Source organism: Echiichthys vipera (genome assembly GCF_963691815.1).
Source record: "Echiichthys vipera genome assembly, chromosome: 17".
In the NCBI taxonomy this organism is placed as follows: Eukaryota; Metazoa; Chordata; class Actinopteri; order Perciformes; family Trachinidae; genus Echiichthys; species Echiichthys vipera.
The window spans coordinates 25714427-25776732 of NC_139842.1; the positions used below are offsets into that span (position 1 = coordinate 25714427).

The 62306-nt window shown below is 41.9% G+C and overlaps 4 protein-coding genes across 4 annotated transcripts in view; 2 read left to right on the forward strand and 2 right to left on the reverse strand.

The window, feature by feature from the left end:
- naa60 (N-alpha-acetyltransferase 60, NatF catalytic subunit) overlaps positions 1-1084 on the reverse strand; it is a 16446-nt gene extending 15362 nt beyond the window's left edge. The window contains exon 1 of the mRNA XM_083931901.1: positions 908-1084. The gene's annotated coding sequence lies outside the window, so the exon portion shown is untranslated. The remainder of the gene's footprint in view (positions 1-907) is intronic.
- Positions 1085-8646: 7562 nt separating this feature from the next.
- On the forward strand, positions 8647-20608 carry dnase1 (deoxyribonuclease I; the record flags this gene model as incomplete). The annotated part of the gene is made up of 9 exons (XM_083931796.1): positions 8647-8715; positions 9362-9500; positions 11382-11470; positions 11663-11749; positions 12475-12590; positions 13134-13246; positions 13384-13538; positions 13733-13826; positions 20540-20608. The coding sequence occupies exons 2-9, from the start codon at positions 9363-9365 to the stop codon at positions 20606-20608; spliced, it is 861 nt and encodes a 286-aa protein (XP_083787922.1). The 5' UTR covers positions 8647-8715; position 9362.
- A 411-nt stretch (positions 20609-21019) lies between these two features.
- eci1 (enoyl-CoA delta isomerase 1) lies at positions 21020-28512 on the reverse strand. The gene is made up of 7 exons (XM_083931082.1): positions 28395-28512; positions 27113-27238; positions 26543-26670; positions 24166-24312; positions 23939-24060; positions 22900-23078; positions 21020-22599 (listed from the first exon to the last, which is right to left on the reverse strand). Exons 1-7 carry the CDS (start codon positions 28435-28437, stop codon positions 22433-22435), a joined length of 912 nt encoding a protein of 303 aa, XP_083787208.1. The 5' UTR covers positions 28438-28512; the 3' UTR covers positions 21020-22432.
- Positions 28513-31785: 3273 nt separating this feature from the next.
- On the forward strand, positions 31786-50046 carry LOC310960174 (growth hormone secretagogue receptor type 1; the record flags this gene model as incomplete). The annotated part of the gene is made up of 7 exons (XM_083931797.1): positions 31786-31921; positions 37402-37577; positions 42370-42646; positions 43043-43231; positions 43879-43959; positions 44581-44800; positions 49884-50046. 7 exons carry the CDS (start codon positions 31786-31788, stop codon positions 50044-50046), a joined length of 1242 nt encoding a protein of 413 aa, XP_083787923.1.
- Positions 50047-62306: the final 12260 nt, after the last annotated feature.

Genomic DNA, 62306 nt, shown 5'->3' on the forward strand with positions numbered 1-62306 from the left:
AGAATGGGTATATGTTTGCGTATTGTACTGTTGATCAGGCAAAAGATCTAGTTAAGATAAAACTTTATTCATCATGAAGAAACTTGCGGAAAAATGAAACACCTCAGGAAAACAATGCTGGACAATTTTATATTTGTTTAAATCACAGGTTGCAGGCCAAAACTGTACCAATAACTCTTTTTTTAACTACTGCAAATGAATGTAATAATTGTTTTGGTCAATTAATACAACAACACGTCACTAAAAATGTACAATGATCAGAATAAGCAGCTAGTTCTCACATGCTGCTCTATGTAATAGTGGGCATCTGGAAATATGGTCTATAAAGACATTTACGCTCTATCCGGACATTTCAGTGATGGGGTTGAGCAACTTCACAGACTGATACAAGTTTACTGTATTGGCAGGTGCTTGCTGTGCCATCTCCTCTTTAGGTTGTTAATTGCAAAAATAATGAATTCAAAGCTACTGGAAGCATATTGAAAAATATAAACGTCTGTAGAGAGTGCAGTGTCCATCTCTTGTGATCGACCCGACTCCATACACAATGAGTCTGTGTTAATGGGGCACTGTATGTTTTTCTTGCTGACAATCCGCATCATCAAGCTTCAGCCGATCATTGCAGATACATTCCCCATCTACACAGATGAATGAGTCATTAAATGACCAATCTAATGTTAACTCACCTTTTAGACGGATAACACAAGTGTCTGCTTGTCGATATATTTATACCAACACGCACTATCTACGCCCTAATATTAAAATACTCACAGATTCACAATACAATAGAGGGAAACGCAGTGACGTGTAAAGTAGACTCTAATAAAACAACTGCCTGCTGACGTTAGTTAGCAACCAAGCTAACCTTGGTTACCGCTAGCTGACGTGTGTTGCTAAGCTAACATACCTTGTTTCAACACTCAGAGCGGAGGAAAGTCGAGGAAGATTATATCCTTGGGTGTCAACGATACAGTCACTACTCCGGACACAGCATGATAAAACACCAGTTTGTTCCCTACTCTCAAGGCCGTCGTTTCATTACTGTGCCGATGCTACACGGGCTGCTAAGCTAGCCAGAGCTGTCCCTGCTTAGATAACAGCTGGATGTTTTCTTCCTGTTAGTGGCGGCTACACAGATGACGTCACTGCAGGGCGCTATCTTCTGGGAAGTGTCGGTCGGTTGGTCGGTGTGTTGTTAAACATGTTTGTGCTTTATCGCCACCTACTGGGTTGAAGTGTATTCTATCAACTAAAGACTACTCACTTTCTCCGTTAGTGCTGCTAGTGCCACCATGGATGGAATAAGTACTCAGGTATTTAACATACCACACTGTAGAAACACTCTGTCACAAGTAAAAGTTCTGCATTGAAATTTTTTTTCTCCAGATTTCTTATTTCTTATTAATTTTTTGCAGAAAGGAAAAACAGGGGAAAAAACAGTTGGCTATTGCGTCAGATCGTCTGCTTTAAAGTGAACAAGAAAAAGAAAAAACCGTAACATGAATCCCACTATCACTCCCAACAACACATGCCAGACATAGACACAGTGAATAACTAGGTCATTAAATAACATATAACATAAGTAGATAAGTAAGGTACAGTGAGACAAAACAGAGTAAAAACTGTAAATAATAGTAAAAATCAAAAAAAGAAATTAAGGAAAAAAAAAGGGTAGGGGAGCGGGGTCTCTCCTTCCAGGCACTAGGAAATGTTCTCAGCATCATCAGGAGTAACAGTAAGACTATTACTAATAAGAGCCAGCAGTGGGTCACAGGTTTTGTGAAATGCTGTCTGAGATCACCTCTGTGAAATCCTTAACTTCTCTAACCTTAGACATTGTAAAATATCACATATCCAACTATTATGAGTCGGTGGAAAAACATGTTTCCATTTAAGGAGAAGGTTACGTCTGGTGAGCAGGGTGGTAAAGGCCACGACACCTTGTGTAGTAATGGGCAGATTTTTAGACGTAGGGAGCCCAGCGAGCTTTGTGTGTGTGGTCGGCTGGGGACTGCCTACAGCGGTTACAAGCATCACTTTGACTAGGGTATATCTTAGCCAACTTAGCATTGGTGAAATGGGCTCTATGAAGCACCGTTCACTGAAATAAGCCGTGCCTGGCACAAATCAAGGATGAGTGGACCAGTTTCAGAATGTCCCTCCACTAGTCATCAGTAATGTTCCCATGCTTTTTTAGGTGAGGCAGTGGGGACTGGGCTCAGAAGAGCAATCTTAATATAAATGACAGATATCAGTCGTTTGTGTTGTACGTTGAGAGACAGGAATTGGTCCATCTCAGCTTCAGGGGGGCGGTTCGGAAAATGTGGGAATAGCTTTTGGATAAAATGTCCCGTTTGATGGTACCGAAAAAAGTGGCTGTTATGCAGGCTGTATTTGTCTGACAAAGATGCAAAGGACGCAAAAACACCTTCTTCATACAGCTCATTAAGCGTTTTGAGGCCCTTATCTGACCATATGCGGAATGCAGGGTCTGTGCAGGATGGCAGAAACGCATGATTATTCAAAACTGGGGCAAGGACCGAAGCCCTTTGCAAGCCATACGGCTTCCTGAACTGGATCCAAATTTTAATGGTATCGGTAACAACCGGATTAGGTGAGATCTTGTGGGCAGTTATAGGGAGCTGTGAGCAAGAGTACAAAGAGCAGGAGGAAGATGTTATCTCAGTATGAGCCCAGGGCGGGCAGACGTCTGCAACTCCACCTCAGAGCCAATATAAAAAGTTTGTTAATAAGTGCGACTTGCATTTATCTAATAGCGGCTGGAAGTTCTTTTGAAAAAGGTCCCGAAAGGAGCCAGTGATAAACACCCCCACATACTTGAACCCCTTGTCTGTTTTAAAGGGTAATATGGATTGTGGGAGTGATCTCGCCAAGTGGTTGACAAAAAAAAACCTCACTCTTCTGAATATTCAACTTATACCCGGATAGGTGCCCAAACTGATCCAGAATTGATAAAACTTGGGGGAGGGAGGATGTGGGGTTTGAAATAAATAAGAGAAGGTCATCAGCATATAAGGAATGTTTGTGGATTAGACCAAAACGAGCAGGCGAGCGGGCAGGCAGGCAGGCAGGCGGGCGGGCGGGCGGGCAGGCAGAAACAGAGAAAACTGAGCACAACGATGAAGCCTTGGTTCACAGCTCACTTCTGCTCTTGCTGATGAAACAATCTGATGATAAATGAGTCTCAGGCCGGTCTTCTTATACAGGAGAGGAGACGATTAGTGAAGATGGGATCCACCTGGTGCAGCCTGCAGGAATAGCCACGTCTACAGCTCACAGACACACTCTCACAGAGAGAGAGAGACACATGCAGGACAGACAAAAACAGAGAAACAAGAGGAAAGAGGAGGGCTGCCATAATGCCATCATGACAGCTTACTTACTTACTTCTGTCCAAATCAGCTCGGTCTGTCCTTGATAGTTTATCAAATATTAAAAGAATAATAATTTAATAAATTATTAAAATAGAAAAATAAGATTTTCCAACTTTCTAAATCCATTCTCATTATTAGTTTGAAACTAATCCATCTTTAAAACACTTTGAGTGAAAGAAATAACTGTACTCATCTCCGTCCACCTTTTAATATATGAATGAATTTGGAAACACTGATCTTAACCGATTAATAAAAACATTAAGCATCAGTATATTTTTACTGCCATGGGATTATCTTTAATTTATGTAACTCAGCAATGTCACATCTTTTTTGATATTTGAAAAAATAAGAACAATCTGCAACTATGACTGTAACATGATTTTCATAGGCTATAGGAATATTTTAATGTATTTACCTATGAAATAAATATTAATAACATCATTGTAAAACAATTATTATTAGTGATAGCACACATGTTTTCTTTGGGGTATACTTATAGAGCCTCATCCTTTAGAAAATACAAATGGATGTGTTCAGTTTAGTTTTGTTCCCCTCATGGCAGCAAATTATGTTTTTACATTTCGTCACGAAAACCATGTAAACGTGGCTCCATACAGGAGAAAGTTTCCATCACACTTTACCTTAAATCCACTCTCATTATCACGTATTCATACCATCTGTGGCCTTCTCACTGCTGCTGTGAACACTCCAGTAAAAATAGCCTCCTTTGATCATCTGCCGCCCTGGTTCAACAGGTGAGTGTGCTTTGACCAGTTGAAATAACATTAAGAATAAACATTTTTCAAATACAACTTCTGTTGTCAAAACTTATAACTGTAATTTCATTGTTGCTTTGAACACTTTAATAAATATTTAGTCATGCAAGCATGTAAGTTGCACATTTTCATGCAGGTTTTTTAAGGTTTAAGTGCTAAGTCCATTTTATTTTATTTAAATAAAGGGAATTTATATTATATTTTTTGGAAATATAATGCATTTTTTAAATATATGAATGTATTGTATATTATGTTACTTTATATATATTATATGTTACTTATAGAATTTTAAAATATTGATTATTGTATAGTTAGATTTACAAATTGTACATATAGTGGATAAAAGATACAGATTACAGCACTCACTGAATTGTGAATAAGGGGTCAGATTAAATAAGTGAAAACTTCTTCCTGCTCCTTTTCAGACTGAATTAATTGTATTTATGTCTTATATAGGTTTTTTTTTTGTTGTTGTTTTTTCTCTCTTATTTGTTAAACTTATTTAATTTTGTATACTTTTGTATTCTTTTTTTTGACATGTCTAAAATAAAAAAATCAACATTCAAAAAGATTGATATATCGTGCCTATTGCAAAAGTTTACACATCTCTTTTAAAATTCCTGTCATAAAATATATTGCAAATATTTTCATTGTCAGTGGTTTTAATCATAGTATCTTTCAAAAAGTTCTAATACATAGCTTAATCTTATGTCATGTTAAATGCTTTACATTAGAAAGGAAATGGAATATATTTTTTAGAAGACTTTGCTCTTCTCAACACATCCATCATACTGTAGCAGTACACTATACACACTATACGTAGGTTTGCATTCTAAAGTTGCACTTGTAGTTGTTTTCGGATCTATCACCCTAGCAACTATATCTGCACATTTGGCATCTTTTCAGATCTGCAGATGGTTGTTTTCATCTGTTGAGCGCCACATTCTCACCATGAGAAAAAAAGTGAACCCACCGACTCCAAGTTATCTCTATCTGATGCTGTTGTAAACAGATTTAGAGGACTTAAGATCTCAGCCTGCAAATAACAGTGTAAATGTATTATATACAGGGTATTGACACCTTCTGGCAGGTACAAGGGAAGAAGTACAAGGACTAAGGAGGTAACAAATGTACCTAGAAATGAATTACACATTAAATACTAATTGAATAATTACACATGACAGACAGGACAACCGAGCTCAGACTATATATCCATTTACAATGGATGTGTCATGATAAGAAGCCAAACCATGCTTCTCAATTAGGTGTACGTTTTTGAATTGTGGATAAGAGGATGTTGTTCCTAGTGAGTACCAGGCTCTTTTTTTTCTCTCTGTCTTTTTAAAAATGACCTGAGAAGTCAACAACAAAGCCTAACATTACTTTAATGTCAAAGAGAGAAGTTCCCTACTCGTCCTAAAATGCTCATAAATCGATAATGTACTGAGTACTTCCTTGATTATGAATGAAGTTGTACACAGTTGAAGCAGCAGCGCTGTGTGGGTTTGACCAATAAGGGACGTGTCATCCCTGCAAAACCCCAACCAAAAACTTCCTGTACGTCGAGGAAGTACTAGTACCCTTCAGTCGGGACTCTTTGAGGGGTAAGATGTCCCATGAACTTTAAGTTGAATTCCGGCTGGTTTTTTTTGTTGCTTTTTTGGCAAACACACTCATCAAATAAGCCATCGAGACGATTTTTTTCATGTAACAACTATTAACGGAGAAATCCTGGAGAGTCGCTAACAGTTGCTAACAGTCTGACGTGGCTAACACTGATTAGCTCGGGGCAGTACGGTGAAGGCATTTTAACCACTAATACTGCTCAAAATAACACCAATCCTCTGCAGCAGCATGTGAAGAGTCCCTACACAGAAATCAAAGCACCAATGAGCTCCTTCCTTTGGGATTGACTTTGGTAATCCACTTGAATGGACTTTACTATGAGAGGAGCTGGTACAGGGGACAGTAGGTAAGTCTTTAAAACACTCTTATTAATAGTTGTTACACGAAAAAAAAATGTTTCGATGGCTTATTTGATGAGTGTATTTGCTGAAAAAGACCCTGGGTTGATTTTCCAAGTGAACTCTGGAGCAATTAATTTGTGGTGAGAACGGGATCGGACCTGGGTCAACTATAACTGCAGAAAGCACTGCACATTTTTTGACCAACTCAGCTCCTGTAGGCAGCTACGTGATTTAGGCAATGATTAAGTATCTCCCCCCTCACCATGATTACAACCAAACGAGAACAACAACAACACATTTACATGTTTACATCAGCATTTGACAGGATTGTGCCCGCCCCAGACACATCTGACCAATGAGTGAAGTGCTTTTTTATCCTTTTTTGTCCCAAACCTTTATTGATTCAAAGTGCAGCTACATTCAGCACGACATCAACTGATTCGGACCAGATCTAACGGATAGGTGTGAAAATGAACCAGACCAGCTGGAAAAAAAATGGTCAGGTGTGAAAGTGCCCTGAATTTAGAACCTGATCCCTGTGGTTAAAATGCAATGAATTCCAGGTCACTGGAGACTCTAGTAAGTCCAGACTAGTCTGCCATAATGTATCTATCCAAATCTCCAAGTGAACAAGCAAATGTTGTACATGAAAAAAAGGCTTACAGGTCTTGCATCCAAGTGGCAGACAGGAGACATAGCACAGCTAACGGGCAAACTGGTTTCTAAAGTCCAAACACCATGACGACAAGCTGACAAAGAACAAAGGAACCTGCAGCTGTAAATAGTAAGCAGGAGGTCAGGTGACTGCAGGGCTACTTAAGGACAGGTGAAACTGGTCAGGGCAGGCAGACAATAACAAAGGAGGGATTCCAGACAAGACTCTGCGGGGTGTGTATGTTAAAATAAAACAGGAAACACAAAACAATGAATAAATCAAGAGAAAAGAACTAAAAACTCATAAATCCTCCAGATAACTGAAAGTTAAGAATTGCGCAGTCCAGAACCATACAAAAGGCAAGAAAAAACAGTGAAGTGCTTTCTACATCCTACTTACACACTGACATTATTGTGGTGACATACTGCACTGTGGAATTATGTCACAACCAACAATGCTTAAAGGTTGAATATGTAGAATCTTTATTAAAAGCTATATTTAAAAAAAATACATATATATAAAACACCCACGGGGCATTTTGAGGGGTACAGAATGAAAGTATTGCTTTCCATTAAAAAATATATTAAGTCTGAATTAATATTTAAACATTTTTTTGACAGGTTTGACAATGACTTTCTGTCCCGTTCTGTTCCCATTGTATCAGCCAATAGTGTTGGGCGTTGCTGGTTGCCAGGGTTGTCTGTTGTTGGGTGCAGCTACTGTAGGCTGGCACTGGGTGAAATGGAGTTTGCCAATCCTGCAGCTGCTTCGGAGCCTCAGTGAAGGGGGCGTTATTTGTCCCAGCAGCTGAGTGAGCGGAGACGGGCAAAAACCAGAGTCACTATAGGCCGAGCATTCACTCCATGGACTGAGAGAAAGGAGAGGAACGCCATTCAAACGCACGCCCACATGGCTACGCTGCTCCTTGATGCTAACATCACTTTCATCTTTACTTAGCTGGAACGGCTAACACTTAAGGTTTTATGGTGTGATTTGCTGGAGGGGATGGGTTCAAACAGACTCAAACAGACTCCGGTCTCCTGTAGGCTACTGACCAACCTGGCAACCCGACTTCTGGAATTATTATTTGTTGTTGCAACTATGATCTTGAGACACTAAATGGCGGTGTTCTGATCATTCTCCTCAACCTTTAATAAAACAGCCAGGATTCACTTTGTAATAACCTTGATAAAGGGATAAGAAGTGCTTTATTTGACAGCCTGTACACACTGGAAAAACACTCTCCTGATGGTAATGTACTGTCACTAAAAACTAAAACAGCTATAACCTCAACTATAATTGCTGATGCACGCTTTTCAAAACAGTTAAAATGAATATGTTGGGAGCTGAATTTGGGACTATCTCATAGGAGTTTGCTAAAAGCTAGTCACCTTTCTTTTGCAAGAAATTAATTAACAGTTGTTTCCCCTTGATTTGTTTTCCCTCTCTTTCTGTTTTCTCTTCTAGGGCACAGACACTGGTCAGCAGATTAGCTGACAGATTCTAATGCTGAGCCATTCGTTCCTTATGTAAGGCCTGCCAGGGCCCTCAGAGAACCTCCACTATTTTTTGAAATACATAGATAAGTCTTTCAACCGATTTATTCTGCCAATCTATAATTTATGATATGACACAAGTTACTTAGAAAAACACTCATTACAAACAAAAACCCTCTTAATTCCAGGCTTTCCTGGTTTTAATGTAACCGTTAAGGCCTGCACAGGTTGTTTCACATTTACATATCAAATAAAGAGTGGAGAGCTAAGCACCTCCATGACCGCTCTTCACCCCTCCCCAGCCTGACCCAGTCACATGCACCTGCAGGTAAATAAAAACCTGAAGTTGTAGTGGAGCCTCACACAAGAAGGACTCTGTGCTCAGCTCACGACAGGACTTCTTCCCTACACCACTCACAGAAGCAGGTAGAAACACTATGAACCTCTTTTAATGCAAAAACAGATGCAAGCTGAGCAATGATGAGAAGGTTTGCATACTTATTGTTACAGTTAGAGTAACATGGACATAACTATACAGTACAATACATCTGTTTGCTGTCTTACACTCTTGCAGGCTGCCTAACACTATACACAGTTGTGGTCCAGCAGGACTGGGTTTGCTTTATCTTTCATTCCATGTTTCTTTAAAGGCAAATATGTTACTTTCTGTGACAGTAACAGGATATGTTTTACTCTGGCGGACCATAACACAAAATCACCTCACTCAAACCGTATTTTACAACCTTTGTCCTGAGAATCACCTCCACACCAGTTTAACCAAGGTAACAGGATCATTTATACTGGAGTAATATTTTACCAGAAACATGCGTCTGCACATGAAACACTAAGTTGCAGACGTACAGTTAGATAAAGGGCAGGAACAGGGCTTGTTGTGTGTCCAGGGGTGCAGGTGCTGCGTCCGTCTCTGACTCCCACAGTACAGGGGAACAAGAGGCTTTTGACGTCCCGTGACACACGCTGTCATGTGTCATATGAGATTTATAATTGTAATTATACATTATACTATTATTATTCTTTAATCATTTTTTTTTATCTGACCTTTTTGGCACAGGATGCGTTTGGTGTGTTCTTTGGGTCTCTTTGTGGCCCTGCTGCATCTGTCTAACTCTCTGCTGCTGGGAGCCTTCAACATTAAGTCGTTTGGAGACAAGAAAGCCTCCAACACGACTCTGATGAACATCATCAGCACGGTTCGAAACTGTACTATGCATCCAAATCATTTAGAGAGTTGTGGCTCTTTCTCTTCCTTAACACGTCTTCTTTCAGACTGGAGGAAAGAAAACATCGTTTTGACTTCACTTTGTCTGTTTGTGTCTGTAGATTTCTCCCAAACTCACACAAAATAGCATTAGATCTGCATTTGCATATTGAAACATAACATTTCAGAAAAAATCATAGTCTTAATGTCAGTAATCAGATGGAGAAGTTTCATGGGGATATCTATTAGTTAACATTTTATTCACCTGTAGTGTCTCTTTTAAATCTGCACTTCAGCAACACTTACAGACACCAAGCTTTCCAGCTCCATCCCTGACTGTATTCTGGAGGTTTCTACAGAGGGCTTTGTTATTCATCATTCACAGCCGCATTTAGAAACAGTTGATCCATAAAAACAGGGTCAAATATCTTTTTTTAAGGCTGTTGTCAGTACTTTCTGATTTATGGAGAGATACAAAGAGATATCTGTAAAACCCTTTGTCTCTAATATGTCAACTAAATGAAACAAGACTTTTGAACCTGACTTTGTTCATGTTCACATTTCTCTCAAATTAGAGCATATTTTATAAGATAGTGCCTCATTTGCATATTTAAACATACAATTTCAGTAAACATATTTTACAAAAAAATCATTTTCTTAATGTCAGTAATCAACTGACTACTGCTCTGTAGCACTTTGAGATTGTTGAATGTAAAGTGCAATACACATACAATGTATTATTATTATTAATATTATTATTTTTATTAACTGGTAAAGTTAAATGGTGATATCCACAGTATCTTTTATTCTTTTTTCCTATTAACCTGTAGTGTCTTCCATTAAAGTGTAACTCCGACAAAAAATGGACCCATAGTCTTTTTCAGCCTTAAAAGACATCAAATAAGCCATAGAGACAATTTTTTTATTGATCAACCATGTAGAGAATGAGAGACGCTAACAGACCCAAAGGGCTAACACGGATGAGCTCGGGGCGGAATGTTGAACGCATCCAAAACGTCTTTTTTAACCACTAATACTGCTCAGATTAACAGCAAACCTCTGCAGCAGCATGAGAAGAATCCCTACACAGAAAACAAAGCACCAACAACGTAGTTGGTGAACCCAGAGTTTATTAAACAAAAGACTGTTTTACAATTCTGTACCTTACCAGGTGGTCCAAAAATGCTGTTTGGTATACGTTCAGCGCACGGCCCCGAGCTAATCAGTGTTAGCCCTTTGGGTCTGTTAGCGTCTCTCCAGGCATTCTCTATTCATGGTTGATCAATCAAAAAATGTCTTGATAGCTTATTTGATGTGTTTTCATGCCGATAAAGACCCTGGGGTCCATTTTCCGCAGAGTTACACTTTAAGGGGGCACTCAGCAACTTTATCTTTTCACATCGATAAAGTTGAGTGACTCACAGGAGGCAGATTTACGGTAAAGACAACAACAAAAACAAACTAGTTCCTACATATCCTATAATGCACTATTATTATTTCTTTAGTCCATCCTCATGGCTCTTAAATTCTATGTCCCCAGTTTGTAATGTAGGATTTGTGTTTGTCGTGTTCCTGCCTGAGTTTATAAAACCCATATGACATCACTATAATGTCATATGTGGTTATTTTCTCCTCCAGAGCCAGAAGACATTATACAGCTGAGATGGGAGTAGTACTTCCATTGTGAACTTTTATGTGTAGAATCAGTGGAGAGCTCCATAGAACAATAATGAACACAGATGATGTAATTAAACTATTAAAGAAGAGTTTTTTGTTGGTTCACCTCTTTTATTTCTAGTTCTACACTAGAACTGTTCCTCAAATAGACCAAACTTTAATCTAATATGTGTTGTTTTGTGTTTTTGTTTTACAGATTATCCATCGATATGACATCATTCTGATCCAGGAGGTCAGAGACAGCGATCTGTCTGCAACCAAAAAACTCATGGAGCACATCAACAAGTTCGACTAACCACACAGAGCACACACTGTATTATTACACACAAAATATGGTGGTCAAAATATGGTGAAGTTTGAAGAAACACAGACAGTTCATGAACTCACATTGTGATTTAAGATAAACAAAATGATGCTCTTTATGTGTGTGTGTGTGTGTGTGTGTGTGTGTGTGTGTGTGTGTGTGTGTGTTCCCAGAGGTTCTCCTCAGTTCAGATACAGTCACATCGTCAGTGAGCCTCTGGGTCGCAGCTCCTACAAGGAGAGATACCTCTTCCTCTACAGGTACACAGAGAGATGAACAAAGCTAATACAGCAAGACTGTGTGAGCAGATGTATTTGTTTGAAAGCTTTTATTGACTTAATCTCTGCACTTTCTTGTCCCTGTCCTAATTGTAACAGATGGTTACAGGATCCTACTGTATACTTATTGTATATAAAAGTAGACACATTGTTAAAATACTTCACTAGTTAAAGACTGCATTCAACATGTTACTAGTATAATTACAAAAGTATTATCAGCAGAATATAACCACACATAATGCAGCAGAATGCAGAAGAGATCATGTCAGACTAATAATATAATTCATATAATGTAAAACACATTTTAATGCTCAACATATATATGTATATATTGAGCATTATATATATATAGTATATATATATATATATATATATATATAGCTGTATATATATATAGACTGTCTCAGAGGCTCAACTGATTTTCACAGCTTTCAGTAACAGAAAATAGAAATATACTAGTGAAGTACCTCAAAATTGTACTGAAGCACAGTTTTTGAGTACATGCACTTCGGCTCCCACCACTGTTTTTTATGAAAGATGGTGTAATATTGGAGCTCTAGATAAATATGGTTGATCATGTGTCACGTGCTGTGCCAGAAAATTCACTTCAGCTTTTTATGTCATTTAATGCAATTTATTAACAAAGGCACATAACCTGTCACCAACATATATTTTTGGATATGAAGCATTACACAATTGCTCTCCAGGGAACTGACGGTGTCCGTGGCAAAAAACTACACCTACGATGATGGCTGTGAGCCCTGTGGTACAGACACCTTCAGCAGAGAGCCCTTCGTCATCATGTTCACCTCCAAACAAACCGGTAGGCTCTGGGAGAGTGAAAGTGTGTTTCACTGTTAGACACCAGTGATGCAGATTCTCTCAAGCATCATTCAACTGAGAACTAAGAACCAGACTTGTGTAGAATGAGTTTCTGACATTAGGAGGTCTGTTGGTCACCAGTGCCCCTTTAAATACTATTCTGCTTTAAGCAGGGGTGTAGGGCTGGGGGGGGGAACCGGACCCTCATTTGAGGAGGGCCTACAGATAGAGATACTAGAATGAATAGCTGATGATGTGAGGAGGGGCCCATAAAGAATGGGTCAGGAATTTTGTGCTACGCCCCTGCCTTCAAGCATTAGGGACTTTAAGCAGCGACAGTTGAAGGGATGGCTACGTCGCTCCAGAAATGTTTGTCATTGTCGACATTACGGCAAACCAGTCGTTCTCCCGTAGTAGACAGTTGGGCCGCAACATCTGGAACCAATTGGAATGTTTCTCGAAGGCCGTAGCCGCCCCTTCAACCGTTGCTGCTTAAAGTCCCTATTCCCTCTTCATTGACTCCTTCCTCTGTCCTGTTTTCCAGCTGTGAAGAACTTTGTTCTGATCCCCCAGCACACCTCTCCAGGCTCTGCTGTGAAGGAAGTGAATGCTCTCTATGATGTGGTGACTGATGTCCGCACCCGCTGGAACATCAATGTGAATACTCTCCTCCACAACCACCACACACAAAGTCAATAATTTAGTGGAAGTGTGTAAAAAAAAGGTGGAGTGCAAAGGCTAACTAAAATATGAGCTGGTAGGAGAGTGGTTGAACGTTTGCACTCTCCCTGCAGGATGTTGTTCTGCTGGGGGACTTCAACACAGGCTGCAGTTATGTATCGGGCTCCGACTGGCAGCAGATCCGCCTCTTCACTGACAAGAGTTTCCACTGGCTGATCCCCAACGAGGCCGACACTACAGTGTCACACACTAACTGCCCTTACGACAGGTGGACACACACCACAACACACACACACACACACACACACACACACACACACACACACACACACACACACACACACACACACACACACACACACACACACACACACACACACACACACACACACACACACACACACACACACACACACACACACACACACACACTTAATTCCACAGCTCTTCCTGTGTTTGCAGGATTGTGGTAACCAGTGACATGATGAGGGGAGTCGTGCAAGGCAGTGCTGAGGTGTACGACTACATGGTGGATTTGAACCTCAGCCACAGTCTGGTAAAACTACTTTGGCTTTAATTCTCCCTTAGTTTAATTCACTTCAGTCACAAGGTACAAAGAGGCTGAAACAGTAACTTAACACTGGCTGAAGGACACCAGAGGCGCACCTGCAGTTACATCTTACCACCAAAGCTGCCACTAAAAACAAAATATCGCAATTTTAATGGTTAGCCTACTCTTTAAAGGAATAGTTTGACATTTCAAGAAATATGGTGAATTTTTCTGGTGGAGGGTTAGATGAGACGACTGATACCACTGTTTTTACAATCGATATGAAGCTAGCGCAAGCACCCTGTTAGCTTAGCTTAGCACTAAAGGTACGTTCAGACCGAATGCGATAGAGACAATAGAAGCAGCACAATTACATCATTTAGACTAAGTCAATCTAAATATGTGATTTCAAGATGGGCGGTGCATTACTCGTGATGTGGTTTTCACGTCTATTGGCCCTCATTTATCAATCTTGCGTGAAAACAGGCGCAGATCTGAGCGCAGAATTGGTTGTATGACAGGACAGACGTGTGATTTATGAAACATTCGTATCCGACCAATCTCAGCGTACGAATGAGCGGGCCTTGATAAATGCGGCGGCTGAATTCGATCGTCATTAACATGTTACGCCCTTAAATATTCCTGGTTCGGAGGCCTCGCCCACTGAGGTCAAACATGGAGAGACGAAACACTGGGAAGAAAAAAACTTTTCTGGCACACAGATGGGCATCCTGACATCCGAGATGGAGCAAAATAAAGATGTGCTTTTTGGCAGAGTGGAATAAAAGGGGCCCATAAAAACGCTGTATGGAAAAGAATTACGGAGGCAGTCAACCCGAAGCAGCGCTCCATTGTGACCCGTGTGCGTGTGTGCGCACTGTTGAATTTGCGCTCCTGTTCTGTAGCTGGGTTTGCCAGCGGGGTTATTAGGTATTCCGTAAGAGGATAACCTTTGTCACCTAGAAGAACCATACCAAAATGTTAATCATCTGATACCTTGTTTGATTTAATGCAATTTATCAAGGGTAGCCACTTAGCGAGGAGATGACTTTGGCTCTGCAGTGCGCCTTCCTGTTAGGGTCGCGGGGGGCTGGAGCCGGGTTGTTTTGAAATATAAAATAATCGTGTGTCCCCCCTGGCCACCTGGCCACCACGTTTAAAAGCGATAGCTTGGCATCACAAATCACCTGTACATTTATCGAGTGGTAGTTTTTGCGATTGATGAATGCGTAATCATTCATGGATGGTGCCTTCAGACGCACGAGTACAATCAATTGCTCTAACCACAATTTTTATTTTTCTTATTCGTTTTAAGAATCCATTTTGATCTGTTCTTAATATGTGACTGCTTATGCTTAATGACAGCTGAGGTTTGTTCATTATTTTCAGCCAGATTTTGCTGTGCTGCACCGCAAATACACAGGCTGAAATGTGCGTACACGATCTCAGACCTGACGTGAGACCTCACGTCCAAATTGATAAATGCCGAAGTTTGTGTGGAAATGGTCATACGCCCGTTTTTCTGCCGTACGTTGGTTTGATAAATGAGGGTCATTGTGTCCAACGCATTAAATGTGTCATGAACGGTGCGGGGAATAACTCAGAGGAGCAGGACCCAAATGCAGACAAGGACAACGAGTAAGATTTAAACAGATATTTAATCGACAAAAAACAGAAACAAATAAGAACCAGGGTACGGGAAAACAGGTACAGGTTCCAGGTGGAGACGAGGGGAAAACCAAACGCGGGGATCAGGAGATGAAACACGAACACATGGTGGGAAACAGGAACTCAGGAAACTTTAACAAAAGAAAAGATTAACACAAAACAAAGCAACATGGAAAGGTAACACAATCATCAATTAGGTAGCCAACCAAACGATAGACATGAACCACGAAATAGCAATATGGACTGGCACCGGACGTGAGTCACATCCGCTCTTAATCCATTTGCCTTAACGAGGAGACGAGCCACAGCTGGGCAGAACCACGCCTACCAGCTCCAACAGACAAACACACAGGGAAAGACACAAGCAGGGAGAAACAAGCAGAGGGAGAAAAACTCACACAAAAGGAAGAGGGAAGACTGACAAGACCGGAGTCCTGACAAAATGTGCGAGTTGATTGATTGAATATTGAACTTTTCAGGAAAATCATGTGCGCTGTGTCAAATCAGCCAAACAGCGTTGAGATTGCAGTAAGCTTAATTTTATAGTTCTCCATGATAACATCCAGGGGATCACCAGGGCATTACCACAGCCACCACTGTTGACCTTGACTGAATCAAGGAAACCAGACTGTTTCTATGAATAATATATAATGGATAATTATGACCTCTGGGTGGCAGCAACGCGCCTTTAGGCATCTAGTCTGCCGGAAATCCAGAAGAAAAAGAAGAAAGCCGTCACTGCAGAGTGAAGGCCCATTCCCACTCTACGGTAAATACGGATACGAACCCTTTCTTCCGTCAGTGGGTCCGTCGCCAGAGACCTTACGAATCCAGAGTGCTCAGGACAAAACAAACCAATGCCACCGCAATATAGAGTCAAAAGTCCAACCATTCGCGAAAATCAACAAAGAAGAGAGTAGTATCTTGACATTTAAAAATGGCGCAAAATTTGGAGGAGAAAGTCTGCAAGTTGGTGAGGGGTATGTCCAGCTCTCTCGTCGGCAAAACCAAAGAAAAAAACTTGCCATTAAGGTGTCGGTTCTCATTCAGTGCTCTCACATGCCACTGCTGCGTACACTTCTTGTGCCTTTTTTACTGATTTTGGATGACAAACAGCAAAATCATCTCCTCTACAGACGGGATATTTGTGATTTTCAATGCCGGTAATTTACGCCACGACACTGCCCTCTAGAGGATATATTGCATAAAATCCATAACAACGCAGAAACTTGACAGAGATATGAAGGGCAGTACCGGAGACAACATTTGGTACGAATGGATGAATTTCATTGAATGGATGTAGGAATCCACCTAGTGTGTCACCGGTCTCTACGAGGCGACTTGCTGTGTGCTGAAGAGGCACCCTGTACGACATCGGAGGTTACATCACTGACGGCCTGATCTCACTACAACACAACGAGAGTTCATCTGAGAGCTGAGCCTAGCTGCAGTTAGCTAGTCGCCTTGGCTTACAACTTACTGCCTCATCTGCCTCGTTTGTCATTCCGACGCTCCAAATGGTCCAAAAATGATCAAGCAGCGTGTTATTTGCTTTTCTTGCGATTTCATCATGTGTATCGCATCCGGTCTGAACGCACCAGGAAAAAGGCTGGCCTGGCTGTGTCCAAAGGTAACAGAACCTGCCTATCAGCTCCTCTTAAAATTGTCTAGTTAGTGCAGAAAGCAAAGATTGTATAAAATATGGACATAGCCTAAATATAATTCAGTTGTCATGAACAAGGATATTATCTATATAGAGCAAAACCAGTTTCTTTTTGTACCAGGCCGTAAACATGTTTATCTCTGCTGTAGTTGGGTATTTTAAAATAGGGCCCTATAAGGATGTACTCACTTTTAGAGCCAGCGTAAAGTGGACACTGAAGGAACTGCATCTTTCAGCACTACATCATTTGAGTTTGCTGCTTGGTAGAAAGTGAAGGAAGGACGTTCCGCCATTTTACAGGGTTATGTGTCTGGACCATAGACTGTATATAAAATGGAAGTAGCATCTACGTCAAGGTCCGTTCTCTCAACTTGATCCAATCGTAATTGCTTACAGGAGTCCTCCAAGGAGAAGTGAGGCCCAGCAGCTAGCCATGCCCCTGGAGGTCATAAAGTTTACCTCCAATAAAATAAAAACTAGCCTGTTACAAAGAAACTCGCACCCTCTGTGTTGTCATGGAGATATGACCTACACATACAGACTAGAATTTTTTTTGTACCAGGCCTTAAATAGGTTTAATTACGCTGTGAAAACGGTCTATTTTACATGGGGGTCAATGAGAAACTGCTCTATTATGAAACTGTGGACTAGTGGACTCTCAGAGAACTGCAGTTTCTGGCACTTTAACCTGACTGTCTCCAGGTGAATTTGGTTCCTTCTTGCTTCACTCATCCATCTGGCATCTCTCCATAGGAAAGAGATTTCAGGAGGCTGGGCCTTATCAAACATCCTTGCATATGATTGGATAAACGACTTGTCTGTCATCTTTATTGACGTGCTACTTCAACCACTCACATGGAAACCAACCTGTGACGCTGATGAGAGCGATGCAGGGAAAATCCAAACCCGGTTAGCAGAAGGGTGAAAACATGGTTTCCACCAACAAAAGCCTTCAGAGCCATTCTCTGGTGTTTTGTGAGATTGGACAACACGGATGAAACAGCAGCATCCATGTTGACGCCTGTTTCCTCGATGCGAGCCGCCATTTTTGTCTCTAAAGTGATCACACTGTCCTTTTGGCCGCGGCCAAAACCGGTTTTTCAGCTAAAGTCTAGTACCTTTAAGGACGTGATCACACTGTCCTCCCGGACCGAGACCCGAACTTTAGGGTACTTGTCCCCCCTCCCTCTCCCCCCCGCGCCCCAGCCCCGTTTGTACTCACACTACCAGGGCCTCGGCCAATACTTCTTGCTGTCCACACGCCTTCAAGCCGTAACACGTCACACGCATTGATCTTGTGTGTGTGGCTTTGTTTACAAATCTTTCCATAGACCTCGGAGTTTTTGTGCGTCTTGTCGACTGTTTTTGAATATTTTCATCCGACCAAATCTGCAGTAAACACAACGTGAACCTTTCACCACCATTGTTGTTGTTGTTAAATGTCCGCGCATGGTCCGTCCTTCTATTTACATGTCCGAACAGGCGGACATAACGCTACTGCCGTAGGGCTCGTGCTCGTGCGCGTACACGTGCGCACGCTCGTGCTCGTACATGTGCAAACGGCTCCGCTAAAGCCCACCTATTTCAAGCGGGCCGTGGCGGCCCAGCTGGCCCCAGTTGAGCGCGGAGCGGGTGCGCTCAGGGCGTGATCACACTGTCCTCCCGGACCACGACCCGGACTTTAGGGTACTTGTCCCCCCTCCCTCTCCCCCCGCGCCCCAGCCCCGTTTGTACTCACACTACCTGGGCCTCGGCCAATGCTTCTTGCTGTCCATACGCCATCACGCCGTAACACGTCACACGCATTGATCGTGTGTGTGTGGCTTTGTTTACAAATCTTTCCATAGACCTCAGAGTTTTTGTGCGTCTTGTCGACTGTTTTTGAATATTTTCATCCGACCAAATCTGCAGTAAACACTCCACCTCCGCATCACACCAACGTGAACCTTTCACCACCATTGTTGTTGTTGTTAAATGTCCGCGCATGGTCCGTCCTTCTATTTACATGTCCGAACAGGCGGACATAACGCTACTGCCGTAGGGCTCGTGCTCGTGCTCGTACACGTGCGCACGCTCGTTCTCGTACATGTGCAAACGGCTCCGCTAAAGCCCACCTATTTCAAGCGGGCCGTGGAGGGCCAGCTGGCCGCAGTTGAGCGCGGAGCGGGTGCGCTCACACTACTTAAAGGTACTAGACTTTAGCTGAAAAACCGGTTTTGGCCGCGGCCAAAAGGACAGTGTGATCACGCTGTCACACTACTTAAAGGTACTAGACTTTAGCTGAAAAACCGGTTTTGGCCGCGGCCAAAAGGATAGTGTGATCAGGCCCTAAGTAGTGTGAGCGCACCCGCTCCGTGCTCAACTGGGGCCAGCTGGGCCCCCACGGCCCGCTTGAAAGAGGTGGGCTTTAGCGGAGCCGTTTGCACATGTACGAGCACGAGCGTGCGCACGTGTACGCGCACGAGCACGAGCCCTACGGCAGTAGCGTTATGTCCGCCTGTTCGGACATGTAAATAGAAGGACGGACCATGCGCGGATATTTAACAACAACAACAATGGTGGCGAAAGGTTCACGTTGGTGTGATGCGGAGGTGGAGTGTTTACTGCAGATTTTATTTGATGAAAATATTCAAAAACAGTCGACAAGACGCACAAAAACTCTGAGGTCTGTGGAAAGATTTGTAAACAAAGCCACACACACGCGATCAGTGCGTGTGACGTGTTACGGCGTGATGGCGTATGGACAGCAAGAAGCATTGGCCGGCCCTGGCAGTGTGAGTACAAACGGGGCTGGGGCGCGGGGGGGAGAGGGAGGGGGGACAAGTACCAAAGTCCGGGTCGTGGTCCGGGAGGACAGTGTGATCACGAATCACAACAGTCGCTTCTCCGCTATGTCACATCTATAAACCCAGCCCGGCGGTCCTGATTGGCTCAACCACCTGCAATCACTTTCCTATGGAGCCATCCCAGATGGTTGAGAGGAGCTGAGGCGGAGTCAAGGCGGAAGCAAGGTGGAACGAAAGTCATCTGGCGAGAGTCAGGTTACTTTCTTATTGGATCAACCAGGAATGAATCGCTGTGGTGGGGCTTGGTCTGGACTGTTACTGTTACTATTATGGTATGCTTTTGGAAAATTGTCATCCGTTTTGGTTAATTATCGTTAAGAATCGTTTGGACAAAAACAAACAGGAGCACCATTACACTGTATACAGTCCTTATGGATGCTGGTGAAAGAAGTAATTTGATGGCCTATTGAGTTTTATAGTGCATAATAAAACATGCTGTATAAATGCTGTGTCAACTGTGGCGATATTGTGTATTCCAAGCTGGACTACCAACATTGTGCCACAGGCAAACTCTCTACAAATCTTTTCTCCATCTCACACAGGCATTGGCTGTCAGTGACCATTTCCCTGTGGAGGTGGAGCTGATTGGCCATGCGGCTGCTCCTGCCTGAATCATGACAACCACAACTGTTCAAAAGACCTCCAGGCTGAATCTCAATTATGATTACGCTCTGGGGTTACCACGCAACATTGAATTTACAAAACCTAAATAAACAAATCTGTCAAAGTATTTAATTTCAAATTTGTCTTTTTGGAACAGGCATGTTAAAAAAAAGTCATGTCTCTTATTGAAGTGCATAAAAGGTGAGATGCTTTTTTTCCCCCCTAAATTTTGAAATGACTTTCTACCGAAAGGCAATGCTTATCCAGAGTTATTCGAACAGTGATTCTCTAAGGACACACTGCTGTTGTCAAGTGGCAGGGCGATTTTCAGTGACGAAACAAAGTCTTTGCACATAAAACTGAATCTATCTAAACATCATGACACCAAAAAGGAGTAGTACATCAGACCGAAAGCAACTTTATTTCTCAATATGACCACAGGATCATTTGTGAAGTATAGTAGCAGAGATAAAGTAGAACCTAACATGACACTGATTCTCCAACTACAGACCATCTGATGTGATGGGATCACACCAACCGCTACACCAAATCAGGCCAGGGGTGTGAAGGGGCTTCTCTACTTCCTACCACACTACTGACCTTGCAAGGAACACAACTTTGAACTCTGCCTTCATTTTGATTACATTTCTGAACTAGTGACTATTATATTTGATATTTAAGGATGGATATTCCTGCTGCATTAATGTGTATGTCACATTTTCCTGCTGTAGATGTTTATAGTTGTGCTCATTTTAACTTGTTTTTATCCTACTGGGTAGTTTAATCTACAGCAATGGATCATATTATTTGTAGTGTGGCTATCATGTGTTTCTAAAAAGTCAACTTTTCAGCTTTGTCCAAAAGGCTTTAAAAACACTTTATTTAGCTTAAAAGGTAGGAGAATGTTCTCAACACATCTGGAGATACATGTTTTTCAATGGACAGGATGAGGCTGAAAAACTGCCATCTGCAAAGTAACTAAAACTGACTGATAAATGCGTGCAGTAAAAAGTACCAGAATTATGTAGTGGAGTACAAGGTAACATACATTGGAATTATTCAAGTAAAGCCAAAGTATCCTGGATTTGTACTTCATATTTGACACATTGGCTCTCATTTATCAAATGAACGTACGGCAGAAAAACGTGCGTACGACCATTTCCACGCAAACGTCGGCATTTATCAATTTGGACGTGAGCGGGAGCTACGATCAAATCTCACATCAGGTCTGAGATGGTGTATGCACATTTCAGCCTGTGTATTTGCGGTGCAGCACAGCAAAATCTGGCTGAAAATAATGAACAAACCTCAGCTGTCACTAAGCATAAGCAGTCACATATTAAGAACAGATCAAAACAGCAATTGTTCAGTCATAGCTGGGCAACCGCAAACTAAGCATGGTAGGGCTGTCAAGCTCTGGATTCCTCAAAATGACAAAGCAGAGTGTATGAAGCTGTAGTCAGAGATACTCAGAAAGTGAAGAGTGTAAAGTGTAACTCACAGGAGTAAAAGTGTAACTAGCAGATTAAACAGCGTGCAAACTAGCTCACTAAATATTTCTAAAAGAAGGAAAGCAAATTGTAATTTATTGATGTTACTTAACTAAAGTACTACTATTAAATGTTGACAGAAAACATTTATTTGTCACTGAATCATAGGTGTCAGTCTTGATGTCTTCCCTGAACTTGCAGGTCGAACACTCTTATTAAAGGCAGGCAGGGAGCTGTATTCAAGGATCTTAGCATAGTTACCACCAACAAACACGACACTGAAGGCAGATGTGTCACAAACTATCTAATGTGTGTCATTTTAAAAGTTTCCCCCCCTCTCCTCTAGCCCCTTCTCTTTTTAAGCATCTCCATGTACATGCGGAGCGACTTCTGAATTGAGTCTTTGGTGATAAAGGTGACGAAGTTTTGGATGTCAGCCTCTCTGTTGGACGTTAGCTTGTCGATGGTTGGCTTCCTCATCATGGACTTGGTGATCTGTCTGGCATGGTCTGTGGAGGGAACAGATGAATAGTAAGCTCACCAAGTCCAAAAGTGGAGTGCAGATTTGTTTGTTTTCTGCCCCTGAAGGACACTCAACAACAAATGTGTGAGCGGGGAATAAGCAAAAGTACCACCAGTGGAAGAGTAGAGAAACTGGCCAGTTCACTGATCTCTCTCACACACACACACACACACACACACACACACACACACGCACGCACGCACGCACGCACGCACGCACGCACGCACGCACGCACGCGCGCACGCACACGCGCACGCACGCACGCACACGCATTTTTTTTATATACCTGGAATAGCCAGCCACTTGGTCATGGTCTGTGTGGCTGTGGTGAGGACCTGGTCTTCAGGTACCAGCTGGTCTACCAGACCTATCTTCAGTGCCTCTGATGGGTTGTAGAGCTGTCCCAACTGCAGAGCTATCTCGGTGGTTCGGTGGCCAACTGTGTTAGCCATGGTGTCCTTAAACCTGCAGGCAGCAGCAGCAACAATTGTTTACTACGGTCACTCAGGTGAAATAGTGCAGGGGATCAGCAGTTGTTGGATTTATTGTACATATCAACTGAGGGTGGTCCAATCATTATCAGCTGATCGGTGGTCTCTATAAAAGTCTGATCAGATGATGCTAAACGCAAGACAGTTTCTCTATGGGCTGGTAAAAAAGCTGTGTCTGGCAAGTTCAACTGACAAAATGTAACAAAACGTCTGGCAGGAGTAAATGATTTATTAAGGTTTGTTTGCGAGTTACGGCGTAGAGTGGTGGTTAAAGGTTATAGGACGCCACTGACTATGAAAGATGAAACATGCTCTGTGTCGCTGAATTAAAGATTGCATATTATTAGAAAAATTTGGGATAATTTAAGAACACAATAAAAAAAGACACTGGTAGAATTGTCGAAAAAATGTTACATATTGTACGTTTAAACTGAAGCGGTAGTGTGTTAAAAACCCTTCTGTGTACACACGCTCAGTGTCTTTTTAGGTAGAAGGCTAACACCTCTGACACATCCACTAAATGAGAGAAAACGGATTTCAAAGCCTGTTGCTAACAGCCGGACGTGGCTAACACTGATTACGAGAGAGTGGAATACGTTGCTCATGTTTCCTGCCAATAAATAAACTGGTCATGATAGCATCTCATTTCTTAATATACAATGTTGTTAAGAATTGTTGACTGAATAAATAATGTTGTGATCAGTATCGGCGATATGGCCTTCAGCGATATGGCCTTCAGCGATCGTCTCCAGAAATTCTTATCAGAGCCTCCTTAATGCAACACTATCATCATCATGAACTGTCATGGATGTTGTCATACTTAGAATTCCTTACCAAAAAGGTGCTACGATGCCCAGCTGCGTCTCATTAAGGCCGATGCTGTAACGCGGGTTGTCTGCCATTATCCTGTAGTCACACGTCATAGACACGAGACAGCCACCTGCAGGACTGGAACCCTGTGGGAGTGAAGAGGTAGACTTTGATTTTTCTGCTGATGAGGTTCCAGTTGTTCCTCAACCACGCTGACCATGAGCGGGTGGGTGTGGATGATTTCTACATACATTGATTGCAGCTATAGTGACCATGTTGGAGCTATAGAGTTTCAGCCAGATCTCCTGAACAGCTCTCCAGAACTCTCCACAGCGCTCTGGGCTCTTCCCGTACATCTCCATAATGTCCAGCCCGGCTGAGAACACCTTGGGCTGGTTCTGGTTTAAACACACAAACACAGGCATGCACGCACACACAGTCAATTTGTGCTGCAATGTTTGAAAAAATGACCATTTGCCAGCAGTGAAAATGCTAGACAATGCCATTACATAACATTCCAAAACATCAGAGATTATTTCCTATGATAAAAATAACAAGTATTCAGGGTTTCCCGCAAAAAAGTTGTTAGTCAAGGTGTTGGGGTGTGGTTGGCCTCCAACCTTGTTGACCAAGGTTGGAGGTCTTGTTTGTGTGATACAGACTGCAGACTCTGTACTACATTGAACAATTATTTATTAAATACTAAATATTACATAATAATAAACAATGATAGAGAGCACAATGACATTCAACCACCAGATGCCTGCTGTAAACTCAGCCTCCCTCTAGCGGCTTATTGGGAAAATGCGTATGTGTGACGTAGTGGTGTGTTCTGTTCTGAGTCTACGGTGTGAATGTGATGGTAACCAGCTCGCTCCCAACTATGGTTCATAGTGGGGTAGTTGTAAAGGTAACACGCCGCTGTTCGAACGCATCACACAATTCGGAGGCATATATTTTGTAGGCAAACTAGATTTTAAAAATGTTCTGCAGAGAAGGGAGACTGGCGTTGGTTACAGTTTGGAATGAAAGGTTGAAAACAGATCAGAATAACACGGTGAATATTGCTGTTATAATTTTTTTATTGGAAAAAGTTAGTTAACGCGACAGGCGTGTGTTGCTAAGGCGTGTGTTGCTTAGGCGTGTGTTGCTTAGGCGTGTGTTGCTTAGGCGTGTGTTGCTTCGGCAGCCACCTTGTGGTGTCCTGCAGTACATCTTTAACCTCAGCCTGAGTCCTGTGCTGTGGAAGACATCCTGCCTGGTACCAGTACCTAAGAAGGTGCATCCCAGCACCTCCAAAGACTACAGACCGGTGGCGCTGTCGTCGCACCTGATGAAGTCCCTGGAGAGGCTGGTCTTGTCACTTCTTCGGCCCCTTGTCAGCTCATCAATGGACGTGATCTTCAACCGTTTGTCCCTGACGGGGTCGCGGGGGGCTGGAGTCGAGCTGTGCTTTAAAAGCGATAGCTTGGCATCACAAATCACCTGTACATTTATCGAGTGGTAGTTTTTGCGATTGATGAATGCGTAATCATTCATGGATGGTGCCTTCAGACGCACATGAGTACAATCAATTGCTCCAACCACAATTTTTTATTTTTTTTAACCGTTTTGAATCTGTTCTTAATATGTGACTGCTAATGCTTAATGACAGCTGAGGTTTGTTAATTATTTTCAGCCAGATTTTGCTGTGCTGCACCGCAAATACACAGGCTCAAATTTGCGTACACGATCTCAGACCAGACGTGAGATTTGATCGTAGCTCCCGCTCACATCCAAATTGATAAATGCCGGAGTTTGCCAAGAAATGGTTGAAAGCACGTTCGTGTTCGTTTGATAAATGAGGGCCACTGTGTCCTGAGTAAATGTCACTTGTCACTTTATATCACTTTATATCATCACTACATCACTTTATTTAGTTGTTCTGTAACTAAGTTCAGTAAGGAATGCTGCTACACTTCACTGTACTGTACTGTAACTTAGTTCTGTAGGAAATGCTGCTACATTTTAACACTGTTTTCATGTATTGCTCCTTATCATTTATTCAGTCTGTACTTATTTTATTTCAATAGGCTAGTAAACTGCACATTGCGTATTGTTGTATATTGTATATACCTACGTTTAACCACAATGTCCGTTGCACTCTGTCACATTTAGTTATTGTTTGATTTATTTTATGTTAGCTTTATTTTGATTTGATTTATGTTTATGCTTATTGTCACTGATCCTTTCCCACCTTTGTATTGAAACTGTTGCACAATAATTTCCCTCGGGATAAATAAAGCTTCTTGAATCTTGAATCTTGAATCTAAGCTGTAAAGTGCTGCGGGAAACCCTGGTATTATTACAATGCATATTAACTAGCTTATAACATGAAGGCAAAAGACATCTTAAATTGCACACAGGCCCTGCTGCTTTAAACAATGAGGTTACTGTTGAGGTTATTGTTTTTTCTGTACTTTCTGTATTTATTAAGCTAAGAGTTTATTGGTTATCTTATACTGTAATTTTTTTATACCTCCCTTGTGTTTTTGTAAGCTGCTGGAAACTAATTTCCTTTGCGGGAGTTCATCCCAAAGGATCAATAAAGAGAAGTCTAAGTCTAAGTCTAAGTCTAAGTTACCGTACTGAGGTGAGGATGAGGCCTCGGCAGCTCTTATCCATCTCCAGCTTCTCCACACCGATGCAGAACTCTGTGAGGAAATCTAAACTGAGGCTGTTGACTGGTGGATTCTGCATGCGCATCACAGCTACACCTACAGAGAGACAGAGATGCTGATCATTTACCTCAATACTTATTGTTACTTATATTCTCCACAGACAATGATGTAAAATGGTAGAAACGATGACATGGGATTGGAAGCCTCTGCTTCAATTCTCTCTCTCTCTCAGCTCTCAATTGTGTTCTATAGTCGGTTAAGAGATGGGTATGGTCATTACTGCAAACTGCAATATGTAATTTACATTTCCTTGTCACAGCCAAACTCAGGCTGCAGCTGTCTCTTGGTAGGTTCAGTCAGTTAAAGCCCGACAAAGGCAGTAAACATGTACAGCTGTGACACAGGTCTGTCTTCTGGCAACTGATGTCCCACTGAATCACAATCAAATTAGCCCTGATTGTTCCGCTCATTAAAGAGACAGAACAAAAGTCTTTCCAGCATTTTTTAACACAAACTGATCTTTTGGAAAAATGTTTACCTGTGCTTTGGTCAAAATCCACTTCGATCTTAGGCGAGGTGGAGTTGTTCCTTCGTTGAGCGACGAAGACAGGGAACACACATGCTCTGCCATTACTGCTGCAGGAGGACCACTGGGAAACAAGACCTACACACACAGACACACACACACGCACACATACGCACTTACTGGCTCTGAGGAAGATCTGCTAGAAGGTGTACATATCCATATCTAATACATATCCATGCAAATCAGAACATCAAATCAACAACTTATGATTTAGTTACAGCAAGTACAGCAGAACAGTCATTATCACAATACTGAGGAGGTTCCTAATGCTTTAGAGTACTTTGCTGTTAATGCTCTAACATATTTTCATTAATCCAACATCATGATGTAGCTTAAAAGTACTTTTGTCCTTGGTTTTTATAGATCAAGCTTCTAAGAAATAAAAGGTTTTAATAGCATGATCAGTATATTTCAGAGCAGTAACAGCCCTACATCTGCCATACTGTTCATTCTTGGCGTTTCCTCATTTAGGATCAAACAATCCGAACAAAATAGTCATCTTTAATAATTATATTATTTGTATCCATTAATTATTCATACTGCTTGTTTCTGTCGGATCAACAGTCCAAACCGCAAAGATATTCTATATACAATCAGATTAAAGAATAAAATAAAAGAAGGAATTGAGAAGCTGGAACAAGGTCATCTTGACTGAAACAAACATTTAAACATTTATTAACTTGTAAATGAAGTTGACAATTCATTTCCTTTCCATCAGCTCATAAAAAGACCAACTAATCATTGATAAGGTACATACTGCTTCAGATAACGTTCATGTTCCATTCATCAGGACCAAATATGGTTTTATCAATAAACCCACATGCATATCATTTGATGTATTCTCCCTATGTCGGAATATTTTGTAAAAGCCGAGGCTGGCTTGAATTACTCTTCAACGAGTTTTAGAAATAAATAGCCTAAAGAAAAGTAGCTTTAACCTGAAACGCTATGTCATGAGAGGTAAGGTGTAGATGCACATGTTGGCATAACATTAGAAAGTTTGTGTCCATTATAGCCTATTCATTGATGCATTAGCCAAAGTTAAGAGTCCTGCAGTGTCCTGTGACCTTTGTCCCAGTTTCTGTAGAGCACAGCTAACTCAGCTAACTCAGCTAACTCAGCTAACACAGCTAACACAGCTTACACAGCTAACAGAGCCGCAAGCGAGATTACTTTTAAAATATTCAAGTCATTCCTTTAATAACAGGTGTACTGAAGACACATGCAGACGTACCTGACAAGCTACACTTGCTCCTCAATGCAGCTCTTAATGCCATTTTGTCCTGCTCACACTCAGGGACAACACACTGCTGCTTACGCTACTGGCCCAGCCGCCCCTCCGCCTTCTCTTTCTTCTTCTTTGGCAAATCAGCTTATGAGTGCATTATCGCCACCTACTGTGTATAACCCATTCTAGCTCCTCACATGGGCCAAAACTGAGGCTTCAACGAGTGTACTGATGGTATGTGATCTAAAGTTTTTCTAATAAGACTGGGCCCTGTCTTAATGCTTTCACTAATGCTGGGCCCCTGTGTCAAAAAAGACACTTGCCACAAGACACAGCGACTTTCCTGAGCAAAATCTGGCATTCCCTGTTACCCCAGCAATAAACCTGTTAAAAGAATGTTATTTGAACGGGACAGGTGGGAAAGTCCTAAGGAATGTGGTGGATGGATAGGGAATGATAAATGGGGGCCTGTGGGAGTGAGACTAGAGACTGAACAAAAGAGCAACAACTGAGGCAGCCATCTAGACGTTATGGTAAAGCAACAAATAAAACTAATAAAACATATTGGGCATATTGGAAGAACACAGCAGCAGTGCTTATCTGATCTTTGTGCTTTTGCATCGGCACATTACATAATGACCTTCAATCAAAAACATGTTTGTCAACCTGTCTGACAAAAAGAAAATAAAGAAATACTTTAGCATAATGCAAAATTACGGGAGCGTTCCTATGTTCCCCGGGTCTATACGTTCCCCGCTTTGTATGTGACCAGGGAACATCGGACCTTGTCTATGTAGACCCTAACAATACCCATTTACCCTGACCCTAACCGTAACCTCTAACCCCAACAAAATGCTGTATAAATCAGCGAAGGCAGAGGCTTTTGTGACCAGGGAACATCAGCCCCTTCTGGGGAACATAGGGATGACCCTAAAATGACCTTTACGTTGAATAAACACCTTTCTGACAAACACAGATTCGATTTTACAGGTATTAATGATATTATGTCAACACCTTTCTTGCACACTGTTCAAGAGGAAATTCTGTATTTCGCAACCTGGACCCTATTTCCCCATGAATATCTAAAACAGCACTCAACTAAACTTAATTTACTCAATAGAAACGAACAAGGAGTAATTAAAGAAAACCACAAAAAGGTCCTGGTTTAATGCTCCGATAAACCAGCCCCCAACATGTTATGACTGGCTCACGCAGGCCACAACAAAAGAGGGAGATGCACAGCTAACGGCTAAAATGAACAAACGGCCATTTATTCAATGAAAGTGAAACATACAGTAAAGACAATGAGGTTTGGAAGTCAGGATCAGCTGTGAATGTGTGCGTATGGATGCAATGAACAATGTGTGGTGCATGTTGTCAGTGTCTGTTGTGAAAAGCTGCTCTGTACATCCATACATATGGTGGCAGTATCAGATGGGAACTGGCTAACAGGCGAGCTGCAGTTGCTGCTTATGTTGATGCATCAATATTGTTTATTTAAAGGTTGAATATGTAGAATCTTTATTAAAAGCTATTTTAAAAAACAAAATAATACTCCCACAGGGCATTTTGAGAGGTACAGAATGAAAGTATTGCTTTTCCATAAAAATATATATTTAGTCTGAATTAATATTTAACATTTTTGACAGGTTTGACAATGATTTTCTGTCCCGTTCTGTTTCCATGGTAGCAGCCACCGTGTTGGGCGGTGCTGGTTGCCAGGGTTGTCTGTTGTTGGGTGCAGCTACTGTAGGCTGGCACTGGGTAAAATGGAGTTTGCATAATCTGCAGCTGCTTCGGAGCCTCAGTGAAGGGGGCGTTATTTGTCCCAGCAGCTGAGTGAGCGGAGACGGGCAAAAACCAAAATCAATATAGGCCGAGCATTCACTCCATGGACTGAGAAAGGAGAGAAACGCCATTCAAACGCACGCCCACATGGCTGCGTTTCTCCTTGATCGCTAACATCACTTTCATCTTCACTTAGCTGGAACGGCTAACGCTAACAGCTAACGCTAACTCTCAGTCAAACTCCTCTAATACTTGTTTTTATGGTGTGATTTGCTGGAGGAGATGGGTTTAAACAGACTCATACAGACTCTGGTCTCCTGTAGCTACTGGACCGGGTCTGACCAACCTGGCAACCCGACTGCTGGAATTATTTTTTGTTATTGCGACTAAGATCTTGAGACACTAGATGGCGGTGTTCTGATCATTCTCCTCAACCTTTAATAAGGTACGTTGTAATATGTGATAATATTTCACTCACAGGGTCCATTTTTCTGCAGAATGAGCACTTTTGCTTTTGATACTTTAAGTACATTAAGCTAATAATACTACTGTACTTTTACTTAACGGACATCACTGTAATAATGGGAATGCAGGACTTTTACTTGTAATATTGTATTGCTACAGTGTTTATTAAAGAAACTGATGAAACAGCATTTTAAGAGTTTCAAGATATCCTGGTCTTAAAACTATTATGACATGGATATTACACAGCAAGTTCCTATAAACCTCTTTCTTACAGGAACTTGTGATAAATATACCTGTGGGTGAACATTTACTCCTATAAAGCGACATAATAGCGCAGACAGTAAAAGATGAGAAGGAGAGGAAGAGAGAGAGATAAGAGGGGATAGTGAGTGAGGGTCGAGATAGATGTGTGTGTGTGTGTGTGTGTGTGTGTGTAAGTCATGGCTAAAGCACAAGTGTGTGACCGCAGCAGAGAGATACAGCAGACACTGAAGCTCCTCTCAGACAGTGAGTATATTATTTAATAATTTATTTGTTTTTTTATAGCTGTAAAAACTAATGTACAGTTTTATGTGGATTGTTTTGTGGGTGAATGCCAAAATGTTTTTTATAAGTTTATTCTCATTGATAGTGATGGTTTCAGTGCTAAAAAACAACAACAACAACAACAACAAATAGTCAGGGATTAAATAGCATTTAAATATTTGATAAATGGACCTTAACTGTGTTTATCTTGAAGATGTGTTCTTACATCTGAGTGTTAATAAAGATTCATCTTTTAGGGATTTGGAACTCATACATATACATAAATATAACATTCACAATGGCATGTAGTGTTCATTTACCTGTCTGATAGTACACATCCTTTATGCATGCATAACTGCACGTGTGTTTATTTATATATGTAGTATGACATTTGTGATGTGATGTATTGTAAATGTGTGTTCATGTTGTTTTTCTTTTGTCCTGACTAGACAACACTTTTCCACCCAGACCACCCCCTTCAGTGTTAGCTGTGATTGAGCGTCATAGGAAATCCATCGCTGAGCGTCACCTCTGCGCCCTGTAACCTGGGGGACAAACACCTCTCCCCCGCTGCTTTCTCTGCTTTTATTTTTTCTGTCCAACCCCACCCTGTGCCATGATGGATCTTATGGAGTTGGGAGACATGGGCAGTGGCTGTGAAGAAGAAAACTGTGGCCTCGCATCTGGCTTCCTGGAGGACTGCGTGAACCAAGAGTGCCAGTGGGAGGAACCTGTCTTTGGATTGATTGAGTTAGGTGGGTAAAATTATGATTTTGTTTGATTTAAGGAACTTGTGGTGTCTGAGCAGTGCAAATCCAAACTCCTTTATTAATTAGCTTCCCTCTTTACTGTGAAATTAAGGGAAAAGTTCAACATTTTGGGAAATATGCTTAATTGCTTTCTTGCGGAGTTACATGATCTAAAGTGGAGATCAGTGAAGTAAGTGACTTATTTTTACCTGTTATCTTTTATTGTCCAGAATTTGATAGAATATCAGCTGTGTCTATACCACTGCTGTACTAGCATGTTTTTTTAAATAACCAAGGCACTTCAACAAAAACCTTTATTCTGTGAAAAAAACAGTGAGCAAAATTAGAGAACAGTAACCACTGTGTCAGAAGAGAAGATTTCAACAATGTTTTCAAAGTCAAAGTCAAAGTCAGAGTCAGCTTAACTGTCAATTCTTCACTTGAACAAGACATACAAGGAATCGAAATTGCGTTTCTTAGTATCCCCATGCGTAGACTAGACAAGGCAAAGACAAGACACAATTAGTAAAGTGGCAAGAACCAAATGGTAGGTGACACAACATCAATTATCTAACTGCTATAGTAACAACAACAAAATACAATAGTAATAGCAACAAATAATAATAAAAGTGCAGATGGTGGCATAATACTCTTACAGCAGGTCTTGAAAGAATAATATATATATATATATATATATATATATATATATATATATATATATATATATATATATATATATATATATATATATGATATGGATGTAAACAATTTGATGTTTCAGCAGATTACTGGGAGAAAGTAGTGTCTGTGAAACATTATCAGCCAAAGATGTGTAAATATAATACTTTTATTTTTTTATGTTTTGTTTTAGTGCAAAACGATTGATAGCAGCAGGTCCATATGTGCAAATTGCATAGTCATTTTCTGTGTGTCTGTTATGAGTTCAGGATGTCTCTTGGACGTTTTTTTATCTTCTTGACGCCCTGCTGGGTCTGGCTGAGGGTAGAGAGGGGAGAGAGTTCAGCAGCCTAACAGCTGCTGAACTCCTGTGGGTCGTGATAGTTTGTCTGTCTGCTGGCATTATCAACAGTGAGGTGGTCAGATAGACCAATGTGGGGGAGGGGGGTGGCTTTGTACGCTTCTTTGTGTGTGGTGTAGACCAGATCCAAGGTGTTAACTCCCCTTGTTGGAAAGTTAACATGCTTGTGAAATTTCGGCAGTACAGTCTACAGAGATCAGCATGGTTAGAATCTCCTGCAAGAATAGTGAAACCATCTGGATGGGCTCTTTTTTCTTCACTGATGGCTTGGTACAGTTCATTAAGTGCAGCGTTTCTATCACTGTTGTTGTTAGTGGGAGGGATGTAGACTGCAGCTAGTAGAATCACAGTCATCTCTCTGGGCAGATAGAAAGGACGACACTTTATGATCATAAACTCCGCCAGTGGAGAACAGTGTTTGCATACCACCGTCGTGTCCCAGTACCACGCATCTCGGATGAAAACACAGATCCTTCCGCCACGGGTCTTGCCTCCTTCCACGAGGGCTCTGTCCGCTAGGTATCATGCTAGCTGCTCCAGTTGTACAGCAGAGTCGGGAATGTTGTCATTTAGCCATGTTTCTGTGAATACAAGCATACAGCAGTTACTCACTTTTTCGATTCGCTGATCTCAGTAGTCGGATGTGGTCCATTTTATTGTCCAATGATCGCACATTTGCCAGGAGGATAGATGGAATGGCTGGGTGAGTTGGACTAGCCTCTAGCCTGGCTTGGATACCTCCACGCTTGCCCCTCTTCGTTGTCCTCGCACACCGCTTCCGATGCCTACTTTCTGGGGGAGGGGTAGCAGGCGAGTCCAGTGTGAGAGCAGGCCGACGGAGCAGTCCGAGCTCTTTTAGCGTCTCTGTTGGTTCCAAAACTTCTTCGGGCTATAGGATTAAAAAATGAATAGGAAATGTAGAGGCCACAGCTTTGAATGACTTCAGTTTAGATCTGGACTCTGGACTGGCTATTTCATTGTTTCAATATTCTTAGCTTCAAGGAACTGCTTAACCTTTTTAACAGTGTGACAGGGGGCTTTGTCCTGCATGAAAATTGCAGCTGATTGGGAGACAGTTGCAGTGAAGTGTTGCATGTTGCTGAAGGAGGTTCACATAAACATTTGCATTCCCCCTGCCATGGAGCTGTACAAGAGGCCCAACTCCTGCTGCAGAAAACATCCCCCAAACCCCCCACTTCCTCCTCCAAATTTAACTGACTTCTTTACACACGTTGGTCTTTCCACAGTCCTATGCCCAACATAATGTTTCCATCAGACCCAAATAAATTGAACATCCTCTCATCACTGAAGTCACTCTGGACCAGTTCTCTGTCCACACAACATGGTCCTCAGCAAAGGCAAGTCTAGCCTTTTTATTCTTTCTGCTGATGAGAAATTTGGTCACTGCAGAGTGGGCTTTCACTCCAAAATGTCTTAAATGATGAAACACTGTGTTCAGAGACAGATCCTTGTCCATTTCAGCACTGTACTGTCGAGCGACTCCAGCTGCAGTGTTGAACTGATTCCCCATTGAGAGTCTTCTCATAATCCTGTCCTCCCGTGCACTTGTTTTACGAGGATGAATGGACTTTAATGAATCTGTGTCCTTGTAAAGTTTCAATATTCTTGAAATCACAGACTTGGAATGCCCAACCTCTCTCTGATGGCTCCCCTTTCGAGGTGCGCCCCCTTGCAAGCAACTCAGCCCCCTGTGTGTGACTGCTTTGTTTCTATGTTGTTTTTAGGGTTTTTGTGTTTTTTTTGTGTTTTGACCACTTGCCACTAATTACTGGCATAATTGATCACCAATGACATGATTATGGCTGTACTCAACAATCGTGCATCTGCTTGCCTCCTGTGACTGTGGATCGTTATTGTTTAGAAAGTTTCTCAAACATATCAAGCTAGCATGGAACCAACACCAGGCCTGCCTGTCACCTACACCCGGGAGGAGCTCTTTGTGCTGCGGCGTATTGCCGCGGCGGATGTTGCTGGAAATCAAACCTAAGGCAGGTACACGAGTAAGGAAAAGAGGCCATAGAGGTGGCATCGGGGCCATGAGCCGCCAGAATGGATTCATCCTGTCCTGCCTTCTGTTATTATGGGGAATGTCCGATCATTAGTAAACAAGACGGATGAGTTGACAGCCTGTCTCAAGAGCGATCGGCTGTAACATTGAACTTTTTGCATTGAGTTGCTCTCAACGGCAAACAGGCTGCAGACACAATATCGAGGATTACGCAAGACTTGCAGTGCTCCTCCCCGGACCCACTGGTTATAATAAATGTGGACTGGACAACCACTGCTCTCTCTCCTCCGCTCTCCCGTCTTGCATCTTTTTCCACAAGGAGCAACAAATCTCTTGATTTGTTCTATTTGAATGTTAAGGAGAGATTTGTGGCAAAGTTCCTTCCACCGCTGGGCAACTCGGACCACAATCTTATATATTTGATGCTCAAATATTCACCGGTGATATGGAAACTTCCTACTACATCCAAGACTGTGAGCATCTGGCCAGATGACGCGAGTGATGCTTTGAATGCACTGACTGAAGCGTGTTTATTGATGGGGACAGTGAGGTGAACAGTATATCTGACAGAGTGACTTGTTATATTTACTACTGTGTCGAATTGGTCATTTACCGTTAGAAAATCTGAATATTCCCCAATAATAAACCTTGGGTAACAAGTGAAGTGAAAGCTGTTATTAACATGAAAAAAGCAGCTTTTTACAGTGGGGATAAAGACAGAATCAGAGATGCGTAAAGAACATTGAAAGCAGTAATAAGACAGGGGAAACACAAGAGACCTCTGGAACGGTATGAAGTCCATCACTGTTTATGGGACCAAAAATCAGAGTTGTTGGGGTTCAGGCATAATGGCAAATAATGCTAATGCATTCTGTTGAGACACACTAAAACATTTTCTCTTCTCTTGCGCAAAGCACCTCGGAGGACTGTAGCCCATGTATTGTTATAAAAACTGAGGATGTGCGCCAGCAATTAAAGCATATTAGGGCCAACAAGTCTGCTGGCCCTGATGGTGTTCACACCTGCACCTTAAAAGTCTGTGCTGAACAACTGTGCTCTATCCTTACCTTAATATTATTGTCCTGCAGCAGTCAGATTTGTTTAACAACGCTTGCTAACTAACGGTTGTTTGTTACTTTTATCTTCTTGAGGCGTATATTGATTTATTTATATTTTTATTAATTTCTCTGCTGCTATTTTCTTATGTTGAGTACTCTGTTGTATATTATGTCTAAATGATCTAACAATGTCAAAAACAGCTGTGCAATGGAACTCTATCTATTATATGTCAAGTGGATGTATGTGTTTTAGCTGGTGGCAAAGTAGTTTCCCCTTGGGGATTAATACAATTTTATAATCTAATCTAATCTAATGGTTGAGAGGGTCATCCCTTTAACCTTCATCTGTAAAACCTGGTGTCTCAGGGTTTCAGTCTCCTTAGAGCAGCTTCCCGTCTTGTAGAGTAACCAGGAGAGCTGCAGATAAACAGGGTGTGTCCAACAATGAAGTCAACTGTCACCAGGTGCAGATTAACACCAATAACTGGGAGGAATCTGAAAGTGTTCTCTAATTTTGATCACTGCTTTTTTCACAAAATAAAAGTTTTTGTTGAAGTGCCTTGGTTAGTTAAAGAAACATCCTAGAGGGCGACCGGAGGCTGAGTGGTTAAAGCAGTCGCCCCATGTAAGGAGTCTGAAGTGTCCACAGGTTCGACTCCGATCTGCAGCCCTTTGCTGCATGTCTCCCCCTCTCTCTCTCTCACCCCATTTCCTGTCCGTCCTATCTAATAAAAGTCTTGAAAAAGTGCAAAAAAATAATAATTTAAAAAAAACATGCTAGTACTGCAGTGGTACAGCCACAGCTGATATTCTATCAAATTCTGGACGGTAAAAACAACAGTATTTCAGAATAAAGTATTTATTTGTTAGTTTAATTTTGATCTCCACTGTATGCCACCAGGGCTCAGTTGAAAACAGTGGCGTCACATACTTGTGTGCAGCATTTAGGGCCTAACCACTTTTTATGATTATGTTTTTTTAGTATTTTGCCCGTGTTTGATAGTAAGTATAGAGATTGTAAATATGGGAAAAGATAGCGGTATAGAGGTATAACCCTGTGTTAAACCACCGCGGTAATTATGCACTTTGGTTTCTGGAGATATAACATGTTCATTAATGAACTTTAGATGTGATGCTATGGATTTATCAACCTTTTGATGGAGCCAGGCTAGCATATCTCCCGGAATGTCAAATTATTCTTTTTAATTTCCACAGGCTAATTGTTCTAGTAATTATAAGTGCATGGTGCAGTGAAATTCAAAAATGTTCATTTCATTTATATACGGTTTTGACAGTGTTCACAGTTCTGAAATGAATACAAAGTGGTTCTGATAAAACATATCAATATTTCATATTCTAGTGTGTGTGACTGTCATTTACATTCCACTGATGCTCTTCGGCCTTCTGGGAAATACACTAACAATTCTGGTGGTTTGGCTCCGCCCTCACATGAGAAGCTCTACCTACCTTTACCTGAGCAGCATGGCTGTCAGTGATCTGTTGATACTCCTACTGCTGCCTCTGGATCTGTATAAGGTACATGCACACACATACACAAGGTGTACCTGTTGCCATGCATGTTATGGGGATATACACTATAGTCTGACCAGATACTGATGTTCAGGAAGAAATTTGTCGATGGCTGATGTGAATGAAGAATGGGGCATGATGCATTTGCTTACTTTTGGAAAATTTTGCTCCAGTAGTGATTTAAACATGCCCTTGTTTCCCCTCAGGGGAATCCCTGCTGACAAATTAAGCTTTGTTCTTCTCCTTCTTTTTTTTTTTTTAAGATTAATATTTTTTTTGGCAGTTTTCAAGCCTTTTATTAGATAGGACAGACTGGAAATGGGGTTAGAGGACCTTCAGCCTCTTTACATGGGGTGACTGCTCAAACCACTATGCCACTGGCCGCCCCTATGTTTTCTTCTTTTACACTCAAGGGTTGTGTTATACCCAGAGTGCACTTAGTTCATTTCCTTTACTCCTTTCTTAAGACTTAGACTTAGACTTCTCTTTATTGATCCTTTGGGATGACTCCCGCAAAGAAATTAATTTCAAGCAGCTTACAAAAACACAAGGAAGGTATAAAAAAATACAGTTTAAGATAACCAATAAACTCTTAAATAAATACAGAAAGTATAAAAAAACAATAAGCTCTTAGTCAAATATAAATGAGGTAGATAGAAGAAAACAGGTCAAATAAAATTCATAGAAAGTTGAGTCAGATAAGTTAAATGTAGGGAAAATGTATAAGATCAAATATGTATGACTGTATACGACAGAAATGAGCAGAAGGATTAAATGATTGCACTTAAGTGGTGGATAAAGTTATTGCACAAAGAAAAGAAGTGTCTGTAAGAGTAGATTATTAATTGCACAGTGAGTGGCTGCCACTTCCTTTCTGTCCTCAATGCAATGGAATATCAAATTATGTGATAATAATAATAATAATAATAATAACAATAATAATGATAATAATAATGATAATAAAATTAACAATATTTTATGGTTAAAAGCCCCAGTTAGTCAGGCTGATTAGACCTCTGCTTGGGTTCTGTGGGTCTGTCTTGGTCTCTCTCTGTCCATCTATGCATCTTTTCTATCTCTCTCTCTTCTTTTCTTCCTCCCCAACTGGTGCAGACAGATGTCCATCCTCCACAGAGCTGGGTCTGTCCGACGTTCCTGCCTGTTATAGGGAAGGTTTTCACTGCCACAGTACTCTATAGAGGAATTGTTGGGTCTATGTAAATCAGAAATAAGTCATAGAGTGTGGTCTTTACCTCTGTAAAGTGTCCTGAGTTGACTTTTGTTATGATTTGACACTATAAATAAAATTGAATTGAATTGAATTGAGTTGAAAGTGGGCGGGGCTTTGATGAGATTTTGCTGGGAATTTATGAGGTCATAAATGTCCGTCTACCACTAAGAATGATAAAGGTGTACTTTGTCCCGCCTTAACAGGTGTAACAAAGCTAACAGGAGACTCAGGAAGATGTCAATCAATCACCTTAGACACACCCACACAGTCCTGAGAAGAGGACTAATCAACCAGTTCACTAAAAACACCTGAGTGGGGGTTCAGGGACTTTTAAGAATAATGTCTCCTTTCCTCAATTAAAAAAAACAATTAATAGTGACTGGTATATCCTAATGTCAACATCATGTTTAGTTAACATAGATCCTGTACAGCTGTGTCAAACTCATTGGTACACATTTGTACACGTGTACTATTTTTGTAGTAATTTTTCTGGCTCTTGCACAACAAATCAACATCTTAATAAAAAACTTTGATTATTCTTCTAAATTGAGAAACACCATTTGATTGCAGAAAAAAAATCAAAGATGTCAGAGGTCTGGAACCAGGCTACCCCTCAGACTCTGTCCCCTCAATTTGTAAGTGGAAAGTGGTGACACAGGGGTACTATTAAAGGTTGCATACGCTAAAGATGGCGGCTTTCAGTCAGTGCCAATGGAATGAAATGGTGTACACTTCCTGTCTTCTAAGTGGGTGTGGCTTCATTCAAGTGTAGTGAAAGTCATGTGAATGGATGAAAGGTTATATTTTCGAATGTATTTATATTATCTTTTGCCAACACTAAATGTTTACACAGCTAACAGCCATGTTTGGCAGTACAAAACTTACTTATCCGAGGCGTTCGTGAATGTACGTTAGCTGTGTTTCCAGATCTCGTGAGAGTTTGTTGCTGAGACAGAAACAGGTCGCAAACGCTAAGTCGAGTTAATTTTTCATTCCACTTTCAGTGTTCTGAGCTGTGATATGTGACATAACAAGACTCACATTACAAGACTCGAGACTCACATTACATTAAGACAGCGGGAGATCTGACATTCGGAAAACCGCCTGTATACACACTAAGCAGTCATGCTAGTTTAAGCGACTACTTCTTATACCTGTGCTACACTGTCGGCGTGAGCAGCACACACATTTGCGTCGCTGAACCTATTGCTTTTTTGGTGACCATGTTAACAGGTTGGAGCAGCCACACTACTGAGAAGTGCGGCTCTGCAGCGTGTTGACTAGGTAACATCTAGAGATTTGAGGTCTCGCCTACTTTTACTATGACAAGCATGGTTCACAGCAGATCGAATTTCAGTGGTCCTTCGATACTGTAGTGAAAGTGTTGTCATTATGTCAATATGACTTTCGATGTGTAAAGATTGTCACAAAAAAACATAAATAATCCTATTTATATTTAAGTCAACACTACATGTTTGTGTTTCAAATTAAAAACCCTTTATGTTTAAAAACAAAGTACAAATGACATTTCTAAAGAAATGAAACAAAATATTCTATTATTTATGGCCAGTCATAGGCTAACTCAATGTAGAAAAGCAGGCAATGATTTGTGTGGTTACCAAAGGCAGGTAGGCTTCACCAGGCTGTCCCCAGTTTTTAACATTTTAAAACATGTCTGGGGTGGAACTTCAAGGATTGGGGATTTTTCATAAATGTATTTTTAAGATAATTTTAAAACAAAGATATGTTTAAGAATTGGCAAACTCCTGTGTGTAATGTTTTCCATGTAATAATTGTTTTTTATTGTCAGTCGGCAAACGGGTTGTTACATAACTTAATTATTAAGACCACCAACTTTCTCTGTTGCCTTTTCGGAGAAACTCCAAAGGATGTTGAGTCCCTCGCCCCTTTTCAGCTTGCCTACAGCCAACAGTGATAATCTGTCGGACACAGGGTGGTGTGGGATCTGTGGTGGTACAGCAAAACCCTTTTCCCTTGATGCTGATAAAAATCCTAGAGGAAACACTGACATGTAAAACATATTGTGTTTTAGCTGGCTGATGTTAGCTGATTGTTTGCTTTTCAGACAAATTGTTAGCTTTCTTGCTAATGTTAGCTCGCTGAAACCAAAGCTGGCTGTGGCTCAGCTGTGCGGCATTTATGTGCTGTCGCTTGCTTCGTGGCGTTGGCTGATAAAGTGATTCGCAGACAGTAAGCGTTATTGTAAATATGATTGTAATTTATTTTACAGCATTAAACCAACATGATGCCGGTCAGTTATGTTCAGTCTCACTGTTTGGGCTGGTACTCTCTCGTGGTCAGTGTTGCCAACTCTTTTCCAACAAGTAGCTAGCAACAGCATGCTGAAAACAGTCACTAGCGACCATCGGTTTCGCTAAAAACAGGTAATAATAGATTATTATTAGATATTCACTCCCGTCCCAGCTGTGTTAGCAGCAGGAGGACGGTTAGCTCACCTCCCAGAGCATTGCACTGAATCGCTAAAAACTGATTTGTAAGAATTTGCAACTGGAACCTGAGTGAATAATCGTGAATATCCAACTTAAAAATCACTTCAGTACTGTCTCAAACACTCTGAAAGATGATTTAAGTGCCTGTTGCCGTGCAGCATGTTTTTTCTATTCCCATGGCTACACAGACAGCCCAACAAGCTATCCACATCTATTACAGAGTAGTATAGAAACATACTTTAAAAAAGTAAGAATCATAATGTAATCAGTAGTCTAATAACTGTTTGATGTGCTCGTTGGCTGTCTGCTCATCTGTTTGGTCATCAATAAATAGGTTACTCTGACAATTTTTATTTATTCATTTATACATTTTAGCCTTCTGCAATGAATGAATATAGCCTAGTAATCATCGGTAACTAAATCTATGTATATATTGGATTTTAACCAACAATCATTGCTGCATATTGTAACAGCTTTATTTAATGTGCCTCTGTTGTTTACTGTGTAGTGTGGGACATGAAGAAGAGCAGACATCTCCACACACAAGTGACGGCTCCCTTTACTTTCTTTTCTTTTTGTAATGTGCTGGTGTAAGAGCCAGGCCTGTTCATGTATGTATGTAAACTTATGAGAGATAGTGCTATGAAGACCTGGCTCGGTATGGTCTATGTTTATTATAACAAAAGTGCCGTGCAGAAATCCCACATGTTGCCTGTCAGTCCTTCAGCTAACCGAAGCTACCGCTACCACTGCTGGACCATAACCTTCACCTACACCAGTCCACGTTACATGTACAGTGCACACCGATCTGCTCCACTAATACATGAATAAATATCAACTGTATATGCCAAGTTATGGAGAAGTAGATGGATGCTGAGGCGCAGAGGTGGCTGTCAGGTCCCATTCATTCCTACGGTGCATCACCATATTGTATTCCAACAATGCATTCCGCAATTCCCAAGATGGCGCTATTTGCGACACAGCTCATGGTTAGTGCACTATGTGCTTTGTTGCGGACAGCCATGTTTTCATGAAGTGGAATCAAGGTGAAAATGAAAATGTTATGGGAATAAAATAATTGTTCTCTCTCTTCCAGCTCTGGAGGCCCAGACCCTGGCCCCTAGGAGACCTTGCATGTAAGCTGACAATGTTCCTGTCAGAGTGCTGCACCTTCTGTACCATCCTCCACATCACCTTTCTCTCCCTCGAGAGGTACCTTGCAGTCTGCTGGCCAATCACAGCCAAGACCCTGGTGACACGGCGCAGAACCAGGGCTCTCATTGGCTGTCTCTGGCTGTGTGCAGCTGTTAGTGCAGCGCCGGTGTTGGTCATGGTTGGAGTGGAGGAAGTTGGGGGAGAGGAGCAAGGGCCGAGTAGATGGAGAGAGGATGGAAGGCGGACCGGCAAGGAAGGGGAACAGGGAGGATTTATGATAGGTGGAGGGGAAGGAGGAAGTGGACACATGGCCTCAATTGATGAAGGACTAGAGGGAATAAAGTGGGGAGAAAAAGATAAAATGGAATGGGGTGAAAGAGTTGGGGAGATAAAATGGTTTGGAGAGAAAATAGAGAGAAAAGTGGAAATAGAAGAAAGAGATGAGAGGAAACAAGGAGATGGAGATAAAATGAAACTTGCAGATGAGGGAGGCAGCAAAGAAAAAGGAGAGATGGAAGTTGAGGGAGAGCTTCAAAATAAAATTAAAGAAGATGAGGGAGAAGAAATGGAAGAAGGCATTAATATTGGCCACAGAGGAGAGATTGACAACAGAGAGTGCCGCTGCACGCACTATGCCGTCTCCTCTGGCCTGTTGTCAGCCATGATGGTTCTCTCCAACTTGTACTTCCTGGTACCCCTCTGCATTCTGGGACTGGTCTACAGCCTGATTGGACGGACACTGTGGCTCCGTCCTCAAAGCAGCCGTAGAGACCAGAGTCACCGGCACACTGTCAAAATGCTGGGTGAGAAACACACAGTCACCAACACACACCCTGTTCACACCAGACATTAACATGCAACTTGTTGCAACAGTTTCCAGGTGAATATGGATCACTGATTAGCCACAAGCTAAGCAGGGCCAGCTATGTAAAGCTGCAATCACACCGCACGTGATATATGCGATGAAATCGCAAGTAACGCGGGTAACGGGCTGCTTGATCATACCTGGATCACATTTAGAGCATTGCCCCAGTGGCTCGTTCAGAGTATTGAGGCAGTTAGGTAGCAACCGGCGGCAAGCTGCCTGCAGCTCTACTCTGCTGTGGTGATAAAATGGGAAGTGAGGCTAGTAGCAGCGATCTTAATGCTTAAAATAACAGAAATTAGTTCTTAGATGAAGTGTGTGGCTCTTAAAAGAGCCGTTGTGTTGCAGTGAAATCCGGCCGTCAGGGATAATCTCCGTAGCTGTAGAGGGTGCTGACCTGCCTCCGCGGCTCTCCTGTAGATCAGACCGGGATATGTAATCACGCTGCTTCTACCGCGTCAATCATGGGCGGTGTGATCGCAGCATCAGAGACATCTTTCCCCATGTTGCTGTATTATTGATTCTAATGTTCTCCCCCTGTGTTTTTCTCTTCATCCTGCCCTTGTGTGTCCTATCCTCCTCCAGGAGTGATTGTCTTGGCATTTGTCCTGTGCTGGCTGCCCTTCCATGTGGGTCGGACCATTTTCTCGCTTTCTCTGGGCACCAGTTCTGACGGACATGAAGCATACACGGACACAAACTCACAGTTAAACATTAAAGATGACGTCAGCATGGACAGAAATATCAACATACACACTGTTATCAAACCCATGAGCCACTCAGACTCAGACATGCATGTCACGACTGGAAAGATGACTGCACACACTCACACACAGAGAGAGGAAATATTCTGTAACACCTGTGCAAAGAGCAAATTCAAAATTGACACACACACTGATGGAGACACACATTTGGCAGACACAGAAACAGACATAGGCACACAATCTGATGATATGAGGACAGACAAACACTTAGAGCAACACATAAACACTGGCACAAGCACAAAAAATCTGCATCGTAGCACTGAAACGGAAGCACCGACTGACAATGATACAGCACATGTTGATATACACCTGGGCAGATTTACGGACACAAACAATCAAGTATCAAATTCACATATTACTTTCCACACTGACACAAGCACCACACCAGACATACACACACTCACTAACATACAAAACAGGACACTCATTTGCATAAACTCACAAAATAACACACCTGTGACACACACCAACCTGTACAATGATAACACACACAATGACACTCGCTTCGACAATACATACACACACTCTGACGCACACTTGTATTTTTTATACTATCTGTCTCAGTATTTCAACCTGGTGTCCTCTGTCCTCTTCTACCTCAGTGCTGCTGTCAATCCTTTACTTTACAATTTGATGTCTGCCAGGTATAGACATGCTGTACACAGCCTCATACACACAACTTACACACACACAGAGTCTCATCGCCTGCACACACTCACAACACGACACTCCACGACCACTTTGTAAGGGCAAATACTGTATGTGCAGAAATAGATGCAAAAATGGAAATAATCAAGCAAACACATTGTGGCCTCTGTAAACCTGAACCTCTTGGTAAGGGTAAAATATGTATCATGGCCACAAGAAGTTCTGCAATGCTCATGACCATATAAATCACAGCATACTGACACTTGTAATTAAAGAGTTTGATTTATAGATACAAAAGGGCTTTTTGTGTTTCTCAATAAATTGCTGCCTTACTGTAGCCGCACAAGATTAGGATGGTCTCGCAAGCTCCATTGTGTTTTACTCACAGATCAGTCTGGTAACGTATGGCGAAGAAAATTTGGAGGAGTTTGCCAAGCAACCGAACCAATCAGCGTTGGTTTTGAGGCGGATTTAAGTGATGAAACAAGAAGCGACTGTTCAGTGTAGACAACATGGAGGCTTCCACGGATGAGATGAGCAGTTATGGAGCAAGCCGCTCACTAACTCTTTTTTCTCTGGATCCTTCTGTTGAATATGGAATGGCTGAAATTGGGCCTTTGATCCGTAAATTTGCGTTACACAAATGTTCTTTACCAACATGTTGTTTACTTTCTGAGCTTTGCCTCGACGCTGTTATGTCATATGCTTTGTTCATCTGATTGGTTGATTTGGCACGTATGTTAGTGATAGACAAATGGTTTATCCAATCAGCAACCAGTATTTTCGCCCCTTCCCAAAAGATCTCCAAACAAGAGTTCCCAGATGGATATGCTGAGCAAATGCAGATAAATCCATCTAGCTGAGTCAGGTTAGCTTTACTGGTGAGTTTACCAAGATCACTGATGTAAACAACAACAGAAAATTTAAATTAACTATAAGTTTTGACTACGCCAACTTAATCTTTTATAAGATCTGTAAATTAACTTGGACAGTGAATAAAAAATATATTATTTATAACGGATTCAGTGAGATGTCCCAGTGCTACAGCCCGCTGTTGTGCAGTCTGACACTGGCACCAGTACATGGAACATTTATTATGTATTAATGTTATGTTGCATGTTACTGTACTCATGTTACTTCTATGGCTGGTCAAAATCTCAGTGAAAAGTCCAGTATCTTTGCAAACTTATAAGGTATGATATGTGGTATAATCCTAAAAAAAACAACTTATAAACTAATACAAAAGTAATCACTTATGACCTACTAGAAGTGTATGGTTGTGTCTGTATCTACAGAGTCCCTGAATCCTGCTTGGATTTTCTTTTCACTTGTTATTTTGAGTTGGACAGTGAAGTTTCTGGGCGTAGACTTGGCCCACGTGTGTGTAATCCCCCAGCCAATAACACAATGTGTGTGTGTGTGTGTGTGTGTGTGTGTGTGTGTGTGTGTGTGTGTGTGTGTGTGTGTGTGTGTGTGTGTGTGTGTGTGTGTGTGTGTGTGTGTGTGTGTGTGTGTGTGTGTGTGTGTGTGTGTGTGTGTGTGTTGTTTGTCTTGAGGAGAGGAGGTAACGACTCTTAATGCGTTGTGTGTTTACTAACAGTAAGCAATACTTATTACATATTACATCTTTAAAAGGTAAGGTTTGGATTAGAGTTTTGATTCTCTGCCCAAACCTAATCTAAAAATTCCCTCGGGCTTGAATCGCCTCGCTTTCGAGCACATTTCTCTGTGTTTTGTGATTGATTAAAACAAAAAAAATGTAACCTTATAATCCTCGTAATATCATGAATAATGTTGAAACTACACTGTAGTCACACCAGAATAAGAATCACTTCATGGCCAGTATGCACAGGATGTCAATATTGTACTAGGAATAGAAAAAAAACATACAAAACCCAGCCAAACGTTATACATTGCAATCTGGTTCAGTGAGAATCTTATGTCTTAATGTTTAAAGTAGGGCTAATGAGAATGTGTCTATTTACACAATATGTATTTTATACAGAAGAAGTTTAATGTATACATAAGTAAAGTTAAATTACAGTGGTCTGCCCAAAATATGTTCACACATACAGATTCACAAGCGCACACACACCACACACACACACACACACACACACACACACACACACACACACACACACACACACACACACACACACACACACACACACACACACACAGAGACACACACACACACACACACACACTGAATAGGGCTATCATTTTTATTTATGTAGTTTCATACGGCTGATGTGTTTTGATGTAATATATCTTACATTACGTGTCCTGATGTGTCAGATACTGATATAAATGCTTATATTCGATTCAGGTTTTATCACCTCTGGGAAGGAGGTTATGTTTTCACCCATGTTAGTCTCTCTGTCTGTCAGCAGGAAACACCTCAGAATGGATTTTCTAAAGTTTGGTGGACAGATTGGCCTTGGGCAATGGACAATTGATTTGATTGTGTCTGTAAATCAAGCCATTTCTGCCATGAAATCAGGTCTGTGTTTATTTTTAGAAAGTATATATTCGTGTACGCACATATATACAGTATATATAAAGTACACACTCTATGACAAACCAAATCAGTATGAGAAATGCTAAAACATTTTATTTAAAACTAGTAATAGTACACTATAGTAGTATAGTATAGAGTATATCATTTCAGAAATCAGGATGAACTTTTGTATTAATCATTTTCTTTCTAGTGTCTGAAGTCATAGTTTTTTGCAAAATGGCTGATATTATTGTTATGAATGCTATTACTGTGAACCTTATAAAATCTGCTGTATTTATTTAATGAGTCATCCCCTGAGATCAAATGCAAAGTGTTCAGTTTTGGTTATGTTTATTTGTTTGGTTATCAGGGACCTGGCTTGAAATGTATTTATGTAAAAATGTTGACCAACCTACCAAGTTTGCCTCATCCTCTTCTTTTTTTGCACTGAATGTGTGTGTGTGTGTGTGTGTGTGTGTGTGTGTGTGTGTGTGTGTTGAAAGAGTGATATATTGTAGCATTATAGTATTTTATGCTTACAGACTCTGGACATACTTATGCCTTCCCTCCTCCTGATAAAACCTAGAAAATCAAAACTGTGTTTGCTAGGTGATCAAAATACACAAAACTACAATGACATTTGTTTAACATAAAAAAACAAATGTTACAGTGTTTTGACAGCACTTTGTCACTGGTGGCCTCTGAGTAGCTCTGATAGAGCAGGTGAAAGGGTTCAGTGCTTTGTTTAAGGGTTATAAGCTAATTTGGAGAAACCTAACCCAGAAGTAAACTTGAGTACTTTGCCAGGTGTTTATATTTCTGTCTGTGATAGCATGTAGTTCCCTACATTCTCCCTCAGAACAGGATGTAATAGAATCACAACTGTGCAAAAAGCAAGGGCACCAGAAGGGGGGTAGAACATCACTCCCCTGGCCCGATAACTGTGCAAGATGCAGTCCCGAAGCTTTATAGGTGTGTTAATAAAAATTAAGGCTGAGTTCAAAGATGTGTGTGGTCTGAGCAAGTTCTCTGGAGGTAGGGGCTATAAAGTACTGAAGGGGTCATTGGGACCCAACTTTATGTCCTTGGCCCTGTTTGCTGTTGCAGCTGGTGTGATCCCATCGCAAGATGGTCTCTAGTTCCTTTTGATGTTGATGCCATGAGTATGAAACCAGCTCTTGTGCATTTGGCACTGATTTTCAACGGTGCCTTGTGCATTGGTGCCAAACGCAATGGGCTTTAAACTGTAAACCTATCCTTGGTGATATTAGACTATAGAATTCCCCAGCCATAAGTTCACAGGATTGGTTCCTTAGGTATATGTCAAGTATGAAACCCTAACTGTCTGAAACTGGAATTTAAAGACTCATTACCCTGCAGTTCCAGGGCAGAAATGCTCAGCCACACTCATTTTGCTCAAGGTATGTCTTTTTTCTCCTAATTGTTTTTATTGAATTTTGCAGACAAACAAGAGCAAGTATAACAGTTGTACAGTGTTTCAACACGTCTGCCTTAAAATGAAAAACAGGAACAGAAATAAAAACCCCAACATAAATCCCACTATCACTCCCAACAACCCATGTCAGACGTGGTCACAGTAACCAACGAAGTAATTAAATAACATATAACATAAGTAGATAAGTAAGGTACAATGAAACCAAGTAGAGTAAAAACTATAGCTAATAGCAAAATAAATAAAGTAATTCAAGAAAAAGAAAAGGAAGGAATTGTCCTCAGCATCATCAGGAGTAACAGTAAGACTATTACTAATAAGAGCCAGCAGTGGGTCACAGGTTTTGTGGAATGCTGTCTGAGATCACCTCTGTGAAATCCTTAACTTCTCTAACCTTAAACAAAATATCACATATCCAACTATTGTGAGTCTGTGGAGAAACATGTTTCCATTTAAGGAGAATGTTACGTCTGGTGAGCAGGGTGGTAAAGGCCACGACACGTTGTGTAGTAATGGGCAGATTTTTAGACGGAGGAAGCCTGAAAAGAGCAGTCAGGGGATTGGGTTCCACATTTGTGTTAAGAGCCTGTTTGAGGGTTTGAAATATATCGGACAAAAATTCAAAAAGCTTGGGGCACGTCCAGAACATGTGTGCCTCATCGGCTGGGGACTGCTTACATTGGTTACAAGCATCACTTTGACTAGGGTACATCTTAGCCAATTTAGCATTGGTGAAATGGGCTCTATGAAGCACCTTCCACTGTAATAGGCTTAACCTAGCACAAATCAAGGATGAGTAAACCAGATTTAAAATCTCCCTCCACTGGACCTTAGTAATGTCTACCCCCAAATCCTTTTCCAATGCACTTTTAGGTGAGGCAGTGGGGACTGGGCTCAGAAGAGCAATCTCATTATAAATGACAGATATTAGTCGTTTTTGTACGTTGGGAGACAGGTTTTGGATAAAATGTCTCGTGGCTATTAGGCAGGCTGTATTTGTCCGACATAGATGTCCCTGGTGTGTCCTTAAATATGTGTTTTTGTGATTTGGGTGAACTTAATCTATAGATGTTATGTCAATGCCTAAAGTGTAAACTTAGCTCAGTACTGTACTGTAACAACCAGAACAGTATGTAACAGTGCGTACAGTACTGTAACCCCAGAGTAGGGATAACTTGGTGGCTCAGCATAGTAATAATATAAGAATGTCCTAACTCTCCAGCCATGCAGGCCTGGTTCCTGATGCCTCCCTGGATGCCTCACTGGCCTCTCTGCTGTCTCTGAACTCGTCCTGGGCACTGGAGCAGCACTACTCCACCCTGCAGAGCGGTATAACCCGGGACCAGAGTTTTGCCTTCAACCGTGACCTCCACACCCTCTTTTGAGGAAACACCACGGTCAGATCATTGTAGTGTTTGGTTTGCATCGATCATGTGTCACTCTCCTTTACGGTTGTCACAATACTAAAATTTTAAACTCCGATACTAATACCCAGGAAAATACTCGACACTCGATACCATTTTCAATACGGCTGAGGGAAAATGACAAAAGATTAAAATACAGATTTAAAAAAATAAATAAAATTAGAGCAATACAAAAACATTTGGTGACACACATGAATGAAGCTGTGGCTCTGCTGGTTCAAAGGTCAGTGGTGCATGAGTAGTAAGGTCTTCCTCCAAGCTGCTCTATTATCTTTTTTTTTCTTTTGTTGTAGAGCTCAGGGATTTGTGTGGACATTAAATGATTCCATGAAGGAGGTTAAACCCTGGATTCAGTCAGTGAATCAGTTGTTGTTAGTCAGGGATCTGGTCCATGCTAATGTATTCAGCTTCAGTCCTGTTTATCTGCTGTGTTTGTAGTGACTTGGCACCATATTATCTCTGCTGATTAAATAAAGTTGGTATAGCAGCTGCCACTGTTTCTATCTCAATGCTGGTCGATTTTTCTCAGCTCAATCTGGGACTTTTCAGACATGTACTTGTGTCAGCCTGTTAAATTAACAGCGCCGCTTAACCTTAGATGGGCAGGACTTATGATGTCTGCTGCTTAGCTCCGCCATTAACGTATCGTTTTTATTAGCATTAGCCGCTAGCTTAATGATAACTTAAAGGAGGCTACTGTTTGATGCTTCAATGTTGTTAAAATGGGAGATTTACAGATTTTACAGACCTCTCGAAAAGAACGTTTGTTGTGCTACTCGACCTCGTAGCCACCACTTTGTAGCATTTTTTGCATATTGGCTTGTCGGTGTCCTTAGCCTCTCCCTGTCTGTTAGCCTTGTATGCAAAATACTTACAGTGGGCAATTTTGCTTTTTTCTTTTATGACTAAAATCGATCCAACAAGGCCCGAAGCAGCAGAACTTCTAGTTTCCTTTAATAATGTCCAAATTATAAGTATAGATATAGATGTGTAATATTCTGTGTGTGTGTGTGTGTGTGTGTGTGTGTGTGCGTGTGTGCGTGTGTGTGTGTGTGTGTGTGTGTGAGAGTGTGTGTGTGTGTGTTGATTGTCTAGGTAAGTTACAGGGTTGTGGGTGTTGTTGCACTTGCCCTCTCTGTCCTGTTTGAGATGCTAGCCTATCACCAGACCTCTGGGTTGGGCCTGAGGAGCCCTGAGGCCCAACATCTTCCTCCAGACCCCATACGCAGAATGTTTGGTGCTGACACCGGGTCAGACATCAGCTCCATTGCCAGTGAGTTTCTGAAACAGGTGGGTGGATTTTTTATGATGTCCAGTTATCATTTTATTATTAATGATTGAGCCCACTCATGAGTATAAATTATAAAATAAAACGATCACAATTTGATAAAACACAGTGTAAGACTCAAGTAGAGAAGACTCTTAATGTCGGTGAACCTTGAGTTTGCTAACATTATCCACCATAAGCTACTGGTCATACCAGATCAAGTAAGGCTGTAACATATCCCTTGTTTGTGATGTAATGAGTATGTGTGGATTTCCTAACTTAAAAATCCAACTTTTCATCTAGAAGAAGACTGGGCCTCATGCAAGAACCTCTCGTACAAACAGATAGGTTCTTAAGTGTCTTGTACGAGTAATGTATGAGAACTTGCTGCATTCACTAGTTTTCTCACATTTTCTCTGAGCTCATGGATTTCTGAAAGCAGGACTTCAACGTGACATATGGGGCAGGACAATGAGCCTTATATGTTAATGTTGGGGCATTACTTATGCTCATTTACAATTATCATAAACACACGCTCATTTACACACAAGTGGTATTCATCATGTTCACATGGGTCATCTACGCAGTTATCTGAAGTTAGGAGTGTTTATGAATCTGATGTAGCACACTCGTAGGAAACCATTGTACGAAAAAATGTAAGAGGAAGTTTAGATAAGATTACAAAAGTGTTCTTGCATGAGGCCCCTTGTGTTATTTCTCCTTTCAAAAGTTACAGTTGAAGAAACCAAAAACCACAACTGGTCAATTTTCAGCTTTACTGCTATGCTAATCCTAGAATTTAGCAAAGGTATTCTTAAAGATGCCCTATTATGCTAGATTTCAGGGTCATATATTTTTGGGGTCAGCTACAATTGTTTTACATGCTTTGATCTAAAAAAAAAAAAAAAAAAAACACTTTATATTTCTTATATTGTCCATTGCTGCGGCACCCTTGCAGCACCTCTGTGTGACAGGCTCTGTCTTCCCTTGGTTGGTTGGTCCGCTCGGCTGTGATAGCTGTTTATGCTGCATGCAGGGAAATGTTACACCCCTTACCATCTACGGAATGAGTTACCTCAGCAGCTGGAGCTAGTAGAAAGAGGCTGAGTCACCAAACAAAAATGGCGATGCTTTGGGGGTATGATGCATGCACAGTAAAATCTGGTCCGCAATTGCTATGGCTCAATAGGTGGCACACTTTCATAGAAAGAGAGGGAAAAAAAGGACACAAGCACACCCAAGCCCCCACCACAGCGACTTCCTGGTTGATCCAATACGGAAGTACCAAAAACTGCAGTTCTCCGGGCGATTTCACAGCATAATTAAACCTATTTAAGGCCTGGTACAAAAAACATTCTAGTCTGTATATTTAGGTCATATCTCCATGACAACACTTAGGAGGGTGAATTTTTTTTGTTACAGGCTAATTTTTATTTTATTGGAGGTTAAAGTTTATGAATAATTAGGGGTGCGGCCTCTGTAGTGACAGCTAGCCTCTGGCCCTCACTTTGACTCGGAGGCTTAGCATCATTAGCATGCTAACTCCGTCATCTCGATCTGGAATGCGGCCATTCGTGAGGTGGTGTTTCCATAAGTGACAAGATGGTTTGCTCCTCGATCGACTGAACCAACAGATTTACAGGTTTAGGAACACACCGTGTTAACGTCAGCTCAGTTATGCTAATTAAATAGCTGCACTTGCACCATGACTTGCAGTACAGCCTGTTATCTATCTTCGGGCCGTGAGGGTCGGTGTTTAACAGTCTATGGGCACGGTACTGTTGTGGAAATGGATTTCTTCAATAAAGATCAACGGGATCAGCTTTTTTCTCCGTGGTTTATTTTGACAAAGTATTTTCCTCTGCAGACAAAAATACCTTCACCGTATAGCAGGAATGACACCGAGCCAAATCGTGCCAAGTCTTTTAGAGGAAGAGACAGGACGTGCTAAGCCTCGGTTGGGTGACGTCTTTAGACCAAACAAAACATGCCTTAGACATTACAATTCTGAACATTCTGAACCTCTCTCATCTCTAAATTTATCTATATTTTAATTTTTGGAAAGGGTTAACATAGCATGCATCAAAACTGGAGAAAAAGCTTTTATATTATAGATGAATTAAGGTGATATGGGTAAAAACAGTGATTGGAATAGTCAAAAAAGGTAATTATCATGTAAAAAACGAGTGAGGGGGAAAGGAACGAACGGTGAATAGTATAATACAGATAAACCCCTCTCTTTCTTTCCCTACCACACAAATTGACCTGATGGTTCAAAGCCTCCACCCTACAGGGGAAAAAACGATAAAATATGATTAAAAAAGGAGGTGCGGATACAGCATACATGTATCTGGCCAAACTTCTAACCACAGGGCCCCCACTCACCGTCACCGCTCAGCTACTTTCATTGTCACTCTTCACCAGGTTGAGACGAAGGATATCGAAAACAATCCCCCCCTTTGTAGCGGTCGGGTCAAGCTGTAGAAGGTAAAGGAGCTTAGGTCGGACAGGCAAGCAGGCAGTTCCTGAGTGAGACAGTTTGCACACAATTACATGTTATGGTTTGCACAAAAAGGTGAGAATTTTATTGTTGTCATCACGCATGTGGTTGTAGTGTAATCCCACTCTAACATTCATATTTGTGTTTACAACAGTTTGACTCAATATCTGAATCCAAAAACGATGGTACCCACATATCTACATCAGGGTCATGGTGATTCGTGGGTACTGCCCCGTGGCGGAGCTCACTCAGGAAACCACGAGAGCTTGGCAGCAAGGCAGCACGCAACAAATGACCAACAACATTACGACCACCACAATCAACACAGGGACTAGGAATCTGACAGCGGTGGATTTTCCATTCCCCCATCGTGAGGAACGACCAAAGGTCCCAGCCTTCATGGGCTTCTGAGTCTTTGCTTTTCTCTCTGTGCAACTGTTCGTTCAAGTAGCCGACAACGTGAGTCAAGTTGTCACCTAATGCAGGCACATGGGTGTAGCATTTTGTCCTGATAATGTGGCACACACCCCCTTGAGAGGCCAGGCTGTGAGTTTGTGTGAGGTTCAGTCTGCCCAGGTAAGGGAACCGCGTTCTTGCACTCAGGGTTGGTGTAGGCGCATTCCAGGCAGAGTTCCATGTGCTGCCGCACGTGGCTTTCACTGTCTGGTTGCAAAAGGAGGTGCCCAGATTTTGGTCAAGTGATGTCAGGCACTTTCTTACAGCCCTTTTTGCTGTGTGGGGTTTGTCGTCATCACTGACTGATGCACCTGACTCAGAGTAGTTGTGACGTTTCTGAATCTGACTGTCGATCCCTCGTAGTTGACAGCCCTGATGTTCAGGACCCCCAACCAGGTAGAGAGGCCTGCGGTGGTTCGGTCTGCCATCTGCACTGGCTTGGTAAAGGCTATCATGACCCCCAGAAAGTTTCTGAAACATTCAGCGGCCAGAGGGCCACAGGCAGTGCAGTGCCCACACCGTGAGGAAGTTGGGCACAGACATAGCAACTGTCATTCGTCATCAACCTGGCGGTTAGAGCCACATTTCGTTACCAGGCACTCTGCTCCAGTCGGGTGATGGCCAAGATGTCCTTCTCAGATCTCGGACCACGACCCAGTGACCTGGCTCCAGGTTGTGCTGCCTTTGTGTGGTGGGTATTGGCAGTGCGTCTTTCACCAAACAGTTTTGTTTCCTCACAGTATTTAGCGAGTTCGTTCTTTAGGGTCCCATTTTCACGTTCTACTGCCCCGCTGCTTGCCGGATGATAGCTGCAATGCCGCCTCAGGTCAAAACCGAGGTACTGACTGATGTTTTTAAGCGCAACGTTTACAAAAGGGGTTCCATTGTCGCTTGATATTCGTGAGGGCACTCCCCATCTGGAAAGCATCTGTGTTAGTAAGGCTTTTGCCACAGCATCTGTCTTTGAAGTGGAAAAAGCCTCTACATACTTTGAGAACATGTTGACCATGACGAGGCAAAATTTCTTTCTCTCACTTGTTGTTAGTTCTATGAATTCCATTTGTAAGTGATCAAAAGGTCTAGCCGCTGGGGGATGGGCGCTTTGTTTGACCCTAATGCCTGCATTGTTTGTTGCACAGATTGCATAAAATATTGTGAGTAAAGTGAGAAACCTTTTGTGTACCAATGTCTTTGGATATCATGCGTCATCCCCCCTTTTAACACGTGGTCTCGACCATGCGTCAATTTAGCGTACTGGTGAGACAAATAGTCTGGCAAACAGGGCTTGTCATTAGGCCCATACCAAACATTTTGTTTTACCACACTGCCAGCTTGCTTCTACGCCCATTTCTCTTTTGGTGTGGCTCTGTCCTGCAGCTCTTGTAAGTCTGCGTAGGGTGTTACAGCGGGGCTGGAAGTGATAGCAAGCTCTGTTATCAGCCGTTGTTTAGCTGCGACCTTGGCTGCAGCATCACCATGGGCATTCCCTAGTTAGACATAGTCTGTTTTATGTGTATGTGCTTCACTTTTACATATGGCGATGTGATGTGGCAACAGCAAAGCATCAAGGAGGGAAGCAACCAATTTGTGATGGGCGATGGGTTTGCCAGATGCAGTGAGAAAATCTTGATTGGCCCAAATTTGTCCAAACTAGTGGCAAACCCCCCATGCATATCTGCTATCTGTGAAAATAGTGACAGTCTTAACTCTAGCCAATTTGCATGCTTCAGTCATGGCCACAAGCTCAGCGGCTTGTGCTTGATAGCTGCCAAAAGTGTTTTGTGTAATGTGGTGACTGCAAAACCTGATTGGTTAAGGCCTGTTCCTGGGTCCCTTGATGCTGAGCCGTCCACAAAAAGCTCCATGTCGGGGTTGGTGAGTGGTGTTTCGCGAAGATCAGGTCTGGGGGAACAGAGTTAGTTAATAATAGCTACACAGTCATGGGGCTCCCCATCCTCAGCAGTAGGGGGAAACATGGCAAGATTGAGTACAGTGCAGCGCCGTACAGTGATATTGGGCAGTTGGTGCAGAATGGTGTTGTATTTTAACCATTAAACCATCTTGCGGAGGACAGATGGCAGGTCTTTTTCTCTAACAGAATCATAGAGACTGCATGTGGTACTAGCAAGGTTAGTGGAGAGTAGCCGACAATGTCGCGAGACGCTATGACCGCCTTCTCCGCAGCTGCCATAGCTCTAAGGCAGGCTGGGAGACCGGCTGCCACAGGGTCTAATTTGGATGAAAAGTATGCAACCGGTCTTTTTTGTCCCTCCTTAATCCTGCAGTAAGACGGAGGTCATGTAGTGTCCCTTTTCATCAACGGTTTGTATAAATGGCTGGCTGCAATCTGGGAGGCCCAGAGTGGGTGGTGTCTGTAGAGCTAGCTTTAGATCGTGGAATGCTTTTTATGCATCGGGTGTCCAAGCTACTTTGTCCTGTGCCGCTAGAATCTGACCATGAGCAATGGCCGCCAAAGGTTACTCGATGCTTGCATAGTCAGGGATCCACTGTCTACAGTATGATGTCATGCCAAGAAAACTCATAACCTGTTTCTTTGTGATTGGTTTTGGGATTTCTTGGATGGCAGAGATGCGCTTTTGGGAAAGTGTTTTCCCCTCTTGCGATAAAATGTGTCCAAGAAAGGTGACCTGATTACACGCAGACTGCAACTTGGGCGCGCTGACCTTGTGGCCGTTGTCGGCGAGGTGTGTCAGCAAGGCCAGAGTGTCCACAACGCAGGCCTCCTGTGTAGGAGAGCAAATCATTAAATCATCCACATATGCCAGCAAGGCGTTGTTTTGTGGCAGACTTAAGGACTTTAAATTGTCACGCAGAGCGGCATAGGAGATGGTTGGAGACTCCGACATCCCCTGACACAGTCTGGTAAACGTGTATGCTTTACCTTCAAATGTGAATGCAAACCAATATTGGCTGTCGGTGTGTATGGGGACGCTGACGAAAGCGCTAGCCAAATTTATAACAGAAAACCACTTACTTTCAGATGGGAGTTGTGAAAGAATTGTATGAGGATTTGGTACTGTAGGGGCACGTGCGTAGAGTGCTGCATTTACCGCCTGCAAGTCCAGGACAAACCTCCACTCGTCTGGCGTACCTGGAGGCTGGATTTTTTTCACTGGACATATTGGCGTGTGGACGGGTGAGTTCTTACAGGGGATGATGATGCCTGCCCTGAGGAGGAGACGCAGATTGGGAACAACGCACACATAGACTTACAACAAACTCCCTAGCATACTGTCCTGAATCATCTCTTACATTGCTTTAATTCACCTCAAACAGACTCGAACTGTGAGACAACGTTTTCACAAACCATTACTACTAATCAGACTCAAACTGAAAAAAGAGCAGCTGATCAAACTGCTGGCCGGCCCTTGCACAGACTCTCACTGTACGTCAAAAAACAGGAGGACTCAAACTTCCTGCAGAGGAGGGTCCCGCACCCTCGTCTCCTAGGGCCCTACTGTACGTCAACAAACACACAAATGGACTCGAACCATTTGCGGAAGAGGGACTGGCAGCCTCGTCCTCTAGACGTCAACAACAACCAAAAAGAAACTCACCGGAGATTATTGAAGAGATCCTCCACCGAGTTCAGTAGGCACCAGCAGTGAGAGGACACGCCTGCTGTTGGACGTTGGGTCCCCACTTCTCCGCTGAATTTGTGGCGAGGTTGAGGTAGGAGCTTCACTCCACTGTGCACAGGTTTCACCGTCAGTCCTGTTCAGCCCGTGCCTCTCACTCCGGGTGCCCACCCAGGGACGCCAAGATGTTGTGGAAATGGATTCTTCAATAAAGATGAACAAACAGGATCAGCTTTTTCTCCGTGGTTTATTTTGCCATTTTTTTCTGCAGACAAAAATATGATCACCCCTGAGTCCTCACAAAGCCTGGAGTCTAGCAGGAATGACACCGAGCCAAATCGTGCCTAGTTTTTTAGAGGAAGAGACAGGACGCGCTAAGCCTCCGTTGGGTGACGTCTTTAGACCAAACAAAATATGCCTTAGACATTACAATTCTGAACATTATGAACCTCTCTCATCACAAGGTCTCTAACACAGGGTGCAGATGCACACATATGCCATTATACCATCAAGAGTTAGTTATTTTTGTTATCCATTAAGAAGGTTAAACAGAGGAGACACTGAACTGTATCCGACCTGACAAAACTATGATTATGAATTACAAATATCCAAAATTCCCACAGTACTGTGTTGAATATCAGTTTAAATCCTAAATCACAAATGCTGCCTGTACTTTACTCACTTTAGGTCCTCTTCTAAACCTGTTGAAATCTCAGCAACATTTTACATGCAATATATTTGAACTGTCAACATCATACTCGTATCACAAAACCTTGATCCTTGTTAGTTTTTAGCACTGATGTGCAAAATATGTTGAGAGCACAGCTGCTTTAATGGAGCACTTAGATGCTGAAAATGAGCAATATCACAACCATAACATGGGGCATTAATCAGTATTCAGATAAAACCTTTAAAACTTAAAACTCGCAGTAAAGTATCCCTTAAGCACACATAAATGTCAAATATATCCTGCAGCATTTTCCCTAGGGGGGCAGAACCATCTCAATAGTAATTTTTATAGAGAAACTGCATCACACTGGGGGCCAGGTAAAGGCTGCAATTTCACGTCCTGTCTATGTGAAACTGAGGCCTATTATTCCTCTTTTCCCTAAAGCTGTCTTTCTGGAATAGGCGTTAACATGTGACCTGAGGTGAAGCATAAACTTGGACGTACAGTGACATACAACATAGCCAAAGTTAGCCCCTGGAAAATTTCACAGGCTTTCCAATATATATTGGAATATTTTACTGCCCAGTATATAAACTCCTTCTTTTGTTCATATGGCAGGTTCCTGGTGCAGCCAATGCCCAGGACAAGATGGCAGCACTGCCGGAGAGCTACGGGACAAAGCTGCGGTCCGAGCTGATGGATTTCTATGGGAGGATGATGTTACTGGAGGGGAGCGCTCTCAGCTCTGTCAGGGTCGGCTGTGTCCTTGATACAAGGCAACTACAGATAATACACTGCTCAAAAAATTAAGGGAGCATTTAAATTACAAATCAGATCTTGATGACTGGATTATTTAAATTTAAAAAATCTTTACTGATGTACACTGTATAATTTGTTGAGAACAAAATTATGTAACAACAGACAATAGAAACCAAAATCATCAAGTCACTGAGGACTGGATTCAACTTAACCTCTCATTCTCATAGCGCTTTCTTTAAATCAGCCAGTCTTTTTTACGCATCTGAAAATTAAGACATGTGATTTGACAAACAAGCAGTTATGAGTGACCCGTATCACCCAGTGTTCATTTTGACAGCCATTTTAAACTTAGTCTTAGTCATTTAAATGAAAATAAAATGACAAGTCATTTAACACACTCTTATTTTAGACTGTTTTTCATAAACATTAGTTCAAAATATATTTTAAATGCATAAATGTTTGGTGTTCATATTAAGTGTCTATATTTGAATTAATTGCTTATTTTCTTTAACCAAAACATATTATTGATCAATTAATACCAATCTCCTCTCTTTCTCGTGAAAAAAAAAGTTTGTGTGCTGTATGCACTCTTGACAACTACTAAGCTCCTGATGAGTCAGCGGACGGTGTCCTGGGGGATCTCCTCCTAGACCTGGATCAGGGCATCAGTGAACCTCTGGACTGTCTGTGGCGGTACTTGGCAGCGTCTGATGCACCAGGAGAAGCTGAGAGCCACTGCACCAGAGTAAGGTCTATGACATGGACGTCCAATGATGTGCCTCCACAGACCATCACTGACCCACCATCAAACCGCTCATGCTGGATGATGTTACAGGCAGCAGAACGTTCACCACGGCGTCTCAAGACTCTTTCACTCCTGTCACATGAGCTCAGTGTGAACCTGCTCTCATCTGTGAAGAGAACAGAGCGCCAATGGCAGACCTGCCAGTTCTGGTGTTCTCTCTGAATGCCAATGGAGCTGAACGGTGCTGCGCTGTGAGCACAGGTCCCCCTACAGGACATAAGGTCCTCATGCCACCCTCATGGAGTCTTTTTCTGACAGTTTGCTCAGAAACATGCACATCAGCAGCCTGCTGGGGGTCATTCTGTAGGGCTGTGGCAGTTATCCTCCTTATAACAGATAGCGGTCCTGCTGCTGAGTTGATGCCCTTTTACGGCCCTGTCCAGCCCTCTTCGTGTAACGGCTGGTCTCCTGCCATCTCCAACATGCTCTTGAGAGACACAGCAAACCGTGTTGTGGCCCGGGTATGGATTTTCCATCCTGGAGGAGTCAGACTACCAGTGCAACCTGAAATAACTGCAGGAATCACCTCATGCTACAGTAGTGACAAGGAGACTTGCAGAACAAGAAACTAGAGAAGAATCAGTCAGTTAGGATGAGGAGAGAGCAAGTGTCTGTGGCCACAACATTAAAACTGTGACCATTAAGAGTCCCTTTGGTTTTTTGAACAGTGTATTTTAAATGGTGCTTGCACATCTGTTTACATTACTTACTTTCACTTCTACTATTCATTCTAGAACTATTGGTGTTACTACTGTATTACTGTGGCATACAATAATTCATTATTTAATCCAGAGCTAAGGGAAAGTTACTATTATATAATGTATGTATATCATTTTTCAACCTAGATCCCATGTTTTTGTGTGTTGCGGACTAATGGGGGTCAACATTTTTTTATAAATTGGTCCAGTAGTGCATGAGAGCACTGTAACCGGAAGCCATGAATGGTTATTGTACGTCCACTAAAAGTGCTTGTTTTGACAGGCTCAGGTTGTTATGAGTGTCGACAACATTATGGAAAGGACCTTCCAGATAAAGAGGACAGGAGAAGTCTTGTTTTGAAATATCTTGAAAGGTGACTTGTTGCTGAAAGATGAAGTCTGAAATGTGAGTGACTTGAAGAGAGTACAGAAAGTGTAGCTGCTATCTAACAGATTTTCATCAGGACATGGCTGAATATTTTGATGATTTCGACTATGCGAAAATTGATTGATTGCCGCCCATATTGAGAGAGAGAGAGAGAGGAGTTGACGAAAAATGTCTATGCTTTTGCTACTCGATATTCAGATTTCAGAAGAAGACTCCTCCCTGACCAAGACTTGGGGCATTTTCACACCTGCCTTGTTTAGTTCAAGTTAAATCTAACACGTTTACACCCTTGGTGCGGTTTGTTTGGGCACATTGGGGAGGTGGTCTCAGTAAAGGTTACAGTCAAACTCTAAGGCTGTTTTTCTTGGTGAGAACATGATCCGACCTTGATCCAAACATTTGTACTTGTCTAAGCTAAAGGGCTCCTGTTATCAATGATATGAAAAAAATGTTTACACTCTTATGCTGTAGTAAATTGAGACAGTTGTACCTCAGGTCACGGTCGGGTCAGTCATAGACATAAAGAGTAGACGCCTCATCGAACGTTGGGCCTATTGGCGCTGACGAGCGGTGGGGCCGCCATCTTGGACCGGTCGCCCGCTCCACTCAGTGTGAGGACAGGACACGGTTCAGAGTGGGATTAACAGGAATAGAATATTCTGATATATGATATATGTGATGTATGATAGGTGTTTTACAAACACTATAAATATAAACACAACAATAGAAATCATTTATAGAGTATTAATAGGCTGTATTTCATACATGAATACATAAATCTCTCTCTCACTCTCTCTCTCTCACACACACACACGCACGCACGCACGCACGCACGCACGCACACACACACACACACACACACAGAAAATTAAAATACATATAAATCAAGAGTATCAATACAATTGGGTCAGAGAGAGAGAGATGACATTTTGGACACATCTAAAGACAAGTCAAACAGACACACTTCCATTTAAAGCACTAAAAAAAACAAGAGCCGAACCCTATATGTTTATAAATATTCAGAAATGATCCATGCTCTGCCAGTCGCATAGTCGTGGTAGTGGAGAGGAGAGGGAGCG

Bases quoted from the DNA above. Each gene is read 5' to 3' on its own strand.
- eci1 (XM_083931082.1), bottom strand. From the start codon at position 28,437: ATGGCATTAAGAGCTGCATTGAGGAGCAAGTGTAGCTTGTCAG. The intron at 24,313-26,542 runs GTACGGTAACTT...TGTTTAAACCAG, and splicing joins GAGGCCTCATCCTCACCTCA to AACCAGCCCAAGGTGTTCTC. The intron at 24,061-24,165 runs GTATGTAGAAAT...TCACTCCCACAG, and splicing joins TCACTATAGCTGCAATCAAT to GGTTCCAGTCCTGCAGGTGG.